This window comes from Bos javanicus, chromosome X (assembly GCF_032452875.1).
Source record: "Bos javanicus breed banteng chromosome X, ARS-OSU_banteng_1.0, whole genome shotgun sequence".
NCBI lineage: Eukaryota > Metazoa > Chordata > Mammalia > Artiodactyla > Bovidae > Bos > Bos javanicus.
The window spans coordinates 4,028,239-4,098,900 of NC_083897.1; the positions used below are offsets into that span (position 1 = coordinate 4,028,239).

The following is a 70,662-nucleotide window of genomic DNA, read 5'->3' on the forward strand; positions in this document are numbered from 1 at the left end:
GTCTGACACTGTTTCCCCATCTATTTCTCATGAAGTGATGGGACCAGATGCCATGATCTTAGTTTTCTGAATGTTGAGCTTTAAGCCAACTTTTTCAGTCTCCTCTTTCACTTTCATCAAGAGGCTCTGTAGTTCCTCTTCACTTTCTGCCATAAGGGTGGTGTCATCTGCATATCTGAGGTTATTGATATTTCTCCTGGCAATCTTGATTCCAGCTTGTGCTTCTTCCTGCCTAGCGTTTCTCATGATGTACTCTGCATAGAAGTTAAATAAGCAGGGTGACAATGTACAGCCTTGACGTACTCCTTTTCCTATTTGGAACCAGTCTGTTGTACCATGTCCAGTTCTAACTGTTGCTTCCTGACCTGCATACAGGTTTCTCAAGAGGCAGGTCAGGTGGTCTGGTATTCCCATCTCTTTCAGAATTTTCCACAGTTTATTGTGATCCACACAGGCAAAGGCTTTGGCATAGTCAATAAAGCAGAAGTAGATGTTCTTCTGGAACTCTCTTGCTTTTTCGATGATCCAGAGGATGTTGGCAATTTGATCTCTGGTTCCTCTGCCTTTTCTAAAACCAGCTTGAACATCTGGAAGTTCATGGTTCATGTATTGCTGAAGCCTGGCTTGGAGAATTTTGAGCATTACTTTACTAGCGTGTGAGATGAGTGCAATTGTGCGGTAGTTTGAGCATTCTTTGGCATTGCCTTTCTTAGGCATTGAAATGAAAACTGAGCTTTTCCAGTCCTGTGGCCACTGCTGAGTTTTCTGAATTTGCTGGCATATTGAGTGTGGCACTTTCACAGCATCATCTTTCAGGATTTGGAATAGCTCAAGTGGAATTCCATCACCTCCACTAGCTTTGTTCATAGTGATGCTTTCTAAAGTCCACTTGACTTCACATTCCAGGATGTCTGGCTCTAGGTGAGTGATCACACCATCATGATTATCTTGGTCATGAAGATCTTTTTTGTACAATTCTTCTGTGTATTCTTGCCACCTCTTAATATCTTCTGCTCCTGTTAGGTCCATACCATTTCTGTCCTTTATTGAGCCCATCTTTGCATGAAATGTTCCCTTGGTATCTCTAATTTTCTTGAAGAGATCTCTAGTCTTTCCCATTCTGTTGATTTCCTCTGTTTCTTTGCACTGATCACTGAGGAAGGCTCTCTTATCTCTCCTTGCTATTCTTTGGAACTCTGCATTCAGATGCTTATCTCTTTCCTTTTCTCCTTTGCTTTTTGCGTCTCTTCTTTTCACAGTTATTTGTAAGGGCTCCCCAGACAGCCATTTTGCTTTTTTGCATTTCTTTTCCATGGGGGTGGTCTTGATCCCTGTCTCCTGTACAATGTCATGAACCTCCTTCCATAGTTCATCATAGGCACTCTATCTATCAGATCTAGTCCCTTAAATCTATTTCTCACTTCCACTGTATAATCATTAAGAAAGTGAAAGTGAAGTCACTCAGTCGTGTCCGACTCTTGGCGACCCCATGGACTGTAGCCCACCAGGCTCCTCCGTCCATGGGATTCTCCAAGCAAGAATACTGGAGTGGGTTGCCATTTCCTTCTCATTAGGAAAGTACAAATCCAAGCCATGATGAGATACTGCTTCACATCTACTAGGATTGCTATTAAGAAAAAGGGAAATAACAAGTGCCGGTGATGTGGAGAAATTGGAGCCCTCTTACACTGCTGGTAGAAATATATTGGGTTGGCCAAAAATTTGTTCAGACGTAGAGGGGTGGGAGGGAAGTTCAAGAGGGAGGGGACATATGTATACCTATGGCTGATTCATGTTGACGTATGGAAGAAACCAACACAATACTGTAAAGCAATTATCCTTCAATTAAAAATACGTAAATCAAAAAAAAAGTTTGTTCGGGTTTCCTAAATAAAATGCCTTAGCTGCTAAAAGAAGACAGTTTGCCAGTGCTTCAAAAAGTTAAAGATAGCATTACCATATGACCCAGCAATTCTACTCCTAGGTGAATCCTCAAAAGAATTAAAAAACAGGTACTCAAAAATATATACACTCATTTTTCAGAGCAGCACTATTTACAATTGCCAAAAGGTGGAGAATACAAAAATATCCATCAATAGAAAGATGGATAATAAATTGTGGTATATACATACAATGGAATATTATTCTGCTTCAAAAAGGAAGTGCTGATACATACACATACTACAATGTGAATGAACCTTGAAAACATTGTATTAAGTGAAAGCCAGACACAAGACTATATACTGTATGATTCCTTTTACATGAAGTATCTAGAATAGCTAAATCCACGGAAACAATGAAGATTGGTGGTTGCCAGAAGATGCTGAGAGGAGAGACTTGGGAGCATTTACTTAATGGGTATGAGGTTTTCTTCTGGGATGATGAAAATGTCTTGGAATTATACAGAGCTAGTAGTTTCATAGGGCTTCCCAGGTGATGCTAGTGGTAAAAAACCTGCCTGCCAATGCAGGGGACATAGAGATGCCTGGGTCAGGAAGATCCCCTGGAGGAGGGCATGGCAACCCACTCCAGTATTCGTGCCTGGAGAATCCAGTATTCTTGCCTGGACAGCAGAGCCTGGCGGGCTATAGTCCATGAGGTCACAAAGAGTTGGACATGACTAAAGTGACTGAGCGTGCACGCACAGTAGTTTTACAACATTGTGAATGCCACCAAACTGTTCACTTTAAACTGGTTAATTTCATGTTATGTGAATTTCACTTCAGTTAAAAAACAGTTTTTAAAAGGTTAAGCAGTTAACCATATAACAGCATTTCCACTCCTATATATCTCCCCAAGAGAAATGAAGATATACCTAGACACAGAAGTATGTGTCCATGAATGTATCATTACTCATAATAGCCAAAATGTGGAAACAATCTAAAGTCCATCAATTGATAAATGGATAAACAAAAGGTAGTATCTCCGTAAAATGGAGTATTACTCAGCCACATCAAGGAATGTATTGATATACTCGACAACATGGATGAACCCTGAGAACATGCTAAATGAAAGCAGGCAGACACAAAAGGCCACACATTGTATTGGGTTGGCCCAAAAGTTCAGTCCAGGCTTTCCATAAAAAACCCAAATGAACTTTTGGGCCAACCCAATATGATTCCACTGATATGAAATGTCCAGGAAAGGCAAATATATAGAGACAGAAGGATTGCTGGATGACTGGGGAGATGGAGAATGACTGCTAATGGGTATGCTTTTCTTTTTTATTATTAGCAAAATTTTTTTAATTTTAATTTTATTGGAACATAGGTGATTTACACTATTGTGTTAGTTTCAGATATAGGGTATGCTTTTCTTTTTGAAGTATTGAGAAAATGTTCTGAAATTATAGTGGGGATGGTTGCACAACCTTGTGAATATACTTGTGAATAAAAGCCACTCAAGGGCATATTTTAAAACGGTGAATTATATGATATGTAAGTTGTATCTCAGTAAAGCTGTTACAAGAAAATGAAAGATACTAAGTATACATTATTCTTTGCTTGGCGAGAGGGAAGGAGAGAGAAATAGCTAAAGAGGAAGATCAATGGAAAACGAGCAAGGGAGTGATTACCATAAAAATCAGCAGAGTGGTTACCTGTGTGTGCCATCTGGAGAATCCGGATACTTGAGGGGCTTCTTGAGCATTGTTATTTTTGTATTTCTTGACCTGGGTGGTGGTTATGCCAATGCTTCCTATGTAGCTACTTGTTATACTGCAAAGTTGTGTTTTATGTACTTTTCTGTATGTGCCTCTCTTCATCTCACTAAATGGTACCACTTTCCACCCAGTTACTCAAGTCAAAAATCTTGGAGTCACCTTGACTCTTCTCTTTATCTTACACCTCATATCTAACCTGCCAAGACACCTTGTCAGTTTTACCTTCAGACTACATCTAGAATCTGACCCCTTCTCATCTCCACCTGGTTTGGGGCACTTACCATCTCTTACCTGGACAATAGCAGTAGCCTTCTGATCTCTCCGCTTCATCCCTTGACCTGCCTACCCTGGAGTATTTTCTATATAGCAACCAGTTTCTTTTTTCTCCTTTGACTTGAAGGTATTTCTTAATGAAATATTAATCACATACAGTGAAATGCACATACATGTACATTCCAATGAGTTTGACAAATGTAGACACTAGTGTAACATACACCCCAGTTAAGATATAAAACATTTCCACTACTCCCCATAAGTTCCAGAAGGATCCTCTCTAAAGCCAGTGTCAGATCATGTGAGTCCTCTGCTTAAAACCTCCCAGTGACCCTCCTTGTCACTGACAATAAAACCTCAAGTTCTTGCAATGGCTCATAAAGCTGTACACAGTCTGCCCTCACCCCCATTACTTCTCTTATCTCATCTTAGAGTTCTTTCCTCTTCCTTGAGTTCATTCTGTATGGGCTCCCCAAAACAGATCATTAAATTTCTTCCTCACTGTTCTCAGGACAAATTGGGCACTTTCCTGCCTCAGGGCTTTTGTACTGAGTGTCCTCTATCTGGAATGCTGTTCTCCCAGATTATCTGCTTCATTAGGTCTCTGCTCAAATGTCACCTTATCAGAAAGAGATCCTCCCTGACCACCCTATATACAATAACATGCCCCCTCCCTGCTGCCCACTGCTCTCTCATCCCCTTACCTTGCTCCAGTGTTCTTTATAGCACTTAGCTCCATTTATTATATATTATGCACGTGCGATTCTGCTATGCTCTCTCATGTAAGTTCTAGAGTGTGGGGATTCGAGTGCCTTTGCTTTGGCTGTATCTGCAGTGCATACCACCTGACTTGGTGGCTCAGAGGGTAAAGTGTCTGCCTGCAATGCGGGAGACCTGGGTTGGGAAGATCCCCTGGGAGAAGGAAATGGCAACCCACTCCAGTACTCTTGCTTGGAAAATTCCGTGGAGGAGCCTGGTAGGCTACAGTCCAGGGGTCGCAAAGAGTCGGACACGACTGAGCGACTTTCCTTTCCTTTCCAGCGCATAACTCAATGCCTGGCATATAGTGGGTGCTCAAAACTATTTATTAGGCCAGCGGGAGCCCCGGAGGTCGGCGGTGCAGCCGAGGGGCCAGCGCAGACCGCGGGCGGCCAGGGCGTTGGTCCTGGGCCGCGCCTTTCTCCCTGCTCGACCTCTCCGGAGCCGGGGGCGGGCCGCGCGAAGGTGACTTAGGGACCTTGCGGTGTCACCCTGGATCGCGCCTCCCGGCTGGGCTGGCAAAAAGGCGGAAGGACAGACCGAGCGCATTCGTGCGGGAGCCTCGAGCAGCCCTGGGCGGCGCGAGCCGCACCGGACGGAGTGCGCCGCCAGGGAGAGCCCCGGCCCCAGCCCAGGGAAGGAATTTGAAATTGGAACAGGAACAAGAAAAAAACCAAAATTTTATCAGAAGCGCTGGCGACTCTAGCCACTGAACATCACGAATTAGAGCAGTCTCTGGTCAAAGGCTCCCCGCCTCTGAGAATCTCTAGAGAGGGCGAGTTCTGTCCCTGAGCAGGCTGGAAGCAGTGACTGACCACGCACTCCTTGAAAGAGGAAGCAGAGCACCCGAGCAGTAGACAGCACAGAATGTCGGAAGGCAAGGACTCTGGTGGTGGAGACGCATTCTTCAAAGGCATCAAAAAACACAGAACAAGCCTGCCCTCCCCTATGTTTTCCAGAAATGACTTCAGTATCTGGAGCAGCCTCAGAAAATGTATCTGAACGGAACTCTCCAAGATCACCATGCCAGTTATATTTAATGAGCCTTTGAGCTTCCTCCAGCGACTCACTGAATTTATGGAGCATGAGTACCTCATCCACAAGGCCAGTTCGTTTGCAGATCCTGTGGAAAGGATGCAGTGGGGAGCTACCTTTGCTGTCTCTGCTGTTGCTTCTCAGTGGGAATGCACTGAAAAGCCTTTCAACCCACTTCTGGGAGAGACTTATGAATTAGCTCGAGATGACCTTGGTTTCAGACTCATCTCTGAGCAGGTCAGCCATCACCCACCCATTAGTGCATTTCATGCTGAAGGATTAAACAATGATTTCATCTTTCATGGCTCAATCTGTCCCAAACTGAAGTTCTGGGGGAAAAGCATAGAAGCAAAACCCAAAGGAACCATAGCACTGGAGCTTCTTGAACACAATGAAGCATATACATGGACAAATCCTACCTGCTGTGTGCACAACATCATTGTGGGAAAGCTCTGGATCGAGCAGTATGGGAATGTGGAGATCACAAACCACAAGACTGCGGACAAATGCATGTTGAATTTTAAGCCATGTGGCCTTTTTGGTAAAGAATTACACATAGTTGAAGGCTACATTCAAGATAAAAGCAAAAAGAAGCTCTGTGCTCTCTACGGGAAGTGGACAGAATGTTTATACAGTGTTGACCTGGCCACATTTGATGCTTACCAAAAAAATGATAAGAAAAATACTGAAGAGAAGAAGAACAGCAAACAGGTGAGTGCTTCTGAGGAGTCGTATGAAATGCCAGTGCCAGAATTCCAGAGCATGTTTGTCATCCCCGGGAGCGTTCTCCTGTGGCAAATAGCCCCGCAGCCTCCGAATTCGGCCCAGATGTATAATTTTACTAGCTTTGCAATGGTTTTGAATGAAGTAGACAAGGAGATGGAGAGCACGCTTCCTAAGACAGACTGCAGGCTGTGACCTGACATCAGAGCCATGGAGAACGGGGAAATGGATCAAGCCAGTGAAGAAAAAAAGCGACTCGAGGAGAAACAAAGAGTGGCACGCAAGAACAGGTCCAAGTCAGAGGACTGGAAGACGAGGTGGTTCCATCAAGGCCCTAATCCCTACAGCGGAGCCCAGGACTGGCTTTATTCTGGCAGCTACTGGGACCGAAACTACTTCAATTTGCCTGACATTTACTAAAATGTAGACAAATTGGGGTGTTTTGGCTCAACCACAGATAAGTTTTAAATCTATATTTTCTTCCTTAGTTTCTCCTTATCTTTTTTCCAAGGGAAAAACCGTCTCATGATAACTTGCACTTCACCCAACAATAGTGGGGCATAGGGTGATACTGGTGATGAAAGTCTTAAGAAAAATGGGTAATTCTGCTATCCAGTCATGCTTCTTTGGAATACTATTTTATACAGAGGTATGGGAAACTGCTGGCAAATATGCTTTTGATGTTTGCTGTTGCCATATTTACTGAAAGTTTATACTTAAATGTAACTTTAGCTTTATGGAATTATATAGTAACCCAAATCAAGTTTTTTGAATATTTTTATGCTGTCATGCTTGAATGTTTTAGATTTAACTTTGTAATGGTTAGAATTCTCCTATATGAGGCTTATATGCTCAAATATAGAGAAGGTTTTATGTCATTTTTGTAAAGACTACATTGAAAAGATGGCTTTTCTTCACACTAATCCTATCAATTTTACTCCTTCCCATTCCTAAAAAGAAAAAAAAATGCCTGAATGTTTGGAAGAGACAGTCCTGATTTGAAAATTCTAAACTGGAAAAAGTATTTCATTTGCTTATTTTAGTACTCTGAACTTACTTGTACAGTTTTCTATAATTAATGTCATTAGAATTAAAAAGTGAATAAAACCTAGCAATTCACAAAAATACCATAGAAATAGAGGTTTTAGGCACCATCATTACATAATGACAAACCTTTTTAAATGCTTCAACTTCCATTGACAAATGCCACCAGAGAAACTCAGTTGTATCCATGTATTATAAATATCAAACTATATACAAGGAGGTCTTGTGCATTTCAGGTTTGCAAGGCACCTGTGTACTTAAGATATGTATGGAGACCTACTGTACAGTAGCTTTGCTCCTTTAATTGGGGTACATTAATCTTTTGGTATTTATCTACCCAATCCCAGACTGAGATTTTGCTCCTATGGGCCTTAGGTAACCTCCAGCAAGTTATTTCAATGGCTGTCTTGAAGTTAAGAAGTTATAATGAAATAATCTACCTGATGCTAATAAAGGCTTTAGAAGGGTAAAAAAAAATAAAAAATAAAAAACTATTAAATGAATGTCTGCAGTCCCCAGTCTAGTCCAGTCTGCCATGATATCATGTGGACTGGTGCACCAGCCTCCAGACTGATCTGTCTTGTGTCCAGATTCTACAGTCCATTCCCCACACCGAAGACTTATCTTTTTAAAATTCAAATCTGATCAGCTCACTTTCTTTCTTAAAACCTTTTGATGGCATCCCGTTGCCTTTCTGATAAAGTCCAGAGTCCTTAACATGACAGCAAGGTGGCTGTTCTTTGGCCCTGACTACCTGGCCACCTTTTTCCTCCAGCATCCTGGACTGCTTGGAGTTCTTAGCTGAAGCCAGTCTCTCACTTCAGGTCCTTGGTATATACTGACCCTCTGACTTGGATACTCTTCCTAATCCCCATTTACAGGTCTCCAGTTGAGGGTCATCTCCTAGGGGAGCCTCCTCTGAACTCTCAGACTAGGTTAGCACCTTTAGGGTCCAGCTGCAACTCATCTCAGCTGGCATGCTCTTTATCTCCCCATATTTATTTATTTATTTTTGGCCATGCCACAAGGCTTGCAGGATCTCAGTTCCCTGACCATGAACTGAACCCGGGCCATGGCAGTGGAAGCCCAGAGTCCTAACCACTAGGCCACCAGGGAACCACCCCCGTATTTAATTTTTTTCTAATTTGTAAGAGGAACTATTTAGTTTTCACCTATGAAATGAAGTTGCACCATTTAATTAGAGTAATAAAAATAGTTCTTTAAAAAATTTTAATCATAAACTTTGTAAACATGAAAAATACCTTGAGCATACCACGATTTTTGCTACTCATTGTCCTGTTTCTTTCCATAACACTTGTTAGAACACTGTTTCCTTTGCCTTCCACCTCAGTGTGTGTGTTAAGACTCTCTGTGACCCTATGGACTCTAGCCCGCCAGGCTCCTCTTTCCAAGGGATTCTCCAGGCAAGAATACAGGAGTGGGTTGCCATGCCTCCTCCAGAGGATCTTCCTGACTCAGGGATGGAACCTACATCATTTTACATCTTCTGCATTGGCAGGCAGTTTCTTTACCACTATGCTATGCTAAGTCACTTCAGTCGTGTCCGACTCTGTGCGACCCTAAAGACAGCAGCCCACCAGGCTCCCCCGTCCCTGGGATTCTCCAGGCAAGAACACTGGAGTGGGTTGCCATTTCCTTCTCCAATGCATGAAAGAGAAGAGTGAAAGGGAAGTCGCTCAGTCGTGTCCGACTCCTAGCGACCCCATGGACTGCAGCCTACCAGGCTCCTCCATCCATGGGATTTTCCAGGCAAGAGTACTGGAGTGGGGTGCCATTGCCTTCTCCGTCTTTACCACTAGCGCCACCTAAGTTTCTCTTTCTTCAATTGTCTCTACAACTTTTTCTTTCCTGTTCTCCTGGTTTTTTGTTTTTTTTTTTGTCTCATCCCTTAAATGCTGTTTTCTGTGTCATACTTTCTTAAGCCTTTTTTCCCGCTAGGCTTCTCATGTATCCCCACTGTACTTAATACATTCTGTTAAAGAATACATGACATTGTATGAAATGACTTTGATTCTGAATTCTCTCAAGGGCTGGAATTGGTTTAATCCTGAGAGGTCAGCCCAGTGCACTTTGTTTTTGTACTCATCAAACCTGCACTGTGTGATGTCCAGCTCCATGAGGTCAGGGGCTATGTCTATCTTCTTTGCTAATATCCCGTATGCTAGGCACAGTGCCTGACAAGGGTGGCTCCTCAAAGAATATCTTTAAATAGATTAATGTATATGAATATAAAAACTCTAACCCACAATTTATTCTTACATCTTTCCCCTGGGGGTCAGCCCAAATTCTAGTCAGATCAATAAAAATTTACTAGTCATTTGTCCTAACTGGCCTCCCTGCCTTCCATCTTGCTGCAGTCTGATAGCCTGTAACCATTGTTACATTAAAAAAAAAAAAAGTTTGATTGTGTTCCCCTCCCCAAATCTCTTTACCTAAGAATATAGTCAAAGCTCCTCGGCTTGGGTTCAAGGCTTTGGCCCCGATCTCCTTTTTCAGACCTCTCTGAGTTTATTTATTAAGTGCTTATTATATGCCAAGCACTGGCCTGGTCACTGAAGAATTCACAGGCTAGTTGGGAAAACAGGTTCATAGATTAATAGGGCATGATCAGCTCTATGAAAACACAGTTTCAGACACCAGATTATAAAATATTAGGCTTTTGCCTTCTGCAGGTTCACAAGTTCAGTCCAGAACTGCATAGGGTCACTACCAGCTACATTTCAAATGTTCAACAGCCACATGAAGCTAGTGGCTATCATATTGGACCCTGGAGCACAGACCATTTCAATCATCCATGGAAGGAGTTACCTATGCTTCAAGGAGAGCAAGGAGCAGTGCCCATACACAGGTTGCAGGGCTAGCTAGCAGTCCCCAATCCTAATTCTCCCACTCTTACTGCTCCCCCAACCCCTAACACACACACCTTGGCTGGGGTGTATTTTGAAGTACTACAGGCTCCCAAAAGATCATGCGTGAAAATACTTTCGTAAATTATTAAGTGATGCATAATTGTGATATAATAAATAGGCTCAGTTCTTGTTTTTATCACAGCTTTGGTCACTTCAAGCAAATTCTAGCTCTTTTGTTGAATCCCCCAAATTTATGTAAAAGGGTTATGAAAAGTAACTGTTACACACAGGCAGCATTTATGCCAGGTAAAACTCCAGATTTTACCTACCTCGATGCTTTTGCAAGCCATCCATCCAGGACCCCACTTCACCACCCACCTTTTCTTCTCACTCACTTTCCCTAGAAAGGAAGGACGAGAGTTAAAATTTCCAAAACAAAACGTTTATTTTGAGATTTGAGAATAATGGGAAAATTTAAGTAATGGGAACTGGATCCTCATCGGGGTCTTCTGGGAAACCTGAAGCACCACCTCCTTCTGCAGCTCGGTGCTTCTCCAGTTTAGCAATCAATTCTTTCGCTGGATTGAAGACGCCATTGGTCTGCTGATCACAGACATAGCAGCGCGGGGTGGTGCGGAAATGCTGCAGCGCGCAGCTCTCGCAGAAATAATGCCTGCACTTGGTGACAACTGGGTTTTGGAAGGTCTGGCGACAGATGAAACACTTGAATGGTATTTCCTCCTCATCGCTTCCCACTTCATAGTTTTCGTCCTCATAGACACCATAGCGACCCTCATCAAGCTCGCGTTCGATCTGCCACCCGTGCTTGTAATCTGAACGGTCATGGAGGAATTTGCAGCTGTCTCCGAAGCCGCAAAAGCCAGTCTCCTTGTAGTCCTTACAAATGTCGGGCTGGTAATCCCAGCGCACGGTGGCACGCAGATGCTCGGGAGCTCGGATGGGGCCCTTCCTCACCATTCCCGAGGAAGCATTGCCCATAGACGTATCCTTGGGTTTCATGAATTTTTGATAATTATTGATTCCCCGATAGATCTTGTCATCTTCCTTGCCCCTCAGCTCCTCCTGGATCTTCTGGCTGCGCTCAAAGATGGCTTGTGCGTCACGCTCCTTCTCTGTGTCTAGCTCGTAGACAGCAGTCGCCCCCATATCTTCTGGCCCCACAGGTTTCGCCGAGCGAGTGGACTTATAGACCACGCCGAGACTCTCGGATTTGTTCTCCTCCTCCTCCTCGCTACTCAGGTCGCCGTAAGCCACCTTCTGTTTACCACTGCCACGGGTCTTCTGTATCATCGGATTGTGGACCGCTCGCTTCTTTTCCGGGCGAACCACAGTGTTCCCTTCGTCACTGCTGCTGCTGCTGTCTCCGGACTCCTGGTTGCAGATCGGGCGCTTTCTGCGGCCTGCAGCCACTTTTCGCCCAGGCTTTTTGAAAAGAAAGGTGCACACCTGGTCTGTCGTCTTTCCTGGGGAAAGTTGCTCGGCCATTTTTAGAGTCTTGAGGTCCGAAACGGCGATGATCTGCTGGCTGGCGCGGGGCTGGCTGGCGTTACTGCACGTCGGGCGCACGACTGCAAGTTGATGCAAAATCTGCTGCAGAAAGAGGACTGCGGGAGCAGGGAGTGTGCGAGAGCGCAGAGGATTGCGGGAGCAAGGAATGTGCGAGAGCGCGGGCGCGCGCCCCTCTTGAGTCCTGCCGCGCCCCGTCGCTTCCTCTGGAGGCTTACGTGACTCCTACCCCGCTCGCGCGCAGCCGCGGAGCTTACCCGGAAGAGATCGAAGCCGGGTCACCTTTAAGGGACCTGGAAGGGAGTGTTTGGCCTCCGGAACGGCGTCGCGATGTGGTTCGAGGTTCTTCCCGGGATCGCCGTTATGGGCGTGTGCTTGTTCATCCCGGGAATGGCCACCGCGCGCATCCACAGGTTCAGTAACGGCGGCAAGGTAAGACGGCTTCTCCGGCCCGGCGGCTGATTCCATCGCTGTCGTTACGTAATGGATGGTGGCGTCGGGAGGCCCTTAGGACCCGGAGGCTCTCTCCGAGATGGTAATACTGAGATCCGTCCTTGCCAGTCTTTTTTATTGCCTAAAAGCGGAGACTTGCGGAACGAAACCCGTCCGGCACCATATTCCACTTTAGTAAGGATTTAGTAAGGTTGATGGGTGAAGCCAGGGCAGGAGGGTGGAGCAGAGACTGGGGGCTGGAAAGGTAGGAGATTAAAAGAGGTTAAGTCCGGACTCCTAGGCAGAGGAGAAAGAACATTGGAAGTATTAGTCGCTCAGTCGTACCCGACTCTGCAATCCCATGGACTGTAGCCCGCCAGGTTCCACTGTCCATAGAATTCTCCAGGCAAGAATACTGGAGTGGGTTATCATATCCTTCTCCAGGGGATCTTCCCGACCTAGGGATCGAACCGGGGTCTCCTACATTGCAGGCAGATTCTTTACCGTCTGAACCACCAGGAAAGCCCTACCTAGGCAGAGGAGAGAGGCGTCAATTAGTCTTGCCTCCACCCCAAGTCTCTTTTCTGGCTGGATTTTGATTTTAATTTTTCGCATCCATATCTCGGTAGCTTCTCGTTTTTCACTTTTTCCTAGCCTTGATTTAATTTGTTTGTTTTGTTTTGTTGGCCCTGACGCGCTGTTTGCAAAATCTCCTTTCCTCGATCAGGGATTGAACCCGGGCAACTGGCTGTGAAAGCGCCAGTTCCTAATCACTGGACGGCCAGGGAATTCCCCTTAATTAGGTTTTTACCTTGACTTTTTTTTTTTACCCCCCACTTTCTCTTGCAAGTCTTTAGGAATTTAGCTCAAGCTCCTGTTTTTCACTTTAGGATTGTGATTTTCTTCTCTAACTAGTTCTTTAATCAAGTGAAGTGAAGTCGCTCAGTCGTGTCCGACTCTTTGCGACCCCATGGACTGTAGCCTGCCAGGCTCCTCTGTCCATGGGATTTCCAGGCAAGAATACTGGAGTGGGTTGCCATTTCCTTCTCCAGGGTATCTTCCCAACCCAGGGATCGAACCCGGGTCTCCTGTAGGCAGATGCTTTTACCGTCTGAGCCACCAGGGAAGTTATAAATTATCAATGTATTTGGTTTCTGGCTTTGTGATTGTCTTTCACTTGTGACCTACCACTGTTCTTTCATCTCAGTGTCCCCAAAAGGAACAAGTAGTCATGACTTTAAAAAAAAAAGAGGAAAGAAAAAAATGATGCTGGTTAAAACAGAAAGTGTAAGAAATCATGGTTACCGTCTTAATTCTAAAGTTTAGTGGTCCGATTTTATTTAAGATTCTATCTTAATTTGGTTTTTATATGAGTGATGATTCCATTTTTCTGGAACGTCACTTATTAATTAAAGTTCTAATATCTCTCTATTGGCTCACTCACCTTCATAAACTGCAATAATGATTTCCTTTCATTGTAGGAAAAAAGGGTTGCCCATTATCCATATCAGTGGTATTTGATGGAAAGAGATAGGCGCGTCTCTGGAGTAAACCGTTCCTATGTGTCAAAGGTAAGATGGCTCTGATGCTAGCTCACCTGTTAGGGTTGAGGTGCATTCTGGTTAACGTTTTCCAAAGGGCTTACAGCAGACTGGGAAAATGCAAATTAAAGTAGCACAGTGCCTTTTACATACTTAATGATCATCTTATTCTCTGCATTGTCTGCCTATATCCTTTCTTGTTCTGTTGTCTTTTTTCTTTTTGATTTATAAAGGTTCTTATTATACATTACAGATGTTAATCTTTTGTCTCTTTTATATGTGGCAAATATTTTTCTGTCTGCTGTCTTTTTTACTTTATCCTGGCTTTCATCAGATATATTTTTAATCTGGATGTTTTGTTTATCATAGTTTACATTGATACAAAGGACTTTTGTATCCAAGATTCTAAAAAATATTTCTACAGTTTCTCCAAATACAATTAACAGTTCTTTCCCCTTTTTCACAGTTAGTACTCTGACCTGTCTACGGGTCATTTGGGGGTATAATGTGAAGCAAGGGTTTAACTTTAGTTTTTTTCCAAGAAACAGCCAGTTACAAGAATTATCTTATAGAACAGTCCATTTTTTTGTTTGTTTCAGATACCACTCTAGTAAACTAAATTTCCATATACACATGGGCCTGTTTCACTAATGTACTCTTCTGTACTCCATTGGTTTGCCAATTCATGCACCAGTATATTAAAGAATTACTATAATTTATATTTGAATCACGAAATGACTTTTTGTGGGTCAAAAATGGTCAGACAGTAGCATTTTCATATGGTTCGGCCTAATAGTATGTTCTTATATGTTGTAGAAGTTTGCCCTCATTCTTTAAAAAGATTATTCCTACAACAGAAACAGAATACCTGGACTGTGTTATTTTAACAACCTGGAAGAAATGTCATCACTGATGACACTTTTACTCTATAGTTTCTGAAGCATTTGGTGTGATAGAATGGTCTTCTGAACAGTGTCATCCTTACAGGGCACAAGTTCTGCGAGGGGGCGGGGGAGGGTGGTCCCTGAACTTGAATTCTGACTCTACTACTTCCTGACTGACTTAAGCAAGGGATTAACCTGGCTGAGCCTCCGTTGTTGTTGTTTTTTTTTTTTTGTAACTTTTTTCATTTGTAAAAAAGTAGAATAAGGCTAATTATCTCTTCCTGATGTTGGCTGTTGTTTTATAAAACAGTTTTAAGTGATATGTTTGCTACTGTCAGAAAATGAAAACTAGGAATCATTACAGGTTCTAGGAGTCATTGCACATCTTTGAGAAGAACAGAATTCTCTCATTTTCCTTTTTAAACTGTTTTTCAGGGTTTGGAGAACATTGATTAAGGAAACGTTGTCCTGGTTGATGAAGAACAACCCAGTCATGCTCTTCTATCCCTGCTAGTAGATTATGCAGCATATTGTGTAGCATGCATTGTATTTTGTAGTGTGTAATAAAAATAAAAAATAAAATCAGAGGTTTTCTTTACTTTTTAAAATAGTACGACACAAGATCAGGACGTCTACCCGATGTAGCGTTATCACTTAAAAAAAACTAGAAGGCAACTGAGGCTTGTAAAATTACAGCTGTAATGTACACCAAGCACCAATAACTGCCCAGCACACGATGTGTCACAAAGGTAGTTCCTACTCTTGTAGTAGATATTAAAATATTGGAAAACAGTGTTTCTTCAGAGATTGCTAGAAGGATACAGAAAAAGTAGTACTTTTTTTTCCTCGTTCCTTTTCTGAGTGAATCCCTATATGCTTAAAATTCCAGACTGCACCTTCATCGTCCGTGCATCCTGTATCCACATATAGTAGTCACTTAAGTGTTGATTCTTATTTTAGCTTATTATGTAGAGCAGCAACAATGATTATGTTTATTAAAATGAATGTATTTGAAATAAAGAATTGCATGTCCAGTGCTAAAGGTAACCAGATAATATTAAGATCTGAAAAGGTGTAACTACTGTGAAGAAGGTGATAATCCATGTGTATAAATCGACACCCCAGGTGACCACGGAACCTCTAGGTGAGAAAATTAAGTTACCTTTCTTCTCCATCTTTTATCCGGGCCTTCCCCAGATGGTAAAGAATCCACCTGCCAATGCAGGAGATGCAGGTTCGATCCCTGGGTTGGGAAGATCCCATGGAGAAGGGAATGGCAACCCACCCCAATATTCTTGCCTAGGAAACCCCATGGACAGAGGGGCCTGGTGGGCTACAGTTTGTGGGGTCGAAAAGGAGTCAGACATGACTGAGCAACTAACAACAACAACAGGTTTTTTTTTTTTTATCCAGTTTAACATTTGATCTACTGATGGATTTAAACACACCTGCACCATATGGCTTCTGTTGACCTCATCTTACAGGATAGGCCTTACAGAGGACCGAGGTGGCAGTCACACCCAGAGGAATACTCTGTATTGTGCCACCTTAAAGGAAAGCTGTGGTCATGATTACAAATTTAATACAACCTCTGGTCTTTATGTAATGCTATTACACAGGGCTCATTTTATGATTGTTATGAGAACTATCTGGAAAGGAAGAGAGAGAGCAGGTAGTACAGAGAGGAATACAGGAGACTTAACAACATTACTAAATCTGTCACTAAATGTGTTGATTTTTAGGTCTGTTCTCTGTCCATGGGCCTCTAGGTGGGGCCCATCCAGTAGCAGATTCATCCTTAGATAACTGTCAGGGCTTGCAGCAAGGAGCTGCAAAGTGACAGAAATCAGTTGGTCAGGTTCAGCATTAGCATCTGAATTCTTCAACTCCCTTTTTGGTAGCACTTGCTATGAAACTTAGCTTTATTTTTATACTCTACTGCCAGGGAGTGAACCAGATTAAAACACTTTGAAGCCAGAAGACTATAGTGATGCTTTGCAGCCCATGTTTCTCTTGATTTTTTGAAAGTGCAGTTAGCCGGAAGGGTTTTCTTACAGCAGCTCTGACAGGTGTGGTCTGGCTACTGACCTCAGATTCACTACTCACCTGCTTTTAAGGCCAGTTGAAAGGACGCTTGAGAAATGATGCCATTCGTTTGGTTTTATTACCTTTTTGATTGAAGTATAGTTGATGTACAATATTATATAAGTTTCATGTACACAACAAAGTCACAATTTTTAAAGGTTATACTCCATTTATAGTTATAAAATATGGGCTATGTTCCTTGTCCTGTACAAGGCATCCTTGTAGCTGATTTTATACATATGGTTTTATTCTTTAATTTTTAAAATAGATACCATACATAGCTCAAAAATCCAACAATATAAGTTATTCAGTGAAAAGACTGTTCAAGTTCCCTGCCCATCACCTACCCCACTGTCACACTACCCTGATGGGTTTCTATGCATGGAGAAAAATAAACACATGTTCTTCTGTCTTCTGTGATGGTAACACTTGACACATATTTTACCTCTGTCACTTGTTTGGAAGAATGGTTCTTGTTTGAAATTATATTTACCAGGCTGCCATCATTATTTCTAGGGTCAAATGAAATCATCACTAGGAAAAGACTTTGAAAAAGGTTAGAGGAAGCCATACACTTTCAGAAGGGAGAGGAAGAGGATGGCCCTACCCTTTGTTTGGGAAACACTTTGAAGTGAAATATTTATGGGAAAAAAGACAGTCTAGAATCAGCAATTCTAACTTATAAGGACCCTTAGACATTTAGTCCAAATTCTGATTCTTCAGATGAGGAAACCGGTTCAAGGATGGGGAGCAGTCACCTGGCTAGCTAGTAGCAGACCTAGGGACTGGAATCCTGGTGTCTTGACTCCCAAGCTCCTGTGCTTTTAGTCTTTGTGGCTCACTTCAGAAAACCCTTCCTTTTATCTGGGCTTCCCTGATAGCTCAGTTGGTAAAGAGTCCACCTGCAGTGCAGGAGGAGACCCGGGATTGATTCCTGGGTCGGGAAGATCCCCTGGAGACCGGAAAGGCTATCCACTCCAGTATTCTGGCCTGAAGAATTCCATGGACTATACAGTCCATGGGATCGCAAAGAGTCGGACTCGACTGAGCGACTTTCACTTTCTCTTCGCTAAACCCTGCTGAGTGAATGCCACACCAGGCACTATGCCCCAGATATGAACAAGACACAGCCCCGCCCTTCCGGAGCTCAGTCAGTGGGACTGCAAGGCCATTACAGGACGGGGTGCTGAGTACTGTGACAGGTCTGCAGAAGGTGCTGCGAGCGCAGAGTAGGGGCCTGACTCAGTCTTCGGATGGGGGGAAGGGAAACGGCTTCAGGTAAGTTCCAGGTGATGCCCACAGCAAGCCAAGCCTTGAAGGTTGGAGAGCATTTAGGAGATAAGCAACTGAGGTGAGAAAAGAAGCATGAGTGTGGGCACATCACACTAGCACGGCTGCGTGGGCAAGTGCCACAAGTCGTGCAGAACTAGAGCAAAGAGGGGCGTGGCAGGAAGGAGAGGAAAGAGAGACTGCAGAGGCTGACCTGTCTTCCGCGGGTGTTGGGCTTCCTCCCGGGCAGCTGGGAGCTCTGCGGGCGGCAGGCAGGAGAGTGAGGTGAGGACCCGCCTCCGTCTGCGGGGCTGCTCTACGGAGCACCAACTGACTGCAAGCCGTGGTTCTCAGCCAGGGCGTTTTTGTTCCTAGGGACACGTGAGGTGCTACTGCCATCTAGTGGATAGAGGCCGGCAACGCTCCTCAATAGCCTCAGCGCAGGGGCTGGCCCTCCCGGCCAGGGTTAGGAAGTCCATGATGACATCAACACTGCTGAGATTGAGAAACCCTGGAAACAGCCAGGTCTCCATCAAGTAACATGGCTTCTTCCTCCTGTTCCTTGTCCTTTTTTCATTCAAGTTCAGATCCCAGATTCTCCCTTGTGTGTGCGTGCTAAGTTGCTCCAGTCGTGTCCCACTCTGTGCAACCCCATGGGCTGTAACCCGCCAGGCTCCTCTGTCCATGGGATTCTCCAGCCAAGAATACTGGAGTGGATTGCTATGCCATGCTCCAGGGGATCTTCCCCTCCCATGGATTGAACCTGAGTCTCTTTACGTCTCTTGCATTGGCAGGTGGGTTCTTTACCACTAGCGCCACTTGAGAAGCCCCGGTTCTCCCTTCGCTCATCTGTAAACCTGAACTTTATCCCATCCTCAGAGGCTTTTGTTTTCCCACAGGTGTATCCCAACTCGCCACATGTGACGCATCTCAGGTCGAGAAGGGCAAAGAACAAACCGTTTCTTTTCCGAAGGGCTGTGAAGACTGAACACTGAGGGTACCAGCATATCAGGAGGCTCTGCCCCCTATCAGCTGTGTGACCTCAGGCAAGTCACTTCACTACCCTGAGCCTCAGATCTCCCATCTTTTAAGGGAGGATAGTCGGCGCTCTGCACACATCCCTGGGTATCTCTGTCCTGACATCTGTCAGGACGTCGTGTCTGTGGAGTAGTTTGTAACTGGATGGCATTGTGCCTGTGGAAGCTGTCTAGTCTGCCCCCAGCTGCCCCAAAGGCACCCAAATGTGGTGTCGGGAGGACCCTGAGACCCAGGGCGTAACCAGGTGTAGGCAGTGGCAGCAGTCTTGGCTTCTCTCTTGGAACCTGTGATTACAGCCTGGGGGTTCACAGAACATTGCAGCAAAGATGGCACTAACCTTGATAAGGACACGAATTGCTCTGAAGTTGTGTTCTGAAAGAGAGAAAGATGCAATTTGCTGCCACTGTGCGAACCCAGGTCCTGGTTTACCCCTCCAGGTAGACGCTGCCTGCTCTGTTCCAGGGGAAGGTGGTGACTGGATGGGACTGAAGCTTGTTGTCCTCAGCAGGAAACTTCGGGATGGGGGGGAGAGACTTAAACATCACTTGGTTTTCAAGATTTCACATCACCCTGATGCTTTTGTGACCCAGAACTCAAAATTATTCTATTACACTTTTGTACTTTCACACTTTTTTGACACACAAGACATGTGAAACGATTATAGAGGTTTTTCTTTTCCAAGTGTGTTAATGCCGATTTTGCGTGTCTAAAGACATTGACTTCCCTGGCGGCTCAGCTGGTAAAGCATTCGCTTGCAATGTGGGAGACCTAGGTTCAATCCCTGGGTTGAGAAGATCCCTTGGAGAAGGGAACAGCTACCCACTCCAGTATTCTGGTCTGGAGAATTCCATGGACTGTATAGTCCATGGGGCCGCAAAGAGTTGGTCATGATTGAGTGACTTTCACTTTCAAAGACACTAGCATTCAACTTCTTGATTTGAGTCTCTGTGTGCTTGTATAATGCTGCCTTCCTCCCCCCACCACATCCACATACTCCTGACCAAACAGCTCACCTCTGAGGTTCGCATACTCCGGAATGCTCTTTTTGGGATACGCTCTTCTTATGCTTCCCAGATGAAGCTGGAGCAGAGTCTGAGCTGGGGAGGAGAATGTTCTTAGGACCTTCACAGTTTGATGCATGGTTGAGAAAAGAGAAGATGAGGACATTTCTGGAAAAAATCAATCCAAGGCTATGTTTGCATAATCTTTCATCGTTAAAGGTTTCTTTGGTATATTTGCGTGTCCTCTGTGTCTGATGCTGTTGGCCACCCCCAAAGTCTCTTTGGCAATAAAGAGCCAAATCACCAGTTTGGGGATTTCCACAAATCTTCACTGAGGACTAAAGACCTAATTGTTCTTTTCAGGGCATCATTGAGAAAATGGCCTAGCAGATCTGACTTGTGTTAACCCACGTAAATGCTGCTTTATTTGTTTGCAGGCATTTTGTTTCATCTGTTGTTTTGTTTCGTAGCAGGTGTCTTCCTCAATTCCAGAAAACATGGAGAAATCAATTATTAAATGGGCTAGAGGGTGGTTGAGAAATAAAATTTACAAACAAGTATGCAATTTCTTTTTTAACTTTATTTTTGGCTGCAGTGGGTCTTCGTTGTAGCAAGCGGGGACTACTCTCTAGCTGAAGTGCACAAGGTTTCATTGCAGCGGCTTCTCGTGTTGTAGAGCATAGGCTCTGGCGCACATGGGCTTCAGTAGTTGCAGCATGCAGACTCAATAGTTGTGGCTTGCAGGCTTAGTTGCTCCGTAGCCTGTGGAATCTTCCTGGACCAGGAATCAAACCCATGTCCCCTGCATCAGCAGGGGGATTCTTATCCAATGCACCACCAGGTAAATCCAACAAGTATGCAATTTCAGTTATGACATCAAAGAACTGTAATGCCAAAGGCAGTAGGAGAAAAGGGAAGACAATGGAAACACTGAGTGTCACTTGCCCCCAAGAAAACAAGAAGCTTTCCTGTCTGTTTAAGATTTTCTTTGGCATACCTGCCTGTCCCTCTGTGTGCCACCTACCACATGGCTGAGGAATGTCTGTTTCACTTAGCAGACAGATTGTTTTCCTTTTAGGCTTAATACTCTTTGTTTCTAGAGGCCAGAAAACAGTGCAGGCCCCCAGAAGCCCACTCCCATCTCTTAACTTTAAGATCCTAGTCTGTGGGTCAAGCTGGATCAAGTCTCTAGGGCAACTCTCGAGTTTTCATCCAGTGTCTGTTATGGGCGCCCCAACGTGGGAATGACCATCTAGGCATCCCCATCAAAAGGCCAGCCATCTGGGAACAGTTCTGCCATAGTACTTGTGTACTGAGCAGGAAGCTATTCAATGAGGCACTCCCGCAATATCAGACCTGCATGCTCAAGGACTGCTGGGAGGTCTGTGACATCACAGCTCTCAGTGATCTGCCCACCTGGGACTGACAGGCACAGTACTCAGGGTGTGTGGCCTTTATGGATGGAGAACAGGCCTTCGTTTAGGAAAGGCCCTGGGCTCCTATCACCTCCTCTCCCTTCTTGGGGCAGTCTGGTCAGGCCTTTTATGGTGGAAGTGAAGTCAGTCAGCCACACTTGCTGAGAAGCTGCCCAAACCCATGGTGCCTTGCTACATTGGACTCACTTCTTCTTTTTTCAGGTAAGCACAGTTTATCCTCCCAACTAGACTGTAGGTGCACTGAGGGTGGGAAACTTGTTTCAGCTTCACTTCACTTCAGGGTCTGCAGCACTCAGAAGAGCCGTGCTAGCTGACTGGGATCACTTGCCAGGGGATCGTCAGCATATAGCATGAGCTTCATCTCTGAGAACAGCCTTGTGGGGCATAGGCTGGGGTTGGGGGAGTAAGAAGATAAACAAGGGAAGGGGATGACAGGCTTAGCATGAAGGTACCAGGAGAGGTGAGGTCAGGAGCTGAGAGGGAACGAACATGACTGAAGGGCTACACTGAGGCCGTCTGATCGCGGGTTGGAAAAGAATTTCCAGACACAGGCCATTTCAGAAGGGAGTGAGTTTTTATTAGGAACAAAGAGCAGAGATAATGTGGGCACTGTGAATGCAGTGGGATGACCTCCTGACAGAGGAGGGAAAGCTGACAGTTTTCATGAGTTAATAGCCAATTTTTATAGCCTCAAGACAAAGAAAATTCCTGCTGGAAGGCTGGCGTTAGGTGATGGGTTGGGGCGCTATAGGGTGTTTAGCGGAGTGGGCACCTTGGCTTAATTGGGAGTCAGGAACTTATTAGTGATGATCAGGGGGGCTTTTGGCAACCATTACAAAGGGGCTCAGTCGGCTTGGGAGGTGTCCTTGGTTCTGGGCTTCGATTCTGTGGCCTTGGGCAAGGCCTCGCACCTGTGGCCTGGGACAAGCCTCAACAGGTTACAGGTGGGAAGGAAGAAAGGCCGAGGCCCAGGGTGTGGCTGTCCTTTCTCCTGCGCTGATGTCAACTGCCCCTGCTGGACCCCCTGCCCGCTTCTGCCCCCCTCCCCAACTTGTTCCTCCCCTAACTGTCCTCAAGTCAGAAAGAAGCTGACAGCGACCAAAGCAACACCCCCCCACAGAGCACCGCATCCTGGGTACCAATCCACCCCACTTTCCACACGCGGGGCAAGCGAGGCCCCGCCCCTTCTCCCTCCCCTGGCTGGAGCAAGGGACGAAGCCTGGGAGACTGCGCGTTTCTGACCCCGTGTGACCCCGTGTCCAAGGTCCCCCGCAAGCAGACCGAGCACACTCACCAGGCTGCCCGCAGGGTCTAGAAGGGCCCCCAGGCGGGGCCGCGGGGCATGTCTTTGCACACAGGCTCCATGTTCTCGAAGGCGCAGGCTGGCGCACGGCTGGAGCAGGTGCTGCACCGCCCTCCCCCACCCCGGGCTCGGCCCCGGCCCCAGCTCCAGTGCAAGAGCTTGGGGACCGGGGTGTGTGAGAGGGGAGCTGCCACAGGCTTATTTCCTACTCTTTCTTCTCCTGCCCCACCTGCTTCTCTCCCATCTGCGCCCCCACTTACAAACCGCCCCCTCCCCTCAACACTCTTGTGCGGCGCCTCCCGGGGAGGAAGCATCCGAGGAGGGCGGAGGGCATGGTTTGGAGGACCCTGTCCTTATTGCTGATGAGGGTTCAAAAGGTCTCTCAATCTGTTAGGCCCAGAGGCCAGAGTTTGTCGCTTCAGTGAGGGGCTTGGCTGGGGGTAGAAGGTGACGTTCTGGCCACCCACTTGAAGCTTTTGCCTCAAAGAGGAGCCTTTCTAATCAGCTGGGAAATCTTTCCTGGCTCCCCCTCGAGAACATTTTTACCTTCTAAGAGCGTCTCATCGGTGGATTGCACATCTCTCTCCTCTGGGCAGTTAAGAATCCCACTGCCCACCCTGGGCCTGGCACCAATGGCCCCAGGGCTTCTTAGGTCTTGCCGCATACAGGCGGCTGGAGCTCTGTCCTTTTGGAGTGCAGGTGCCACCCGGCCCAGTGTTTCCATTTCCCCCTCTTTCTCCCAGGGAACCCAGGAGAAGGGCAGGGCTGTGGATCAGGGCCTGCTGAGGCACTAGAAGGTTCATGGCAGTTGGTCCGATGGGCCGTATGGGAGTCAGATCAACAAACAGAACCCAGGCCACTCCTCATCATCCAGAGTTTTCACAGCTCATGAACCTCTGTGCTCCCCAATGCCAGTGTCCACACAAGCCCTCCTCCTGCCTTGGCTCTGATGTACCAAGCACTGTTCTCAGCCTTTTCTGTAAAACTGTGATTTGATCCTCATTAAGAATCCTATTCCATAGGCACTGTCATCCCCATTTTATAGACAAACTAAGAAATGTTAAGTAAATTGTTCCTGGGTATGTGCTGATAACCATTACAATATAAGCTGGTCCTGGATTCATAAAAGACATCTTTGAAAACAATCAGGCACACAAGGGAGATCCTAACCTCAGAAGTTGGGAATAAATAAGTAAAAGCTCAGTCAATGAAGGTGGACAGCTCTGGGTTTGAGTTTTAGCCAACTTATGTAATACACTCTGTGCCCCTGCTCAACTCTAATGAAAACACCAACACCTACTTCTTGGGGCTATTGTGATGTATCGCTTCCCAGTGACTGGCACACAATAAGGACTCCCAGTATATACCAGCTGCGAGGCTCACTACTCCTGGCACAGCCCTGCAATCCCACCTGCTGGGGGGAAGCTAGCTTGGACAGGACAGCCTAGTCCTGATCCATAGGTCAGATTGCTGCTGTGACTGGACTAGCCCCCTCTCTCACTAACAGAAGAAGTCAATCATTTGGGCTTTGGTTCCTATTGGCTGAAATTGGTGTTGCCCTGGTAGCACATGTAAACATTCCAGCCGGGAAACCTGGGGAAAAGCTGCCCAGCGACTCTTTCTGAGGCTTCCTGGGCCGCTGCCGTTTCATACGAGGATCCAGGATCCGAGGATCCAGGATCCGAGGATCGGGTCACTCAGGTATTGAGGGTTAGGAAGGGAGGGAGGGCTCTGCAAAAGGGGCCTGCCCTTGTTTTCCCCATTTGTCACTCACACCTCAAACTTGACCCCAACCCTTCATAGCCATTCTGCCTTCTGGCCTCTCATTAGGAAGGGGAGGGAGAGAAAGGGCTACAAGAGGGCGGTGGGAGGGAGGCTTTGGGTCTGTGGTCCACAGGCATGTGAGGATAAGATGGGAACTGCCTCCTGAGCCCTGCTCCCCACTGGAGCACAGGGTTCCTGGGGTCCTTCTATAGACAAGGCCCCTGCTAATTTGGTGGGTTTGAAGGGCACAGATTTGGCTTCCAGTAAATTCATCAAGAGGCAATTTACTGAAAGTCAAGTCACCAAATGACCAGGTAGCCAAATGGGCTGTTTTCTGAAGGATCACATTGCTGGATGGGCTTTATGACAAACTGCTTTGGCCAAATTGGCATAGGCCTCAGGGTGGGAGAGCCAGTTCTCGAGGGCTAAGGGCCTCCAGACACCCTTACCCCGACCCTTCAGTCCCTCCTCACTCTGGGATGGGCTGCCTGGGAAGATTCCGTTTTCCCCCAAAGGATGACCCTGTCCACCCCTCCACTGCACCCAGGGGAGCTGGGTTGCCTAGTACAGCACCCACCACAGTCTGGGACCAGTGATGACATCCAGAAAGGGAACAAAGGATGACCTTCTTGAAAGAGGCTAACAGTGATGAGGTCATCACTCATTGTGAAGCGTGGAGGGGAGGGAGGAGGGCAGGGTGGAGAAGAGGCAGGCTGTGGAGCTGGATGGCCTGGGGTGAGGTTGGCTTCCTGGTTCACGTGAGTCCTTTTTATGATTCAGGGCCCCAGTGGGGAAACTGCTGGCATACAGAAAGTCGGAGAGAGGGTTAAGTAAAGGGAATATTTACAAAGCTATTGGCAAAGGGTAGGGAAAGGAGGGTGGGATGGCTCCTCGGGGCTGGTAATAGTGGGGCCATGACATTGAGGGGAGAGGATGGTTACCCTCACCAGACTGAGAAGTGAGCAAGCTGCCCTGGGACTGGTGGCCACCTCCTCCATGCAGCCAGTCAGGGGTGACCCGGGAGGCAGAGAGCCCCGGGGAATACCTGCCTGGAGCTCACTTTCCTTCCTTCAGCCTGATCTCCCCATTGTGTGGCACCGCCTGGAAGCCAGAGGGCATGGACAGCCCACTGTTACAGTCCTGGCAGTTCAGTGTTCCTGGCTGGAGAGCAGGGGAGGGGGGGAAAGTGGGCCTAGAAGGCATAAGATTTTATTTATTTATAGAGAAATAAATAGCTCCCTTAGGAGCGAGAGAGCCACTTTCAGGCAGCACTGGCCAAGCAGGGATTGCCTGCAGGGGGTTTATAACTATGCTAGAAGTGAGTACACCTCAGTGAGGAGACTTCAGCATAGCAGGGAAAGAAAGACTCCAAGACTCAAGGGAAAAAGATGGAAAATGTGCAAAGACTTCTAGCTCTGTGATGAACCCTTCACAGTCATGATAACTAATTTCCACAATCTGGATAAGTGTTAAACACACTTGGGAAATTTTAATTATCTCTTACAAACATCTTAGGCTTCCCTGGTGGCTCAGATGGTGAAGAATCTGCCTACAATGTAGGAGACATGGCTTTGATCCTTGGGTCGGGGAGATCCCATGGAGAAGGGAATGGCAACCCACTCCAGTATTCTTTCCTGGAGAATTCCATGGACAGAGGAGCCTGGCAGGCTACAGTCCATGGGGTCGCAAAGAGTCAGACACGACCGAGTGACTAACACACACAAACATCTCACTAAAATAGGAGCTGCTGCTGCTGCTGCTAAGTCACTTCAGTTGTGTCCGACTCTGTGCGACCCCATAGATGGCAGCCCACCAGGCTGCCCCGTCCCTGGGATTCTCCAGGCAAGAACACTGGAGTGGGTTGCCATTTCCCTCTCCAATGCATGAAAGTGAAAAGTGAAAGTGAAGTCACTCAGTCGTGTCTGACTCTTAGCGACCCTATGGCAGACAAATATTTTCTTAACAAATTTCAAGCTCTGAGCCAGCATCATACTTACTGAGGCCACACCAAAAAGCACACCCCTTGAAGCCTGAAGCAAAAGAAGCCACTGTCTCGTTTCCCTTCCATTTTTCTGGAAGTGTTACCCAAAGCTAACACTTATATATTGCAGGGAAAGAGATGGCAAAAGAAAAGGTAGTTTCTGACAGATAATTGCATATCTGTAAAATCCAAGAGGAAAAAAACTGAAAAGCAAACTCCTGCTCTACTGTACTGCCTCGAATCCTTTTAATTCACTTTATCTTCAAAGAGCCACATGCCCTCAGTAGCCTAAAGCGGGGTTTGAAGTTGCTGTTGTTGTTTTATAATTTTATTTATTTATTTTTGGCTGTGCTGGGTCTTCGTTGCTGCACAGACTTTCTCTAGTTGCCGCAAGTGGGGGCTCTTCTTTGTTGCAGAGCACGGGCTTCTCATTGTGGTGGCTTCTCTTGTTGCAGAGCACCCGCTCTAGGGCCTTTGGTAGTTGCAGCACATGGGCTCAGTAGTTGCGGCTCCTGGGCTCTAGAGCACAGGCTCAATAGTTGTGGCACAGGAGCTTAGTTGCTCCATGGCATGTTGGATCTTCCCAGATCAGGGATCGAACCTACATCTCTTGCATTAGCAGGTGGATTCTTTACCACTGAGCCACCAGGGAAACCTGGGGGTTGAAGTTCTAATAAAGACTCAACTAGAAATCAATACTGTTAGAACTATAAGGAAGTTAGGAATCAGTTGGCTACACCTTCCTTGACTTAAGTCTTCATGGTTATGAGAATCAGAAAATCCTTGGTTTTCAGGAATAGGGGATCTCAGCATCCAGGCACAGAAGGTAAACTGAGAGACCCCTCCTACTCTAACACCTAATACCCTCTCTAGAGGCAACAACCGTTTCCTGTGTCTTGTGATTCTTCAAGAGATAGTCTGTACTTAAGATGAGTTTATACAGGCATGCACACATGCACACACGCACACACACACACACACACACACAGAGTAACTTCTTGAGTTTCTTTTTCCAGTGAAAAGAAAATGAATGTGACCAAAAATGTCAAATTTGAGAAGGAAGCAAATGAGGATAAAGGTTCTACAAGCCAGGCAATGGCTACAGAAGATCCTCAAGACATAACAAAAATAGCTCTAACTTTAGCCAAAGATGCCATCACTGCTGCTGTCAAATCTGCAGAAGGTAGTAAACCTGTCTGGGTGCCTGTGGTCTCATTAGGTAATGCTTCACTAGGAAGTAACTAATACATTCATACTTTGTTTGCAGAAGCTGAAAACCCCGTCAAAAATATCGATTGGATCACCCATGGTGAGTTCACAGAAGAAAAGGGCCGTCAACAAGTTGAGGAGTTTGTTTTGGTAAGTTCTTTGGCCACTCCAGCTTTGCACACAAGGGAGAAGAATGACACAAAGGCTCCTGTTTGATGAAAAGTTGGAAGTCCTGCTAGAAAGCCTAAGTGATGATACCACAGGCGACTTGAATAAATAAAAACTGTCTCATCTGGATTTCCAAATCAAGATGGGATAGTCTTTGAAGGTGAACAGCACAATCGTATTCCCAGTGTTTGTATTGTCTTCACCGTACACTTCCCTAAGAAAATCAGATATTCTCAGCTAAGCAATTTTCCCATGCCACTGCCCTAAATGGGGGCCTAATGGCCTAAGAAGGAATTGTTGTTTAGTTGTTAAGTTGTGTCTGACTTGTGCGACCCTGTGGACTGTAGCCCACCAGGTTCCTCTGCCCACAGGATTTCCCAGGCAAGATTATGGGAGTGGGTTGCCATTCCCTTCTCCAGGGGATCTTCCCAAACCAGGGATCGAACCTGCATCTCCTGCATTGGCAGGCAGATTCTTTACCACTGAGCCACTGGGGAAGCCCTTCTAAGGAGGGAGATGCCTCTCTAAAAACAGGGGTTCTGTAGTCCCAGCTCTAGAGTTCTCACGTTAACAGAGGGGATGTAGAGAGATCACAAGGCGTTTTGCCTTAGCTCTGGAATGTGTTCACTGTACAGTCAGATGCACACGCTCCTAACTCCTTTTCTTTTTCCTCCTGGTCTTGGCTCTGACCTATTTGTGGGGCTTATCCTGGCAGCTCTTGGGAGAAGGCCCTGGGTTGCTTTGCGTACTGGCGGGGTGGAGGAAGAAGACTGGTCTGAAACCCCCACTTGCTCTATTTCCTTGGAAGAGAAACCAGTTGAAACTGGTGGAGGCAAACTTCTGGAGCCTGGAAGAAGTGTCCAGCTGTGTCTGTTCCTCTGGTCAGTCCATCCAAGCCTTCTGGCCTAAGGGCACTTTCCCAGCCCCAGGGAGGCCCCAGTCAAGTGGGAAAGAGGAAAGGTCAGGGGTTCGGGACTCCACACCCTCCATTTGTGATCCAGCGGCACGACTGCTGTTGCCATTGCAAGGGGACCAGGAACACAATGAAGACAAATGGTGCAAAGTTCTGGTTCCCCTTGGGCCTTCCCACTCGGAGAACATCTCCCATTTGGGTTTGGGCCAAAGGTTCTGCCTGCTGCACCCAGGGCTTATGAATCAGACTGAAGGGAACAGAGAACAAGCAGGAGAACGTGCCTCTGGAGATCCTACTGGTCCCGAGTAAAAGGCTAAAAGTCAGTCCTGCCTGGGCTGCAGGGCCCCATGTGATCCGAGTCTCCATCCCCGCCTCCTCCCAACTGACTGCTCAGACCCCATCACCTACCACCTTCTCCCTGGTCACCTTTCTCACTCAAGTTGTACTTGCAGTTCAACTGCCAGGCATGCTCCCACCTCAGGGTCTCTGCACTTGCTGTTCCCTCTCCCCTGAGATCTACTCTCATGGGTCATGTTTTCCCTCTCTTCAGGTTTTTGTTAAGATGCCTTATGCTCAGAGGCCTTTCCCCGCCACCTGATTTAAAATTGCACCCATTTCTCCTCTGCCTTATTTCTTTCCCATCAGAACTCAGCTCTATCTAGGATATTAGATTTTATTTACCCTATTGCCTTTTATCCGCCATCAGAACACATGGTCCATGAAGGCAGAGATTTTTGTTCACTGTCATGTCCCCAGGCCTTAGAAAGGTCAGGTACATAGTAGTGAAAGTGAAAGCCGCTCAGTCATGTCCGACTCTTTGCGACCCCATGGATTGTGTAGTCCATGGAATTCTCCAGGCCAGAATACTGGAGTGGGTAGCTGTTCCCTTCTTCAGGAGATCTTCCCAACCCAGGGATCGAACCCAGGTCTCCTTCATTGCAAGCAGATGCTTTGCCAGCTGAGTCACCAGGGTATATAAATATGTGTTGAATATATGAACAGATTTATTCTCTGTGCCATTATTTCTTCACAGATGAAAAGCTAAGTCAAAGTATTTGTCTTACTCATTGGTAGGACTGTTGTGAGGACACAGACAAATTAGAAAGTAGAAGGTGATGGAAAAGCTAGAAGCTCTATGTAACTCCTGACATAAAACCACCATTTCCAGTCCTACTAATGCAGCAAGCTCTAGAAGTAAAGTCTACCATCTAAGTGCCAGGCATTTCTAATGGAGCACTTTCTCAAGCTTACTGAAGATTTCTTAGAGTTCACCACACACCAGGGGATGGCAAATTAGGAGTTATTACCATTTACTGAGCGAGCACTGCAATGTGCCAAGCACCGCTAAGCACTTCACATGCATTATCTCATTTAATCCTCACAACAAACCTGGGTATAGGTACCTCAGTGTACCCATTTTACAGATGATGAATCCTGAGGGTCAGAGAGCTTGGGCGATCTGTCCAAAGTCTTTCTGATTAATCAGCAAAATGAAGTTTTGACTGTAAGTCTATCTGATATACTTTTCTCACCATAATAGGAAGAGTCCTTTTTGATGCCAAAAATAATACAGTTTACTATCAATGAAAAGTGCAAATTCAAAAGATTTTAAGGTATTACAATGTGAATAAGAATGATTCAATCTGGTATCAGAAGGCTTGTGTGTTTGTGGGGAGGGAACAGGTACACTTATACACTACCAGTGGGCATAACTGGTTTATTTTCTTCAGCAATGCAATGTGGTAACAAGAACACACAAAACAGTTCTTTAAAAAAATTGTTTTTAATTTATTTTTATCTTTTGGTGCACTTCACGGCATGTGGGATCTTAGTCCTCTGACCAGGGATTGAACCCATGCCTCCAGTGCTGGCAGCATGGAGTCTTAACCACTGGACCACCAAGAAGTCCCAAAAATACACAAAGAAGTTCTTTATACAAGAAAACCTGGAAAACCCTTCATGCCTATCACACACTTACAATATTTTCATAATAAAATTAAGATATCATTATTAAAAAAAAAAACTCAGTGAGCTTTTTGCTCACTGACACAAAGTAGACAATGAAAACCCCCTTCTAACCACACAAAATCCAGTTCTACTCCTTCAGATGTCACTTACCAGGGATAACAGTTTTGTGCATATACTTCCAGGTGCATGTTGATTTTGAGTCTAATAGTATGTAATTGTCTAAGCCATCCATGGCAGAATAGCACAATGAAATACTCTTTTCCTGGAAGTGAGTATATAAAGCAACGTTATGTAAAAATGACAAAACATGGGATAACACACACTCACAGCATAGAGCTAAAAATGGGAAGATTGGCTTGATGGAGACAGCTGAATTTACTGTGTCTAAACCCGCTTTAGAATATCCTAGAGCTGAGACATCTGATGGGGTGGAGAGAGCACTGAGGCGGCTGCCTGGGAGCCTGGGTCCCAGTCCCAGCTGTTTTGTTTGTCCTTTGCTATTTCTAGGTGCCAGGATCCTCATGTGCAAAGCGAGGGGCTCTATTAGATCATCTTTAGGGACCACTCCAATGCTATAGAGCCTGTGACTGTGTGACAGATTATTTTAAAAAAAATCTTGGCTGCCCTGAGAGGCATGTAGGATCTTAGTCCCTGACCAGGGATTGGACCCATACCCCCTGCATTGGAAGTACAGTCTTAACCACTGGACCATCAGAGACCATCTGTGACATTAAACATTAGGCCTAAAAAAGTGTATCAAGTATAACACAGAAAGGTTGAAAATAAAAGGCATGCTCCAATGGTCCTCATAGGGTTGACTGTTGACTCCTTAATTCAAAGGAATAATGATCTATGTAAGAACACACAGACCTGATCTCAAGAAATTTAGAGTCTGATGTTCCTCTCTGGCCAACTCTTAACAGCCAATTGGGTATAAGTTTGAAATAAAATCAGCTGAGGCAGAAGGCCAGCCTATAGTTTTTCTTTTTATTATTATTTTGTCTGCCCTGGGTCTTTGTTGCAGCATGCAGGTTCTTTGTGTGGCATGCAGTCGCACAGGCTTTAGGTTCCTTGCAGCATGTGGCATCTTAGTTCCCCAATCAAGGATCAAACCCACATCCCTTGCATTGGGAGATGGATTCTTAACCACTGGACCACCAGGGAAGTCCCAATATTTATTTTTTTAAAGAAGGCCTGAAGTTTTTTACCATCTCCTCCCAAACTCTCTTCTGATAGATATCACTGGGATTGTTAGAAAATCCTACTCCTGTCCTTCTGTGGACCTTCATCTTAATTTAGGATCTTTTCCAATTTGGAAGCTTTCTGTGCCCCAACAGCCAGAGCAAGGGGATTTCGTTGAACTTAATGAATATCTCCGGCTTTTAAGGCCTGGTACTAAGGCTCAAGGGTGCAACGTGACTTGTGTGGACCTGAGGTGTTATTAAGGTGTGTGCTTTGGAGGGGGAAGCTTCTCCAAGCCATCTGGATGATCCTGACCTATTCCTTTTCTAACCTTATTTTACTTACCACTTAGGGCTGCAATGAAGTGAGTCTGGTTTTCCCAAACAGGTGATGAAATCAGCCTCATCACTTTCCTTTTATTTTTTAAAAAGTCTTTATTGAATTTATTACAATATTGTTTATGTCTTATGTTTTGGGCCACGAGGCACGTAGGATCTTAGCTCCCCGACCAAGGATCGAACCTGCATCCCCCTGCATTGGAAGGTTAAGTCTTAACCCAGCCTCATTACTTCCTAGTCACACATTTAGGTCGGTCTCCTGGAGTGAGCAGAACACATGTCCTAAGCACTTTCTAATTTGCCAATTAACCAAACTCGCCTTCCAAGTAAGGGTCCGGAAGGAAGTCACTGTGGACATGCATGCAGTGTGTATGTACACACACCCGAGTGTGAGCCCCTGTGCTCCAAAGTCCAATCTCAAGCAATGTCTGCAATGCTAGCTTATTTCCCATTTTAGCTCCACCTTTTCTCTCCTCTACCCTTGGAGATAAGTGAGAGTTGACTGTAGTTTGAACCCCGGTCTAAAAGGTTAGAAATGGATTCCACAAGTGGGGCTATAATCCCTACTGTTGTGTGCTACCTTCATCGCAGCGGTCCCCAACATGCAGGCTACAGACCGGAAGGTACCTCCAGTCAGATCAGTGGCAGCATTAGATTAGAAATAAAAGTGCCCAATAAATGTAACGCACTTGAATCAGCCCCAAACCATCCCCACCCCCCTGGCCGTGGAAAAACTGTCTTTCACGAAACTGGTCCCTAGTGCCAAAAAGGGTGGGGTGCACTGAGAGGACTTGAACAGAAGTCTGCTTTTCTTCCTCTGTGTGCTTTTTCTTTTCCCCTGTGAAATAGAAATGGGAGTATCAAGGCCGCTGGGAGCACTACACAGAGTTTTTAAGGAAGGAAGATGTGCTTCACAGCTTCTACTACATCTACTGTGTACGGTGGAGCATCCCAACTGCTCGGAGACCCATAGCCCAAATCACTGCCAGTGTGTACTTCACCATCAAGGTCAACAAAAACAAACCTCTGGTAAGCGCTTCCTTGGCTGCCCTCTTCCCTTCAGTGAGACTTCAATGAGAACAGACTTCGCATGTCAAGGCCATTGATGGCCCCTTCCTTGTGAAACTGAACAGTCATATTTCTGTCTTCAATCTGGTGGAGCCCAGCTGTAGCACTTGCCATCACTGATCACGCCCTCCTCTGTGAAATGTTTCATTTGGCTTCTAGAACAACAACATTCTCTCCTGGTTTACTCTACTGGTCCTCTGCTCTCTTTCTCTCACTGACCTCTTCATGTTTGCATGTCCTGAAACTCAGCCTTTGGGTATCTTCTCTAGCCTCTTTTCTTGTACAGTCTTATCCAGTCTCCTGGCTTTAAATGCTACCTCTAGCTTATTTTTTAAAAACATTGATTTTTTCTACACTGGGTCTTTGTTGCTATGTGTGAGCTTTCTCTAGGTGCGGTGAGCAGGGGCTACTCTTCATTGTGGTGTGCAGGCTTCTCCTTGCTTAGTTGCTCTGCAGTATGTGTAATATTCCCGGACCAGGGATCGAACCTGTGCCCCCTGCATTGGCAGGAGGATTCTCAACCACTACACCACCAGGGAAGCCTCACCTCTAGCTTGATTCCCAAATTTCTGTCTCCAGACCAGACTTCTGTCCCTTGGATATTTAAACATCTCCCTTACTGTATCCAAAGCTGAACTTCTGATTTTCCTTTCAAAGTCTGACCTATGCCTTCCTCATCTCAGCTGATGGCCAAAATCCTTGTCATCTTCCTTGACTCTTCTTTTTCAGTCACATCCATTAGGAAATCCTATTGGCCCTACCTTCAAAGTAGGTGCTCAATCCAAGCCTCTCTTCCCACTGCACCTCTACCACCTTGGGCCAAGACACCATCATCCCTCACCAAAGTTATTTCAATAGCCTTCTAGCCAGTCTTTCTGCTTCCACCTTTACCCGCATCCTGTCTCTTTTCAGCTAGCCAGAGGGAGTCTTGGAAAAATGAAATTATGTCACACCTCGAATGTTCCAACATGCTTCTCCAACTTCAAAATGCATGTGAATTACTCAGGGATCTTGTTAAAAGGAAGATTCAGATTCAGCAGGTCTGAGCTTCTGCATTACTAAGAAGCTCCCAGGAGCTGCTGATGCTGCAGATCCACAGACGACACCCTGAGTAGTGAGGGCCTACAGCCCTTGTGTGATCTGGTCCCTTGTTATTTCTGCTTTCCTATTACCCCTGCCCCTTCACTTACTCTGGTCCAGCCACTCTGATCTTGCTACTCCTCAAATAAGCCAGGTAGAGTCCCACCTCAGGGCTTCCGTACTTGCTGTTCCTTCTGACTGAAACCCTCCTTCCCTCCCTAATACTTTACCATCTTCCGATCGTCTATGTAATTTCTTACCTTGTTATAGTCTGCAACCCCACCAGAATGTAAGCTCCATGAAGGCAGGGATTTTGGTGCTGCTGTAAAACAAGACCTGGCAAATAGCTGCCACTGAGTATTTGAAGGAATGACTGCTTGTCACCACTAGGTTGACTGTGAATATGAAATATGCTGACAGCTGCTGTGAAAGGAGTCCAAATGACACCCATGAGTCCAGGGTTAGGATCCTTAGAACCAGGGTGGTACTAACCATGTCTGGAATACAGGAGACATAAAAGTGTTACTTCCCCTTTGCCTTCATCCTTTCACAAGCTATTTGAGGCTCTCCTGACTCTAAGGATGACCACACCATAGTCAGCCAACCATGTCCTGTATTTATCCTATCCTAGTACAAACTTACCTATTTGGAGAGTCTGGAACCTGGAGTGATCTAAAGAGGTAGACTACAAGGAGTTCTCATTTCTCCTGGTGATACAGTCTACCATCAGCTATCTTGCTAACTGGCAAGCTCTAAGATTGGAAAGGGAGACTGCTGGAGGTACATGACACCATGAAGAGAGAAGACCTGGGGCTGAGCAAGAGCCTGGCTCAGAATTCCAAGTATAATTTTGGAGGGGACACTGGATGGGGGGTCACTGAGACAGAATTATAACTGTAAAAGACATTTTAAAATGTCTTTGAACCATGTTCATCTATATGGTTTCATTCTTAGGCTGTCCCTACAAGGTAAGTTGGTTCTGTTGACTGAGTAAACTGGACCACGTAAAGAAGGCACATGACTTCCTCATGCTCCTAGTAATGAGAGCACAGCCTCCCCTGACTTGTTTTCAGTTTTGTGGAGACTCTTAAAGTATTTATTGCCTAAAAGATCTTTTGGGGGAACACAGGTTTGAAGTGACAACTACCACCCACAGATCTCCAATTCACAGGGAAGATGAATTCTAGAAATTAAAGAGTATACTTGTGGATACATATAGCAATGTAAAGAATCATGAGTTGGTATGACTGGTCTTGGCTGACAGTTGTCTTTTTCTCTTAGGACACACCCATTGATGTCTCTTATGTCTTTGAGGGCCATTCATTAGTTCACAGGTAAAGAAAATTTAGAGATTTTAAAAGGGTAGTAGGACAAGGTCATCACACTCCAAGAAGCCAGCAGGCCTGTTTTGTTGTTGCTGTTGTTTAGTTGCTACATCGTGTCTCACTCTTTTGTAACCCCATGGAGTGTACCCCATGGAGTGTAGCCCTCCAGACCCCTCTGTCCTTGGGATTTCCTAGGCAAGAATACTGGGAAATCTTTCTCCAGGGATCTTCCCAACCCAGGGATTGAACCTGAGTCTCCTGCATTTCAGGCAGATTCTTTACCACTGAGCTACCTTGGGAAGCCCTCAGCGACAGATAATTTATGTAATGGTCACTTTTCTTCTTTGGACCACCTACTCCATTAAGATGGGCTGAAAGTAAGAATCTGCTTTTGTTCTAGAAAATGGATTTTATCTGTAATGTCTTGCTTTTCAGTGACTAACAACTTGAGGTTAGTTGCTGGAGTAAGGTGTGGCCAAAGGAGGTCCCGTCTATCGTTTCAATGGGAAACTTCACAATCACATGGAACTCACTCATAAATAATATTCAATAATTCCTTTTCTTTGTACAGCAGCTCTCTTACAGAATCTTTACATATAAACTCACCCTTTTATTGACTGGGCCTAAGGAATGGAGACAATCTTTGCCTCCACCCCCAAAAGGCATTTTGCTCACTAGGAATGTAACAGAGTAAACAGGGAATCAATGGTTCCCTGGCTCAGTGTTTTGTTTCCCTTTAAAAGCTTTTGTTGTGTTTGTTTTTCCTCCTCTGCAGACCAGGAGAAATTCGCTTTCGAGAAAAATGGCTAAGGGACATTATTGAGGCCAAATATGTTTTAATGAATCCAAATATCTTCCAATTCAACAGTATTGGAATCTTCCAGAATATTTTAGGAGATTTCTAATCAGAGCATATTAAAAATATGATACTGTACATCAAACCACAGAATATTTATTGAATAATAAATTTGTGGCATACAATCTAGCTGCATTGTTTTTCTTTGCATTCATTTTCCAGTTGGCAACTTCCACTACATTAGCAGAGTAACCACTAAGTTGTCTTCTATTTTCTAAAAGGTTTTTCCCGTCACTATCTGTATCGCTCAGAGTCTTTCAGATACAAAAGCTGAGTTTAGGGAGTAGATAAAATTCACCTGTCAGACCAAACTGAGATTGGTCCTTGGCTCTTTGTTCCCCCATTTGAGCCTGAGTCTCCAACCTGAACATACCTCTTTCATGGGCACAACCGGGGAACAGAAAAATGGCAACAGTTCTACAGCTCATAATATAACCAGTCTGAAGGGTTTGCCTACTCACAGTTGTCTTTATTTAATGCAAGTTAAGCCTCATTGTTAAACAATACATTCTGAAATTCTGCAACTGGACATGCTGCCTGCCACAAGACAGCGTCACAACTGTGATGGCACCAGGGTGGCTTGAGGGTTGGCTTGATGAAACAGGGAAGGTTCAATCACCACCCTTACTATTTATGGCCTTCTTCCATTCTCACACCAGATCATTTCTTCCTACCATGTCTGTGAAGCTGTCTTGCCTGGCTGTAATATCTTAAACATCAAAGACAAAATTATGAGTGATTACTTATAGGTATATCAGAATACGTATTTAGGTAGACAAGCACTGGAAAGGAACACAGAATACTAAAGACAATTGATGGGGTAAAACTGTGGGTAATTTTTCTTTCTTCTTCTTCAACTGTTACATTTGTGAAATAAATTGAAAAGGAGGGAAAATCTTATCAGAGCAACAGGTGAGGAGGTGGGAGAACTAGGTAAGTCTCCTTGGAGAACAAAAAAATATATTTCAATTACAACAGCCCTCCCATTTGACTTATGGCTCAAGTGACTAAAACACAGTTTGAAGCAGTAACTCTAATGGGCTGAAAATAAAACACTCTTAGCCATTTTATTCTTCCCTCCTCTTTCCCAAAGAATATGCTACCGAAGCTATTCTTTGGCAGATCTTTCCTGAAAAAATCTTAATGAAAGATATGATAAAATTCTGAAATAAATTAATATATTTTCTTTCACTTACTCAATAAGCATTTATTGAGTATCTACTCTGTGGAGGATACAGGAGAATCCAATGGACATCCATAATATTCACATATCACAAAATTGTTACATTTAGGGGGAAGGATGGGGGTAAGGGTTAGGGAGTTTGGAATTGACACATATATGCTGCTATATTTAATAATGGGTAACCAACAAGGACTACTGTACAGCACAGGGAACTCTGCTCAACGTTATGTGGCGGGCTGGATGGGAGGGGAATTTGGGAAAGAATGAATACATGTTTATGTATGGCTGAGCCCCTTTGCTGTCCACCTGAAACTATCATGACATTGTTAATCAGCTATAGTCCAATACAAAATAAAAAGTTTTTAACAACTGTTGCATTTAAACTACCTTGCCTACTGAATGAAAATCAGAGAACAACCCCATTCAGTCTCTAGGAACTAGTAACAAAAACTAATGTTCTTAGAGAACAAAATTTTAAAAAAATGTGGCCCCCTTTTGCACAGTTTGTGGCATCTCAGTTCCCTGACAAGGGACTGCACTTGGGCCTTTAGCAGTGAAAGCACAGAGTCCTCACCACTGGACTATCGGGGAATTCCTGAGAATAAAATTTTTAAATGGGAAATAAAAATTATGTTTTATTACACAGGGAAATGGACAGATTATGACTCACAAATTTGGGACCTAGTTTCAACTTTTGCAAAGAACAGATGTATTAGGCTAGGCAACAATGATGATAGATCACAATCACTTCAAATTCAGGCATCATAAATGTTGCCACGTGCCAACTGGCTGTTTAGTTCATTAATTGTGGGTTAAAGGTAGACATTTTCCTAGAATGTATGTTAAGTAGTAAACTTTTTATCTATACTTTAATAAAGTATATCAAGTATACTTTCACTGTTTTGTTTTAAAACTTAAAAAAAAACCTTTCAACTATTATAATACTGGAGTGGGTTGCCATTCCCTTCTCCAGAAGATCTTCTTGATCCAGGGATCGAACCCAGGTCTTCTGCATTGCAGGCAGACTCTTTACCATCTGAGTCATCTGGGAAGTTAGCTTATAAGGAGAGAGGGTCTTTTGTAACAGCAGAGCCTGAAATTCCCGATCATTCAGATAATTTATACTTATCTTAGGCACATAATAATGCAGTTCAAAACAACCTTAACAAAAACAGCCAAAACTTCTATTATCCCCTTCCCACTTCCCTCCTATGTCTTAACAACTAAACTTGAACAAAAGGAGGGAAGAAAAAGATCATGATCTCACAGTCCCAGAATTTTTCATTTTTCCCAAAGTCAAAAGTCAATAGTAGCCAAAAAAAGTGATAAAGTGAGAAGTTAACCTGAATGACAGATGTAAAAAAGAAACTGAAAAGTTTAAGCATGTTTAAAATGAAATGAAGTACAGACTTTAAAAATTTTTAATATCACATTATCTTCATCCTTATGACATAATGAAGTTAAAGCAATGATTCATTATATTTTTCCTTATTAAACTCAAGATTATTATTGATTCCTATTCATTTACAGTGTTCAAATAATGATCTAAACACAGTTCAGATGGAAATAATGTACTTACATTTACACAATAGACTTCCCAATATTTATATTTGAAAGAGCCATTCTTAAGTAACCTGTTAGGAATTTTAAACTTAATGTTCACATTTTCAATTCAGTAAGTCTATGGGTTAGACTTTGCTGTTTGGTCTGTTGGTTGGTTTGGGGGTGGAGGTAGGGACTAAAATCAAAATACATTATTTCCAGAGCAGACAGCATATTGTAATAAACAAGTCAATCTTCCAATTCTAGATTTGCTTTTTTTCAGCCATGCCTTCTTTCTGTTAACAAAAGTGGCCTCCTGTATCAACACAGAGGAGTGATTAACTTCCACAAGTTCATTTGGGGTGGGCATCATGTAGAACTCGTGGCAGCACTGTCCCATAATGTTAAGAGTTCAGTTCCTCATTTCACCAGCACTCTCTCTCAATGCCTCCTCCCCCAACACAGTAGAATTTCACTCATAATTTGGATTTTTAAACCAGAAAGTTGTTTTGGTTAATCCAAAATAACCCAAAGAGCTTGCTAAAGTTATATCAATACGCAGCTTTTTTATAGGACTGAAAGAATTAAATAGAAGGCACAGTAGCACTGTAAAGCTTTTTCAGATCATAATCTTTTTGTGTGTGTATATATGGAACCCAAACTTTCTTTTTTGTTGTTAAAAACGTCTGATGAACAATCAGAAAATCCTTATTTGTCCTCTTTCCCTTTAGTTTTTCTGTATACCATCTCCCGAAAACTGGCCAGGATCTTGTTTTCTCTCTTTCGTCTCTCTTCTTGGTTAAAGGATGCAAGGGCTCTCTTCTCATCAGCACTATAGATCTGGTTCTCTTTTCGCAGACGCACAGCTTCCATTCGGCGATGCCTGGAGATAATTGTATTTTTGGCTTAATTTCTCAGTAGTTATTCTCATAGTGCTTCCTCACTAATCCTTTCCTAATACAGAGTGGTCAATTTAAAATGCTGACAAATAGAAACTTTCTCTAATGGGTTAGATTTTCCAAGGATCATTCATTTTATCTGCTGACATGTCCTTTGATTAATTTCTAGTAAGTAAATAATGATCTCTGAGGTTCTGTCAATAGAGTGAGTTATTAATTTCAAATTCTAAGGGTGTAAGTCTAGTTCTGATGTTTCCAGTAAGAAAAGCAAACAGGCAAATTATTAAACTTCCTAAGTGGTAATGCAGACTTGATAGTAGGACAGATAAGATTTAAGTTGTCATCTAGCTGGTAGAACTTCAGAGTTCTAATTTATCCTATAATCAAAAGAACTAGGTTTAAATCTACAACTGAATCTTTCGATGTTTTGTGGGTGGATTTAACTTCCTTAGAATCCAGTAGCAGTTCACAGAAAAGAAAGAAGGGATTTTAGCCCAAGGGCCAAATCAGGAAAGCATAGGCTCTGAGGCAGAGGGAAACTCTTAGATCATCTTCAAAAGGTCTGCTTATTTAGAAGGAAAACTTCACGAAAACCTGCTGCTTTTATGTGTATGTACGCAAACCTACACAATCAATTACAGATGAAGCTTGAACTATGCCTAGAAAAACAGAGCAAACTGAGTAAGGTGAAGAGGGGAGACTCATTTCAGGTTAGTGTGAAGGTGGGGGAGTGGCAGGTCAAGGAGTCAAGGAGATGACACTGTATTTAGGTTGCTCAGGGTATAGTGAGTAGAGGAAGTGATCTGGAACAGAAAGTGCTATATGAATAATGCTGTAGTAAACATCCATATACACATCTCCTGGTACATGGGAAAGTCTTTCCTCTTGGGTACACAGGTATGGAATTGCTGGGTCATAAACTATGTGAATGCTCAACTTTCCAAGACAACATCAGACTGTTTTCCAGAATGGTTGTTACCAGTGTATACCACCACTAGCAATACTTAAGAGATCCTATAGACTCACATCCTATCAAATGCTTGCAGTTGTTAGAACTTTGAACTTCTATTGAATGGGTGTAAAACCATATGTCCATAAGTTGATTTCCATTTCCAATGATTATGAACATCTTTTTCAGTTTAGTTCAGTTCAGTTGCTCAGTCATGTCAGACTCTTTGTGACCCCATGGACTGCAGCATGCCAGGCCTCCTATGCATCACCAACTGCCAGAGTCTACCCAAACCCGTGTCCACTGAGTTCGTAATGCCATCCAATCATCTCATCCTCTGTCGTCCCCTTCTCCCCCTGCCCTCAATCTTTCCCAGCATCAGGATCTTCTCAAATGAGTTAGCTCTTTGCATCAGGTGGCCAAAGTATTTGAGTTTCAGCTTCAACATCAGTCCTTCCAATGAACACCCAGGACTGATCTCCTTTAGGATGGACTGGTTGGATCTCCTTGCAGTCCAAGGGACTCTTAACAGTCTTCTCTAACACCATAGTCCAAAAGCATCAATTCTTCTGTGCTCAGCTGTCTTTATAGTCCAACTCTCACATCCATACATGACTACTGGAAAAACCATAGCCCTGACTAGATGGGCCTTTGTTGACAAAATAATGTCTCTGCTTTTCAATATACTGTCTAGGTTGGTCATAACTTTCCTTCCAAGGAGTAAGCATCTTTTAATTTCATGGCTGCAATCACCATCTGCAGTGATTTTGGAGCCCCAAAAATAAAGTCAGCCGCTGTTTCCCCATCTATTTCCCAGGGAGTGATGAGACCAGATGCCATGATCTTAGTTTTCTGAATGTTGAGCTTTAAGCCAACTTTTTCACTCTCTTCTTTCACTTTCATCAAGAGGTTCTTTAGTTCTTCTTCACTTTCTGCCATAAGGGTGGTGTCATCTGCATCTCTGAGGTTATTGATATTTCTCCTGGCAATCTTGATTCCAGCTTGTGCTTCCTCCAGCCCAGCATTTCTCATGATGTACTCTGCATAGAAGTTAAATAAGCAGGGTGACAATATACAGCCTTGACGTACTCCTTTTCCTATTTGGAACCAGTCTGTTGTTTCATGTCCAGTTCTAACTGTTGCTTCCTGATCTGCATACAGATTTCTCAGGAGGCAGGTCAGGTGGTCTGGTATTCCCATCTCCTTCAGAATTTTCCACAGTTTATTGTGATCCACACAGGCAAAGGCTTTGGCATAGTTAATAAAGCAGAAATAGATGTTTTTCTGGAACTCTCTTGCTTTTTCGATGATCCAGAGGATGTTGGCAATTTGATCTCTGGTTCCTCTGCTTTTCTAAAACCAGCTTGAACATCTGGAAGTTCTTAGTTCACGTATTGCTGAGCCCTGGCTTGGAGAATTTCGAGCATTTCTTTACTAGTGTGTGAGATGAGTGTAACTGTGTGGTAGTTTGAGCATTCTTTGGCATTGCCTTTCCTTGGGATTGGAATGAAAACTGACCTTTTCCAGTTCTGTGGCCACTGCTGAGTTTTCCAAATTTGCTGGCATATTGAGTGCAGCACGTTCACAGCATCATCTTTTAGGATTTGAAATGGCTCAACTGGAATTCCATCACCTCCACTAGCTTTCTTCGTAGTGATGCTTCCTAAGGCCCACTTGATTCACATTCCAGGATATCTGGCTCTAGGTGAGTGATCAGACCATCGTGATAATCTGGGTTGTGAAGATCTTTTTGTACAGTTCTTCTGTGTATTCTTGCCACCTGTTCTTAATATCTTCTGCTTCTGTTAGGTCCATACCATTTCTGTCCTTTATGGAGCCCATCTTCGCATGAAACGTTCCCTTGGTATGTCTAATTTTCTGGAAGAGATCTCTAGTCTTTCCCATCCTATTGTTTCCCTCTATTTCTTTGCACTGATCACTGAGGAAGGCTTTCTTATCTCTCCTTGCTATTCTTTGAAACTCTGCATTCAAATGGGTATATCTTTCCTTTTCTCCTTTGCCTTTTGCTTCTCTTCTTTTCATAGCTATTTGTAAGGCCTCCTCAGACAGCCATTTTGCTTTTTTGCATTTCTTTTTCTTGGGGATGGTCTTGATTCCTTTCTCCTGTACAATGTCACAAACCTCTATCCATAGTTCATCAGGCACTCTGTCTATCAGATCTAGTTCCTTAAGTCTATTTCTCACTTCCACTGTATAGTCATAAGGGATTTAATTTAGGTCATACCTGAATGGTCTAGTGGTTTTCTCTACTTTCTTCAATTTAAGTCTGAATTTGGCAATAAGGAGTTCATGATCTGAACAAGATCATGAACATCTTTTTATGTGTAGCCATATATTTTTTTATTCTGACAAATGCCTGTTTGTGTAATTTTCTCACTTTCCTTTTGTTTACAGAAATTCTTTAAATACTCTCTGTACTGACTCTTTATCAGTTGTTTGTATTACAAGATCTTATCCCAGCTTGGAACTTGTCTTTTCACTTATTTTAAGATGTTCTGATGAACAAAAGTTGTTGCTTTTATCTCAGGTAAAGTTATCAATATATTATTGTGTGGTTGGTGCATTTTTTGGTCTTCTTTAAGAAATACTTCCCCACCCCAAGATCTAATAGATATCTGTTCATATTCTATACTAAGAGTAATGAAGTTGTTTTTGACATTTAAGTCCATAATCTAGCTGCACTGACTTTTAAATATAGTGATAAAGGGTTCTACTTTCATTTTTCTCCATACAGGTGACCACTTTCTTCCTGCTCCATTTACTGCCTAGTTCCTTCTTTCCCCACTGATTGGAGAAAGCAGCTCTTTCATGTAATGAAGTTCCATACATGAATTAACTCTACCAGGCTCTCTATTTTATTCCACTGAACAGTTCATTTGTTTCCCCACTCTTTGTGAAGTGCTGCAAGCTTCATAATAAACCCTCATATCAGTAGGAAAAATCACCTTCCTGCTCTTCTTCAGAAATGAGATGGCTACTGTTGGCCCTTTAGTCTAACATTTTAATTTTGCAAGAACTGATAACTCTACAGTATTGCCTTCCTATTCATGAACATGGTATCTCTCTATTTAGGTCTTCTTAAATGTCTCAGTGTTTTATAGTTTTTCCTATAAAGATCTTAGACTTCTTTTGTTAAGATTTACTCCTAAGTCCTTCATATTCTCTGATGATACTGTTATAAATGTTTTCCTTTCATTTAATTATATTTTCTAGTTGTTTGTTGCTGGTACACAGAAATGCAATTGATTTTTGTGTATTAACTTTATATCTAACCATTTGTTAAACATTCCTGTTATTTATAATTCATCTGAGGATTTCTTAGGATTTTCTATCACTCAAAAAAAGTGACAGTATTATATCCTTTGTTCCAATTTTTGTGCCTCTCATTTCTTTTTCTTGTCTTATTGGTTCTTAGATATAATGTTTTCAAATGTCAGTCCTCAGAATTCCAAGATTCTGAAGATGCTTCAGGGGTCCTGCAAATATTTGCCCACTTTTAAAAGTTTATGAAGTTTTAAAATTCAGCTTGATCTTGGTATTGAAACCCTATTAGTTCACTCTCCTTGTTCTTCCTGGTATTTTGCTTTTTCTTCCCCATTTTATATTCCTTTTCTCACACTGAAACTGACCTCTGTCATATCTTTTTTCACTCTTCATTCTCAGTATCCAGAGGACTAGAGAGTCCATGTTCTCCACAGAGAACTACAGGCAAACTCAGAAACTTTTACTGTCTTATGAAAATGCTTTTTTAACTACCAGAATGCCACATTGCTCATGCGGCACTGATAAGTAACCAAATTTAACTATCTCCTCCAGAAAATAAACTATCTGTATCAAACTATGAATGAGAAAACAACACTGGAAAGACTAATTCTTTGACGCTGGAGATACAACTGAGTTGCATACCTACCTGGAATTTTAGACAACTATATTTATACCAATAAAACCAATAAAAAACCAACATTTATACTCTACTTTTCGTTAGAAATGGGCACTTAATGAACATACCTGCTACCACTCATTACATAACCTGAACATTCAAATGATGCAATTTCTTCACTTGTCAAGCCAATTTCACCTCTTCGTGGGATACGTTTTCCAGCTTTTACATATTCAGCCATAGCTGCACCTTCACCGGGTAACAGAGCATGGCCATAGCTACAAAGTAATATAGAATTAAGAAAGGGTTCATTATAAAAGAAAGCACAAAAATCATTTCTCTCAGAAAACAGTAGGAATAACAGTTACTGGGCAGCATGCTGGGAAGCCTAATGTAAATTACCTTAATTTATTTAGGGAACACTGCACTGTGACCTATATTACTAACCCAGAAATGCAGAGATACTTTGGAAGAATAAAAGGACTGATGTTAGTGAGCATATATTCATGGTTTACAATTATGGATCAATTTTCCCTACAGCTGTTGTCTTTATTGCTTCTGCCTCCAGTGAATTCCTTTTCCCTTTAAATACAAAGCAGAGAAATAATATATCTCAAATTAACATATTTTTAAAACTTACGGCCAATAATAATGCTATACAGTAACAGTTCTCTATTAACTTTCATTCAAGGGGACTTTGAAAACTACCATCCTGGGACTTCCCTGGTGATCCAGTAGCTAAGACTCCATGTTCCCAGTGCAGGGGGCCTGGGTTTGATCCCTGGTCCGGGAACTAAACCCCAAATCCCACAACTAAGACCTAGTACACTTGAAGAAAAAAATTTTAAAACAAAAAACAAAAACTACCACCCCTTCATTCAATTCACTAAATTCTTCATATCTATTAAACTCAAAGCTTGTAATATACAGTAAAAATAATCTCTGTTCTTGTGGAATTTATACATTAATAAGGATATAACACTAATACAATGTAGAATATATATTACAATGCACAAAAGAAAATGCTGTGAGTACTGAAGAATTAAAGAGGGGTAGGAATCACACCTACCTGTAGAGGGAAGGTATTGGGAATCAGCACATGCCCCTCCTTTTGAAAAGGGCTTTGAGAAATGTTAAGGATTTTAACAGGAAGGAATTGGGGTTAACGAAGAAACCAGGACTGGGAAAAGAAGGGAAGGCATGTTGGAGGAAGAAGGTGAAAGTGCACAGAAACTTTGGGTCTAAATAAGGGAGTAGTGAAAGATATACTTGGAAGAGTAAGTTAGGACCATACTTTTGGGAAGGCACTTCAGAGATTATAAACATGCTCCTACTTACTTTAGAGGTTTATCATCTTGAGAGGCAAGTGTTTTGGGAGCCTCTGGGCCAATCAAATCTGAGGGCTCTTCAGGCTCTGCAGGAAAGATATTCAGAAACATATTCACATTTTGACTAATCAGTTAATTCAGTGTTTTATCTGTTCTGAAGTCAAACTCTATCAGAAGAACCTACTTGATCGATCCTTCCAGGGATTCTCCAGAAACTCTTCTTGGGACTCTTTAGAACTTGAGTCACTGGAATCTTTTCTGCTCTTCTTAGACTTCTTTTTCTTATATTTCTTCCTGCATTGATTATAATTTGATATAAATTGATTTAATATTCCCAGGTTAAAGGGCATCTTACTTTTTCAAGGCAGCGAAAGACTGATTGAAATGATTTGGATGCTCAGCTTATTCAAATGTGTTAGAGAAGAATTTGTATTAAAAAATTTAACTTATTTATTTCACCATAAGCTGGCTCAGACAGTAAAGAATCTGCCTGCAATGCAGGAGACCCAGGTTCGATTCCTGGGTTGGGACGATCCCCTGGAGAAGGGAATGGCAACCCAATCCAGTAGACTTGCCTGGAGAATTCCATGGACAGAGGAGCCTGGTGAGCTACAGTCCATGTGGTCGCAAAGAGTCAGATAAGACTGAGCAACAAACACTTTCACTTTCAAGGGAACAATAAAACATAGTTCTCATGTTGTACAAAGATAGCAGAAATAAAGCAGTTTAAGAAAACAGCTCTTATCAATTTGAACATCAGTAATTTTCAGTATAATGGATTAAAAAACATCATATATGTTTGAATCCTTGGGCTCATGATGATAAAAACCTCAAAAAACCTCAACTCATTATTTTGAAAACTCATAAAACAAGTAAGCAATTATTCCACCCTTCCTAAACTTCAGGGTAACCAAATAGTTAATGAGGGTAGGCTTCTCATATAGAATTATTTTACCTAATAAATGAAGAATCATTTTGCAATCCCTAATGAAGTAAGGGACCTCAACAAAGACTATTGATACAGGTTAATATGACAAAAAGAGATGCCCAGATATTATCTGCCTCCTGCTGGAAGTACACAGTACTACTTATGAAGTATTCCTACCAAAAACTCAAATCTGAACCTTATCAAGTGTCTAGATCTAACTATCTATCAATCTACAGGAAATATAAAGGACAGAAAGCATGTTAAAAGGATACCGTAAGAATACAACCAGCAAAATCCACACTGTAGGAAACTCTCCAGGGCAAATGATATTGTTTCCTCTACAACTAAACTGCAGGAACAAAAAGGGAAGGGAAAGCTATCTATTTAAAAAGATGGAAAAGACCTACCAACCAATCACAATTCATGTACATTGTTTAGATTCTAATTTGAGGAAACTATTTGAAAAACTGCTGAGACCTGAATGAAGAATTATTATTAAATATTTTATGTGGATTAATAGTACTGTACTTTTTTTTTTTTTTAAGAATGCCTATCTTTTAGAGAAACTTGCAGTTTTATGGATGAAATGATATCTGGGACTGGTTTCAAAGTAACAGTGGGGGTGGACAGCAGAGACTGTCAATAAGTTGATAATTGTTCAAGCTGAGTGATAGTTAACAGAAGTCCATTATACTATTTTATACAATTGTACATATTTTTAAAATTTTCCATAATAAAAATTAAAGAAAAAACTGACGATCTGTGTTTCTTCTTCTTTTCCTTTTTCTTGGCTTTCTTTGCTCTCCTTTTTGTATCTTCATCTGCAAATTAAAGCATATTATAATTAAAAAATTTTTAACTCTAAAACCTTAATACTTCTGAGTAGATAAATACCTTATAACTCTTCTATTTGTTGTTACAGAGGATTTAATTCATTCAAACATTTATTCTTAGGAAATGTGCAAGGAATGAGGGACATAGAAATTAAAGTTGCACTAAGCATTTGGTTCTATAGGGTATTATTATTAACTTGATTGCATGAGATAATAGTATTGTGATTAGATAGGAAAATGTCCTTATTGTTTAAAGATGTACACAAAGATATTTAGGGTGGCAGTGTGATATTTTAATTTACCTTGAATATCTCAACAACAAAAAAATCCATATTTGAAGCAAACATGTCAAAATGCTAACAGATGGTACACCTGAGTGACGAGCACTGTATATGGCATTAATGACACTACTCCCTTCACTTTTCTGGATGTTTGAGTGTCTTCATGATGTTTGTGTTTGGGGGGGTGATTTCCAGGAGCTCAGTCTAGTGGAGGAGACAGAGGGAAGGGGGTCAGTAGAATCCGAGTGACAGGGAAGTGGGGGGCGGTGTTCTGGGCGCACAGAGGAGTCTCACCATCAGGCTGGTTTGGAGAGGGTGGGTGAGGAATGGTTGACCGTGAAAAGGTGACTCTTAAGCTAGTTCTTTCTAAAGTCGGTTTTATTACAAAAGTAATGCACGTCCATCCATGCAGTGAGTAGGCCAAGCCACATGCAAGGAGAGACTGGCACTGTAGGCAGCCGGACTCTGTACCACATGGCAGAGTCAGGAGAAAGGACGTGCAATATGAGGAGATAAAGTCACTCTCAGGGCACACAGGACGCTGCAGGAGAGTGACAGAGTACCTGTGATGAGAAATCCACAGAAATGTGTCCCCAGAGGAGGCACCCTCTGTCAATCACCAGCCATGGGAGGGCACCAAAAGACGGCTTTGTTGTGATGCAGCCCCACAGGAAGTGTCTTCTAGAAATCAACTGCTGGCCTGAAGGGTCCCCTATGTTATGCCTCTGAAAATCACACAAAGCTGACTGCTGAGTGTGAGAATCTCACAAGAGATGCTCCACTGGGATGATGCAGCCCCCTATGGCCTGGTTTGGCACCACATGTCTCAAAGACTGACCCCAACTTGGTTCGGTGCCACACGCCTTGTGCAGCTACACACAACCACTCTGGAGTCACACCGCTTAGCTCCAAATCCCAACTGTGTGACCTTGGGTATGAGCAGACTTATAATCTGCTCGGGTCCTCTGTCTCCCCAACTCTAAGATGTGTCTGACAGTGACTGTGTGGATTAAACAGCAATAATGCCTATCAGGCACTTAGCAGGGTGCCCGACACAAAGTCAGTGCATGTTCAAAACTCTGGGTTATTATTATTTTAAAGAACCTTTTTCTAGCAAAAGCTTTGGACTTCCTTGGCGGTCCAGTGGTTAAGAATCTGCCTGCCAATGCAGGGGGAAAAGGTTCAATCCCTGGTCCGGGAAAATCCCACGTGCTAGGGAACACAACTAAGTCCATGCGCCACAACCACTGAGCCTGCACACTCTAGAGCCTGAGCCCCACAACAAGAGAAGCCGCTGCAATGAGAAGCGTGTGCATCGCAATGAACAACAGCCTCCACTTGTCACAACTAGAGAAAGGCCCCATGGAGGAACGAAGATCCAGCACAGCCAAAAATAAATAAAAGTAAAATAAACTTTAAGAAGTAAAACTAGTTTTGAAGCAAGGCGGGCAGAATGATATTGGCTTTCTTACCACTGGAGTCTGTGTCAGAATCAGAGTCGCTGTCACTATCATCAGAATACTTCTTGTGTTTTCTTTTAGATGATTTTTTCTTCCTCCTTTTCTTGGATCTTTCTTTTGAATGACTAGACTTCTTCTTCTTTTTCTTTTCTTCTACATAAAAAACAAATAAAATTACTTCTAAAGAAGTATTTCTTTTTAAATTTTTTTAAAAACTTATTTTGTACTGGGGTATAGCTGACTGACAATGCTGTGACAGTTTCAGGTGACAGTGAAGGGACTCAGCCATACATATACAAGCATCAGAAGTATTTCTGAGTATCGATTTTATTGTATTTGAAATACTGAAAAGGAAATGATGACAGGCAATTTGAGTAAAAGTAAAGTCTAATGTTCAACTATTTATAAATGTATTTAAAAAAATTTCTCAATAAAAAAGCTCTCAATTAAAAAAATACCTTCTGAAGTAGAAGCTGAACTGGTGCTTTTCTTTGGCTCTTCATCCTCTACTGGTGTATGTTCATCAGAGCTGAATTTTAAAAAAAATGGTAATAAGAATCAGAAGAGTGTTAAAGGCAACCTACTGAATGTTGTTGTTCAGTCACTCAGTTGTGTCTGACTCTTTGCAACCCCGGGGACTGCAGCATGGACTGAATGAGAGACACCATTTGCAAATCATATCCGAGAAGAGATTAATATTAAAAAAAGAAAAACCCAAAACCCAAAAAATAATGTGATTTTACAAATAGGCAGAGGATCTGAATAGACATTTTTTCAAAGAAGACACACAGATGGCCAATAGGTAATAAAGAGATGTTCAACATCATTAATCATTGGGGAAATGCAAATCAAAACCACAATGAGATATCACTTCACACTTGTTTGGATGAATACTATCAAAAAGACAAAAGATAACAACTGTTGCTGAGGATATGGAAAAGAGGGAACACTTACACTCTGTTAGTGAGAATATAAAATGGTACAGCTATTATAGATTCCAGAATGGAGGTTCTTCAAGAAATTAAAAATTGAACTTCATATCACCTAACAATCTCATTTCTGGATATGTATCTGACGGAACTAAAATCAATATCTCAAAGAGATATCTGGACTCTCATGCTCACTGCAGCATTACTTACAATAGCCAAAATGTTAAAACAACCAAATATCCATGAATGTATGAATGGATAAAGGAACTATGAGAAACACACACGCATACCCCACAGCAGAATATTATTTATCTTTAAAAAAGAATGAAGCTTGCCATTTTCAACAACATGGACAGCCTGTGAGGGCATTTGCTAAATGAAATGTCAAACAGAGAAAGATAACACATGATCTCACTTATATGTGAAATCTAAAAAATGAAAAACCACCACACCACAGATACAGAGAACGAGTGATGGTTGCCAGAGCGCAGAAGGTGGGGGCAGGGCATGGGTAAAACACATGGCGGGGATCCAGAAGTACAAACTTCCAGTTATAAAAGAAGTAAGCCATGGGGATGTGATGCACAGCACGGCGACTGCAGTTCATAATGCTGTATTGCATATCTGACAGTTGGTAAGAAAGTAAATCTTAGAAGTTTCCATCACAAGAAAAAACTTTTTATAACTATACATGGTGATGGATGCTAACTAGACTTACTATGGTGATCATTTTGCAATATATACAAATATTGAATCATCATGTTATAACATGCCTGAAACTAATATTGTATGTCAAATATATCTCAAAAAATTATAGGGGGTGGGAAAAAATAACAATTTTTTAAGAAGAAAAAAGAACTTTCAGATAATAATGCTTTATCACCCTGTCGCAAATTACAGGTTTACCTGTCAAGCACCTTGTCTCAACTCTAAAGAAAACACAGAAATAGAGCAAAGGGTAGATGCAACTTCTGAATGGCACCAAAGAGAGAAAAGCCGCAGTCCATAGGGTCGCAAAGAGTTGGACATGACTGAACAACAACACAGAGGAAAAAAAAAAATAAGGAAAAGGAAAAAGCATTAGGCCTTTAATAATACTGAATACAGGAAACTAAACAGACTCAGTATATTCATTTTTAAAAACTTTTTGTAATGTTAATGTCTGACATTTAATCAGTTACTGGATTGAGAAAAAATAATTCAAAATAATATAAATGTGTTTGTTTCAACACTGAACCCTTTTATGAATAGGAAATTAGCATCCCATGAATTACAATTTAAAGAGAACAATTAGCATGCTAAAATCCACTAGGAGCATGTTTTAATCCTAAGGTATGTTTAATGTTTTTAAAACTCAAGGCACAGAATAGCATAAATCACAAGAAAGAGGGGAAAAAAGAGCTATAGTTAAGGTTCTTCACTTAACAAAAATTTTGACCATAGACTCTGGATTTAAACAAATGTTGCATTTAAAAAAAAATATATATATATATATATTTAAATTTTATTTTTATTAATTGAAGGATAATTGCTTTACAATATTGTGTTGGTTTCTGCCATATAAGAGATGCATTTTTTAATCACTTACTCTGGTTCTGGATTCTTTGGAGAAAGTCCCCACACTTCAGGAGCTCCCAATTCTCCAATCCTCTCTCTCTCACTTAGTCTCCTAGAAGAGATAGGCAGGTAAACTGTTTCTTAAATGTATTATAAGATTCAAAGGGGTCTACTTAAGTCCTGTTTTCCCTCTACATTTTAAACTTTAAACTAATAATAACTTGGTTTAAACTCAAGAACTTCCCTGCCAGTCCAGTGGTTAAGACACTGTGCTACCACTGCAGGTGATACAGATTTGATCCCAGGTTCAGGTACTAAGATCCTGCATGCCACAAGAGGTGGACAAATTTTTTTTTTAAAGTAAACTCAACATTAGGATCTAACTCAATATTAGGATCTAATGTTCTGATGTATCTGATGTTCTACCAAATAGTACAAACTACAGACAGCCCGATAGGCCTGGCCAAGATTCAGCCTGGGAGGCTGTCCAGTGTGTCATTTCCAGTACATGCATCACACAGCTCCCAACTGCTCATTTCATCTTCTGCAATATGTGACAAAAATGGTCTTACATTTGGAAATAACTTCATTTGTTTATGTATCCTTATGAAAGTAAAGAGAATTCTCTACTTCTGACAAGGTCAAACCTTCGTTTTCAAAAAGTCAGGAATTAATGAAGAAAATAAAAATGAAGCATTAGAAGTAGAAAATAAAGGGACCTCTGAAAGTAAAAGAAAAGTTTTGACAAAACTTTACTTAATGAGATATAGTGTTTGTTTTCTGTTTTTCCCCTAATTATTTTTTTCAAAAAGGAGTAAATTCTCTATCCTTGGAAGACAAAATTATTTTATGTTTGTGATTTCTTCTCTTAATTTTTGATATTCCTTATAAACACACAAACAATACACAACAAAAACTAAGGTTTACTTCTTTAAACGTCAGCTGCTGTGACTCCACTTGTTTAAAAAAAGAACCTTACTGAAGAAATAAAATCCTTTTTGATTTTTTAAAACAAATTATTTTTTTCTTCCTTATTCAGGGGAAAAGGTACAATTGTGCAGAGTTAGACTCAGGTTTCCTACTTGAAGTAACATAAAATCTAATAGAGGACATACTTATAGCTAAACTTTGAATACATACATACAGGATGAAGAATGCTTGACAGGCTAAAAAGACCAAACAGTAAAGTTCTTATCCCTCCTGCCACCCAACTTCGTGGATACTTTAAAATTATTTATCCTCTAAATGTACAAATGCAAATTTCATCCAAGGAATTCTGACATCTATTGGTGAGGAATGTCTAGTATGGAAACTGGATGCTTTTTGATGGACACAGCCTGGGGGTAACTTTCTGGAAATTTCAATTTGGAGAAGTCAGTCTCCAATCTATCTTAGGACTGTTTTTACTGTTTCTGTTCCCATGCACAAAATACTAACAGCTAACACTTAAGGGCAATTTATTGTGTTCCAGGCACTAAATCATTACATCTCTAAAAAGCTTTTGTACTAATTTTTCCCTTTTACATGGTGAAGAAATCAAACTAAGAGAGGTTAAGTAACTTGCCCAAGGTCACACAAGTATTAAGTAACAAAGGAGGGCTTCAGACTCAGGCAGTCTGATTCTGGAGCCTGTCCTCTTAATTACTAGACTTTAGTGCTTCCCACTTTTGGAAGAAAAAGATTCAAGCTATCTCCCAATTGTTGAAACCTTAACCTGCCCCTCAATGCCTGCTACACTTTTTAATTTCTTGTACTTTTAAACACATACAGTATGATCAGTACAGTGTCTGACACACAATTTAACACTCAATAAGCATTAGATATTAAGAATTACAAAGCACATAACTGCTATAAATGAAGTGTAACCTTTAAAAATAGTGAATCACTATATTATTGTACACCGGTTACTTAAAAACACTGTATATCTACTATACTTCGATTTTTTTAAGTAAAAAAATTAAAGCTTACAAAACAGTAATTATAATTCTTTTCCTTTCTCCTTATTCATTTTCCTCTCCAATACTCACTGTCATTAAACGAGATCTGATGTCAATCTGACCTCATTTTTCAGGGTCAAGATTGAGACCGCTTAAGATCTTTCTCAATGTAGTCCAATCTTATAGTTTAGCAGATCATTTTTTCCTACATTTAGTCAAACATCTTGTTTCAGAGGTTCTCCTCCCCTCCAATTTAAACCTTGTATCTCAACCTTTCCCAAGTCACTACAAAACAACTCCACTCACTTATCCTATTGTCTCAAACCTGTTTGATCATTCAACAAGCAATGGCTGCGCACCTACAAAGTGCTCCGCACTGTAAATTTTGTGATCAATAATCTGGGCTCTTCCAAGGGCTCAGTCTACTGGGGAATGAAAACGTGATCACTAACGACAACGACACAACCAAGTAAATGCTGTAATTCCCGCAGGTCCGAGGCTCTTGACCATGCCCGCAACAAGCCAGGAGGCTGGAAGGGGTAGCGGGAAGGAGACCAAGGCATTAGATGAAGGGGCCGAAGGATGAGCGAAAAACCTAACGATGGAAAGGGATGAATAAGGCGTCATCGTGGGTGGACTGAAGGAAGGGATGAAAACGCGCGCCAAGTCAGGGAGAGAGAGCGAAATGCGAATAGTCGGGTGCGGAATGAACGATAAATCGGACTCTAAAGGCTGGTGGGCTTGCGAAAGAAAGTGCGTTCGTCTCACTCACTTCTGCCGCAAGCTCTCCTCCCTCTCCTTGTCCAGGAGGCTAGGCCACGGCTTGTCGCTCCCGTAGGGGCGTGAGTAGCCGCCATAATAGGCGGACGAGGAGGCAGAAGCGAAAGGGGCGCCGCGCGGTGCGGAGGGCCGCTCTCGAGAGCGTGACCGCGAGCGCGAACGGTAGGACTGGTTTCGGGAGCCTTGGCTGGGGCCACTCAGCTGATGGCTGAGGCCATTCCGGTCCCCGGACCGAGAGCAAGAGCGCGAGCGCGAGCGGCGGCCGCGCGGGGAGCGAGAGGATTTGCTAGGCTTAGGGCTCTTCGAAGAACTGCGACGCTTCCCCCCGGAGCTCGAGGCCTCCCACTCCGGGCTGCGGGAGCCAGACACCGGAGCCATCGCTATTGCTGGGTCCCTGAATCCGTGGGTGAAGGGGGCGCTCGAGCGAGCCCGGAAAAATTATCCGTTGCCTTGGCTCCCAGGACCGGCAGGCTTATCACCGCCAGAACCCGAGGAAACCTTGGAAACAGTTCCGGGTACGTCGGCAAATTCCTTCCCCAGACCTAGGCGGTCCTACTGACTCAGGGACGGGATGTGTGTACTCTTGTAAGGAAGCCGGTGGGGCAACAAGGTTCCCTCATCCTTCGGGTTCCGAATGAGGCTGCTCAATTCTAAGCTCTACATGAGACTGTACTTTTTTCATCGTTGACTTGAAAGACTTAAAGGGAAGGACGACAGACCACAGGATACGTGTCACTAAACAACTGTATGAACAATAAGTACTGTGTAACTAAGTAAGTAAATAAACAATTGTATGTCTATGTATGTATGCATGTAAGTATAAGTTCCCAGGCGGCGCTAATAGTAAAGAATCCACCTGCCAGTGCAGGAGACATAAGAGACGTGGGTTCCATCCCTGGGTCAGGAAGATCCCCTGGAGGAGGGCATGGCAACCCACACCAGTATTCTTGCCTGGAGAATGCCATGGACAGAGGAACCTGGTGTGCTACAGCCCATAGTGTCACAAAAAGTCGGAAACGACTGAAGTGACTTAGAAGGCACAAACACACACACACAGGTTTTTTTTTTTTTCCAGTTCCAAGCAAATTAAAGGGGATTTATCTAAATTGACAAAACGTTGTCCACTGGAAAAGGGACTGGCAAACCACTTCAGTATTCTTGCCTTTAGAACCACATGAACAGCATGATAAGGCAAAAAGATAGGAGGACACTGAAAGATGAACTCCCCAGGTCAGTAGGTGCACAATATGCTACTAGAGATCAGTGGAGAAATAACTCCAGAAAGAATGAAGAGACAGAGCCAAAGCAAAAACAGCACCCAGTTGTGGATGTGACTGGTGATGGAAGTAAAGTCAGATGCTGTAAAGAACAATATTGCATAGGAACCTGGAATGTTAGGTCCATGAATCAAGGTGATAGAGTCCACATGGGGGTCTCACTGATAAGATGGCTCGTTATGTTGACCTCGCAAGCAAATAATAAATCACAGTGATCCTTGAGACTGACCAAATTGCCCAAATGGCATCCTGTTATCGCACTGGTACCTATCTTCACAAAGCTTCGAGACCACCAGATTCCAGACCTCTGGCTACATGACCATCCCTTCAGAGAATTTTTCATTGGTGGGGCATAAGAAAGACTCCATCAGAAAGGGAGGACTCTGGTTCTCCTTAAGGGCCAGTCACCCTCTCTTTTCCCTCTAATAAAATTTCCCTTTTCTTGCCTGACTGCCTGGCTTGCTCTCTTTTTCTCTGCACTCACCTTACATTCTGGTGCTGAAACCCTGGAGGGAAGATCCAACGCAACTGGGTGGACTCCTCTCATGAGCCCACCTCCGGTGGTCCCCTCCCTCAGACCTTGCTGAGAAACTGAGGCAAGCTCAGGAAGGGGACTTTCCACTTGCCTTGCTGGACTGACATCCACACACTAGCCCACATTTCATCCGTCGGTTACAAGGGTGAGTGAAATCCCATTCTCTTGGATCCTGTGTCTCTCGCCTCATTTCCAAGTCCTAGCTCTAGGCGGGAGGATCCCCACAGCCCTCGGGCCCTTGGCCTTGTGCCCCGTCTGACTTTGAAATAGGGGACACCCATTTCAAAACAGACTATTATTACTCTCTGAGAAAGTCCTGAGTACGGGGACACCTTTTCTCTGGGACCTTTCTCCTCGCTTTCTCTCGCCCTTGTCTAACCTCCCTATTCAGCCGCAATGGGAAATTCTCAATCCCAGCCCTCAAAATCTACTCCTCTAGGATGCCTTCTCCGAAACCTAAAAGCTTTGGGCTTCCAAGAGGAGATCAGACCAAAAAGACTTATTTACTATTCTAACACTGTCTGGCCACAATACAGACTTGATAACAGGTCCCAGCGGCCAGAAAATGGAACTCTTGATTATAATACTCTATGGGACATCGATAACTTCTGCCTCCGCAAAGGCAAGTGGTTAGAAATCCCTTATGTTCAGGTTTTCTTAGCTCTCCACTCTTGATCCTCTCTCTGTGAATCCTGTTATACTTCTCAAATACTCTTGGCCCACTGTGGGCCACATCCTCCTAATACAATGTCTTCTGATCCCTGTTCAGACTTTTCTTCTTCTTCCTTCAACCCTTCCGACCACAGCCCACCCCATAGCACTCCCAATCCCCTTTGCAGCAGCTCCAGATCCAGTTCCACAACCTCCACCTTACGTCCCCTCCTCCCTCCCTCCTTCTCGAGTGCAGGCCTCCACCACAGCAGCTCCCAATCCCCCTCCCCAGCTTGTGCCTGAGATAAGCTCTGAGACCTCAGCCCCAGCCTCTACCCTGAAGGTCCCAAGGCTTTACCCCAACCTCCCTAGATCCCCTCCCGTACTGGTCCCGAACAACTTTAAAACAGGAAACTTCACCACAGGACCCCGCTCCTTCCCCTGATCCATTGCTCCCTTTAGGGGAAGTAGCTAGGGCAGAAGGCATTGTTGGGTTCATATCCCATTCTCCCTCACTGATCTATCTCAGATTGAAAAGTATCTTGGCTCCTTCTCCTCAGACCCTGATAATTATCTAAAAGAATTCAAGTATCTTACCCAGTCTTATAACTTAACTTGGTATGATATTTACATCATACTTTCCTCCACTCTTCTCCCAGAAGAGAAGGAACGAGTATGGCAAGTCTCTCAGGCGCATGCTGATGAGATACACAGGATAGACGACACTAACCCTGTAGGGGCAACGGCTGTCCCCTGAGATGATCCCAACTGGGATTATCAGGCAGGGAGACCTGGACAAGCAGCCCGTAATCATATGATTACTTGCCTCATTGTGGGTCTTCAAGAGGCAAGGCATAAAGCCATCAACTTTGATAAGCTCCAGGAAAGAACTCCAAGACTAGATGAAAACCCAGCACAATTTCTAGCCAGGTTAAAGGAAGTGCTACACAAATATACAAAATTAGACCCCACTTCGGCAGAGGGCACCATTGTCCTTAGCACCCATTTAATCTCCCAGTCATCCCCAGATATCCTAAAGAAACTGAAAAAGGTAGAAGAAGGCCCTGAAATCCCTCAACGAGACCTTTTAAATTTAACCTTTAAGATTTTCAATGACCAGGAAGAACAGGCAAAACTAGAGAAGGCCCAATGAGATCAGGCCAAATACCACATTTTAGCTATTGCCCTACATGGCTGCAAGCCTCCATCAACCAACAAAGAAAGGAAGCCACCTGGGCCCTGCATCAAATGCAGCAAAGAAGGCCACTGGGCCTGCCTATGCCTAAAGCCAAGGCCCCCTCCAGGTCCATATCCCAGCTGTGGCATAAAGGAACATTGGGAGGTCGACTGCCCAAATCCCCCTCCAGGGACCTGGACATCCCCTCCTGGTCCTGAGCAGGAGTCCTCCGACCCAGCTCTGCCCAGCCTCCTCGAACTTGCCACTGAAGACTGAAGTTGCCCAGGGCTCCAGGCCCTGACTGTCATTACCTCTACGGAGCCCAGGGTAACTTACTGTGGCAGGTACGCCAATCTCCTTTCTCATTGACACAGGGGCCACTTACACTGCTATGCCTGCCTAATCTGGAAAAACCAAGATCTCTCAGGTCTCTGTTATGGGGGTTGATGGTTTAATATCTACACTATGAATAACCGAGCCTCTACCTTGCACACTTCAAGATACCCCATTATCCCATTCTTTTCTCATACTCCCAAAATGCCCCACTCCTATTCTTGGGAGAGACCTTCTCTCAAAATTCAAAGCCTCTATTACTATCCCAAGTCCAGCCTCTGATCTAGCCTGGCTACTGCTTCTTAACCCCCGCTCCTCTTCCCCCACCCCATTGCCCTCCTCGTCCATACACACCATAGTTTGGGATACAGACAACTCATCTGTTGCCTCTCACCATGGTCCAATTCATATCCATCTCAAAGACCACTCTAAATTCCCCAATCAACCACAATACCCCATCTCCGAAAAACATCAACAAGGGTTAAAGCCTATTGTCACTAAACTCCTATGTCAGGGCCTCTTGCACCCAACTCACTCGCCCTATAACACCCCTATCCTATGTGTCAAAAAGCCAAATGGCTCCTATTGCCTGGTCTAGGACCTGAGATGTATCATTGCGGCTATTATCCCCATACACCCAGTAGTTCCAAATCCCTATACTCTTCTCTCTCTCATTCCCTCTTACACTACCCACTTCACTGTTTTAGACCTCAAAGATGCCTTCTTTACTATTCCTTTACACCCAGACTCTCAAGACCTCTTTGCCTTCACCTGGACTGATCCAGACAATCATCGCTCCCAACAGCTGACATGGACAGTCCTCCCACAGGCTTTCGTGATAGCCCTCATTTCTTTGGCCAAGCTCGAGCATCAGACCTAATCTCTCTTGACCTTACTCCAAGTACTGTCCTCCAATATGTGGATGATCTCCTCCTTTGTAGTCCTTTGCTTACATATTCTCAACAACACACTGTACAATTCCTTAATTTTCTAGCTGATCGAGGCTATCGAGTATCTCCCATCAAGGTTCAGCTCTCTCTTCCTAGAGTCAGCTATCTCGGAGTCCTTTTAACACCAACAAAAAGATATATTACTACCAATAGAAAGTCCCTTATATCCACCCTACCACTCCCTACATCAGAAACAGAGATCCAGTCCTTCTTGGGGTTAGCTAGATATCTACGCCTCTGGATTCCTAATTTGGCCCTCTTGGCACAACCCCTATATCAAGCTGAGGAGATCTTTCAGAACCCCTAGAGCTAAAATCAAATATATGTTCAGGCTTTAACAACCTTAAGCAAGCCATTCTCTCAGCTCCAGCTCTAACAGTTCCTGACCTTTCTCGCCCCTTTATACTCTACACTACTGAGAGAAACAAAATTGCCCTAGGAGTTTTGGGACAAAATCAGGGCCCTCCTTTAACCCTGTTGCTCATCTGTCAAAGCAATTAGATACCACAATTCAAGGATGGCCAGCCTGCCTACATGCTCTGGCAGCAGCTGCACTCCTTGCTCAGGAAAGTAAAAAACTTACTTTTGGAGCACCCACTGTCATTCGTTCACCAGATGACTTTAAGGACTCACTTTCTCACAAATCCATGACCCTTCTATCTCCTTCAGGCATTCAACTAATTCATGTCACCCTTCTCGAATCTCCTGAGTTTTTCTTTGAACGCTGTCCTACTCTAAACCCTGCCACACTTATCCCTAATTCTTCTGAGCCCCCTATTCATACTTGCAAAGAGGCATTAGAAGACCTGACGCCCCATTTTCCCCACATTTCCTCAACCCCTTTAAATAACCCTGACTTTACTTGGTATATTGATGGCAGCTCCTCTATGACATCAAAAGGGGAAAAAAGTAGCTGGATATGCAATTGTCTCTGACACCGAAATTATTGAATCCCAACCTCTCCCTTGAGGAACCCCTTCCCAAAAGGCAGAACTTATTGCACTAACTAGACCCCTTACACTTTGCACATCATACACTCACATGCTGCCATTTGGAGGGAACGAGGGCTCCTATCTACTAAAGGTTGTCCCATAACTAATGCCCTGCTTATACTCCAACTTTTAAAAGCAGCTAACATGCCAAGTGAAGTAGGCATTATACATTGCCAAGGTCACCAGGTGGCCTGAGGCTCCATTTCACAGGGCAACAATGCCGCAGACAGAGAAGCAAAACAAGCCTCACTCCGATCACCAGCTCAACAACTTATAGTAATCCCCAACATAAAGCCCCTTTACCTCCCTGAAGTAAAAACAATTATTACAAGATTGTTACAAGAGGGAGCACAACCACAAGGAGACTGGTTACAAAAAACAGGGCCACCATGTCTTTCCCCAATCTCAGGCCACACAGATTCTTCATCAGGCCCTGCACGTAGGCACTAAACCTCTTTATCATCTCTTAAAACCTCTTATCACCTTCTTTCACTCCTACAGCAAATCACTCACTCTTGCTTTATCTGCTCCTCAGTCTCACCACAGAGAGCCTTAAAGCCTATTCCCTCATTCCCAACAAATGAGGCTCGAGGTTATATCCCAGGAGAGGACTGGCAAATTGACTTTATTCACATGCCTCCAACACGAAAAATAAAAGTCATACTCACTCTAGTAAACACATTTTTAGGGTGGATCAAGGCTTTTCCTATGAGATCAAAAACTGCCTCAGAGGTTAACACAGTTTCTCATACGAGAAATCATCCCTCACTTGGGCCTCCCACTCTCCAATCCGATAATGGGCCAGCTTTAATCTCCCAAATCACTCAACACGTAGCCCAATCCCTTGGCATAACCTATTCTCAAAATGGACCTAAGCAAACGCTAGGACTGAACTCCTTCCCATGGCTTTGGCTCATATTAGGGCTACGCTGCATGGACTCCCTTTTCTCTTAGGTCAGTTCCCTACTGCCAGCCCCTTGCTGGAGATTATCTTCCCATTCTTAACCTTATTAGACACCTCATGAGAGAACAGGCAGATCGCTCTCTCTTAAAGCCTCATCGAACGAATTCAGCTGACTTAACACTCATACACAGGGACCTCAGTCAGTCAGTCAGTTCAGTCGCTCAGTCATGTCTGACTCTTTGCGACCCCATGAACCGCAGCACGCCAGGCCTCCCTGTCCATCACCAACTCCCGGAGTTTACCCAAACTCATGTCCATTGAGTTGGTGATGCCATCCAATCATCTCATCCTTTGTCATCCCCTTCTCCTCTGCCCTCAGTCTTTCCCAGCATCAGGGTCTTTTCCAACGAGTCAGCTCTTTGCATCAGGTGGCCAAAGTATTGGAGTTTCAGCTTCAACATCAGTCCTTCCAATGAACACCCAGGACTGATCTCCCTTAGGATGGACTGGTTGGATCTCCTTGCAGTCCAAGGGACTCTCAAGAGTCTTCTCCAACACCACAGTTCAAAAGCATCAATTCTTCAGCACTCAGCTTTCTTTATAGTCCAACTCTCACATCCATACATGACTACTGGAAAAAGCATAGCTTTGACTAGACGGACCTTTGTTGACAAAGTAATGTCTCTGCTTTTTAATATGCTATCTAGGTTGGTCATAGCTTTCCTTCCAAGGAGTAAGCATCTTTTAATTTCATGGCTGCAGTCACCACCTGCAGTGATTTTGGAGCCCCCAAAAATAAAGTCTGACACTGTTTCCACTGTTTCTCCATCTATTTGCCATGAAGTGATGGGACCAGATGCCTTGATCTTAGTTTTCTGGATATTGAGTTTTAAACCAGATTTTGCACTCTCCTCTTTCACTTTCATCAAGAGGCTCTTTAGTTCTTCCTCACTTTCTGCTATAAGGGTGGTGTCATCTACATATCCGAGGTTACTGATATTTCTCCTGGCAATATTGATTCCAGCTTGTGCTTCTTCCAGCCCAGCGTTTCTCATGATGTACTCTGCATATAAGTTAAATAAGCAGGGTGACAATATACAGCCTTGATGTACTCCTTTTCCTATTTGGAACCAGTCTGTTGTTCCATGTCCAGCTCCAACTGTTGCTTCCTGACCTGCATACAGCTTTCTCAAGAGGCAGGTCAGGTGGTCTGGTGTTGCTAGCTCTCTCAGAATTTTCCACAGGTTATTGTGATCCATACAGTCAAAAGTTTTTGCATAGTCAGTAAAGCAGAAATAGATGTTTTTCTGGAACTCTCTTGCTTTTTCAATGATCCAGCGGATGTTGGCAATTTGATCTCTGGTTCCTCTGCCTTTTCTAAAACCAGCTTGAACATCTGGAAGTTCACAGTTCACGAACTGCTGAAGCCTGGCTTGGAGAATTTTGAGCATTACTTTACTAGTGTGTGAGATGAGTGCAATTGTGTGGTAGTTTGAGCATTCTTTGGCATTGCCTTTCTTTAGGATTGGAATGAAAACTGACCTTTTCCAGTCCTGTGGCCACTGCTGAGTTTTCCAAATTTGCTGGCATATTGAGTGCAGCACTTTCACAGCATCATCTTTCAGGATTTGAAATAGCTCAGCGGGAATTTCATCACCTCCACTAGCTTTCTTCGTAGTGATGCTTCCTAAGGCCCACTTGACTTCACATTCCAGGATATCTGGCTCTAGGTGAGTGATCACACCATCATGATAATCTGGGTTGTGAAGATCTTTTTTGTATAGTTCTTCTGTGTATTCTTGTCACCTCTTCTTAATATCTTCTGCTTCTGTTAGGTCCATACCATTTCTGTCTTTTATTGAGCCCATCTTTTCATGAAAAGCTCCCTTGATATCTCTAATTTTCTTGAAGAGATCTCTATTCTTTCCTATTCTATTGTTTTCTTCTATTTCTTTGCATTGATCACCGAGGAAGGCTTTTTTATCTCTCCTTGGTATTCTTTGGAACTCTGCATTCAAATGGGTTATATCTTTCCTTTTCTCCTTTGCTTTTTGCTTCCCTTCTTTTCACAACTATTTATAAGGCCTCCTCAGACAGCCATTTTGCTTTTTTGTATTTTTTTTTCCCTTGGGGATGGTCTTGATCCCTGTCTCCTTTACAATGTCATGACCCTCCACCCATAGTTCATCAGATACTCTGTGTATCAGGTAAGAGAAACCCAAGTAAGACGGTAGGCGCTGAAAGAGGGCATCAGAGGGCAGACAGACTGAAACCACAATCACAGACAACTAGCTAATCTGATCACACAGACCACAGCTTGTCTTACTTAATGAAACTAACCATGCCATGTGGGGCCACCCAAGACGGGTGGGTCATGGTGGAGAGGTCTGACAGAATATGGTCCACTGGACAAGGGAATGGCAAACCACTTTTGATTCTTGCCTTGAGAACCCCATGAACAGTATGAAAAGGCAGAAAGATAGAACACTGAAAGATGAACTCCCCAGGTTGGTAGGTGCCCAATATGCTACTGGAGATCAGTGGAGAAATAACTCCAGAAAGAATGAAGGGATGGAGCCAAAGCAAAAACAACACCCAGTTGTGGATGTGACTCATCATAGAAGCAAATTCTGATGGTGTAATGAGCAATATTGCATAGGAACCTGGAATGTTAGGTCCATGAATCAAGGCAAGTTGGAAGTTGTCAAACAGGAGATGGCAAGAGTGAACGTCAATATTCTAGGAATCAGCGAACTAAGATAGACTGGAATGGGTGAATTTAACTCAGATGACCATTCTATCTACTACTGTGGGCAGGAATCCCTTAGAAGAAATGGAGTAGCCATCCTAGTCAACAAAAGAGTCCAAAATGCAGTACTTGGATGCAATCTCAAAAACGACAGAATGATCTCTGTTCATTTCAAAGGGAAACCATTCAACATCACGGTAATCCAAGTCTATGCTCCGACCAGTAATGCTGAAGAAGCTGAAGTTAAATGGTTCTATGAAGACCTATAAGACCTTTTAGAACTAACACCCCCAAAAGATGTCCTTTTCATTATAGGGGACTGGAATGCAAAAGTAGGAAGTCAAGCGATACCTAAAGTAACAGGCAAATTTGGCCTTGGAGTACAAAATGAAGCAGGGCAAAGGCTAATAGAGTTTTGCCAAGAGAATACACTGGTGATAGCAAACACCCTTTTCCAACAACACAAGAGAAGACTCTACACATGGACATCACCAGTTGGTCAACACTGAAATCAGATTGATTATATTCTTTGCAGCCAAAGATGGAGAAGCTCTATATAGTCGGCAAAAACAAGACCGGGAGCTGACTGTGGCTCAGATCATGGACTCCTATTGCCAAATTCAGACTGAAATCGAAGAAAGTGGGCAAAACCACTAGACCATTCAGATAATGGTGACCTTCTTCAAAAGATCCCGTGCGTGTAGTGCTACACTCAGTGCCCCCAACCCTGCAGCAGGCCACCATTGACCCATGCCTCCTCTGGAGACTCCTGGACACAAACAGGCAAGTCTGGGTCACTCTTGTGAGGTTACTGCTCCTTTATCCTGGGTCCTGGTGCACAAGGTTCTGTTTGTGCCCTCCAAGAGTCTATTTCCCAGTCCTGTGTAAGTTTTGGCAGCTCTATGGTGGGGTTAATGGCGACCTCCTCCAAGAGGACTTATGCTATACCCAAGTCTGCTGTACACAGAGCCCCTGTCCCTGTGGCAGAAAAACAAATATCGATAAGTAAAACAAAAATAGATGTATTGGTTACTAACTGAACTGGGATTTCCCTTACTTACCTTATTCACAATAGGACTTTACTCTGTGTCTCCCCCTGAGTGGACTATTATTCTAAAGCTTTCCCTCTGTTTCACCTACTTCTCCATAGTTCTTGTTTTTTTGGACATGGCCCTCCTCTACTGTGATCAGCCTAGATGAATTCATTATCCACTTGCCTTCACATAGTAACACAAGCCCTTACGTTTCCTGGAAACACCACTGTTACTGATCTCCCCTTATTCCTTGACTTTATAACTGATCTTTGGCTCCAGGGAGATTTCACATCTACCCAGATTGATTTCTACACCTGGATTCTTATTTTTATCATTTTCTCTCCTTAGACATGAGACACCACATCATGATTTTACTCTTACTCCCTCTTCTTTTACAGTCCAAACTTCACATTAATACCCTATCTATAACTCACCCTGCCCCAAACCTTGCCTGCTGCTGCTTCTGCTGCTAAGTTGCTTCAGTCGTGTCTGACTCTTCGACTCCATAGACAGCAGCCCACCAGGCTCCTCCGTCCCTGGGATTCTCCAGGCAAGAATACTGGAGTGGGTTGCCATTTCCTTCTCCAATGCATGCATGCATGCTAAGTCGCTTCAGTCGTATCTGACTCTAGGCGACCCTATGGATAGCAGCCCACCAGGCTCCTCTGTCCACAGGATTCTCTAGGCAAGAATACCGAAGTGGGTTGCCATTTCCTTCTCCAAACCTTGTCTACCTATTTATAACTTTAAATCTGACCCATCATTTACTCAGTACATCAAACCCAACCCTGGCCAGTCCAATGAAGTAACATGTTTCATATCAAAGGCATTGCTTTTAATACGAAGAATTGATACTTTGGACTGTGGTGTTGAAGAAGACTCTTGAGAGTCCGTTGGACTGCAAGGAGATAAAACCAGTCAATCCTAAAGGAAATCAGTCCTGAATATTCATTGGAAGGACTGATGCTGAAGCTGAAACTCCAATACTTTGGCCACCTGATGTGAAGAATGGACTCATTGGAAAAGACCCTGTTGCTAGGAAAGATTGAAGGTGGGAGAAGAAGGGGATGGCAGAAGATGAGATGGTTGGATGGCATCACCAACTCGATGGACATGAGTTTGAGCAAGGTCTGGGAGTTGGTGATGGACAGGGACACCTGGCATGCTGCAGTCCATGGGGTCACAAAGAGTCAGACATGACTGAGCAACTGAACTGAACTGGATTTGGAAGTACCACACAATTTTGATTATAGTAGATTTATAGTGAGTCTTGAAGTTGGATAGTGTCAGTCTTCTGGCTTTGTTTTTCTTCAGTATTAATTTGACCATTCTGGGTCTTCTGCCTTTACATATAAATTTTAGGATCAGTTTGTCAATTTCTCCAGGGTAACTTGCTGGAATTGTGATTGGGATTGTGTTCAATCTATAGATCAAGTTGGGAAGAACTTACTTCTTAACATTATCAAGTCTTCCTATCCATAAACGTAGAATATCTCTTCATTTATTCAGCTCTACTTTTGACTTCTTACATCAGAGTTTTATAGTTTTCCGCATATAGATATTGAGATACTGCATATATTTTCTTAGGTTTATACACAAGTATCTCAGTTTTGAGGTGCTAATATAAATGGTGTGTAGGTTTTGTTTTTAAGGTTAAGCTTTTAAAAATATATATATTTATTTTTATTTATTTGTCTTTGATGGGTCTCAGACATGGCATGCAGAATCTTTAGTTGCTGCATTTGGGATCTAGTTCCCTGACCAGGGATTGAACCCAGGCCCCCTGCATTGGGAGCTCAGAGTCTTAGCCACGAGACTATGAGTGAAGTCCCATACCTTTTAAATTGTCTACAGTTCTTGAATATTCTTTTCTGTTTTTTTTTTTAATTCTTTTTTCTCTTTGCTTATCATTTTGGGATATTTCCATTATCATATTGGGATGTTTCTATTGTTTTATATTTTACCTCACTGATTTTTACCTGCCTCATCCAGTCTTTTGATAAACCCATCAAAGATATTTTTCATTTCTGTCACAGTGTTTTTGATTTCTAGCTTTTTCTTTTGATTCTTTCTTAGAGTTTTTATCTCCAGCTTACATTGCTCATCTGTTCTTGTATCTTGTCCACTTTTTTCATTACAACCCTTAGTATATTAATCATAGTTATTTTAAGTTCTAGATTCAATAATTACAAAAATCTCTGCCATAATTTAGTCTGGCTCTGATGCCTGCTTTCTCTCTTTTGAATGTTTCTTTTTATTTTTAGCATGCCTTGTAAATTTTTGTTGAAAGCCAGTCAATGTACTGGATAAAAGAACTGAAGTAGATATATTTTTCTTGTGAGGTTTGTTTGTGTGTGTTTATTTGGCTAGGAATTAGGCTGTGTTTACTGTTAGTGGTAGGTGTCAGAGGCTAAAATTTCCACTAGTATCCTTATTCATCTCCCCTGTCATCTTTGCATTTCCTTAGAGGCTTCTTCTTTTTTTTAAAAAAAATTATTTATTTACTATTTGGCTGTGGTGGGATCTTTGATGGATCATGGGGATCTTTTTATTGTGGTGCTTGGGCTCAATAGTTGTGGCACTCAGGCTTAGCTGCCTTGAGACATGGGGGATCTTAGTTCCCTGACCAGGGATCAAACTTGCATCCCCTGCATTGCAAGGTGGATTCTTAACCACTGGACCACTGGGGAAGTCCCTAGAGGCTTCTTCTTAAACAGAGTCAGAGCTTGCAGTTCTTTCAGCTGTAATCCACTTTTATTATACAGGAGCACTATTGATGTGGTGGTAAGCTTGGGGGCAGGGGAAGCAGTCTGTAGTCCTATGATTGAATCTCAGTCTTTTAGTGAGCCTGTATCCCTGAACTGTGACCTTTACAAGTGCTTCTCAACTTTCACACCCTTCCCTTTAGCAGAGACAAGAAGGCTAGAAGGAGGTTGAATTGGGTATTTCCCTGCCTCCTGGTCAGCTCAGCTTTAGCAAAACCCAAGGATCTAACAGAAGCAGAAGTGATTAAGAAGAGGTGGCAAGAATGCGAAGAAGAACTAGGCAAAAAAGATGTTAATGACTCAGATAAACCACAATGGTGTGGTCATTCACGTAGAGCCAGACATCCTGAAATGTGAAGTCAAGTATGCTTTAGGAAGCATTACTACAAACAGGGCTAGGTGATGGAATTCCAGCTGAGCTATTTCAAATCCTAAAAGTCAATGCTATTAAAGTGCTTCACTCAATCTTTCAGCTCAAAATCCATCCTACAAGCTAGGCTTCAGCAGTGTATGAACCAAGAACTTCCAGATGTACAAGCTGAATTTAGAAAAGGCAGAAAAATGAGAGATCAAATTGCCAACATTCACTGGATCATAGAAACAGCAAGGAGAGTAGAAAAACATCTACTTCTGCTTCCCTGGTGGCTCAGATGGTAAAGAGTCTGCCTGCAGTGTGGGAGACCTGGCTTCAATTCCTGGGTCAGGAAGATCCCCTGGAGAAGGAAATGGCAAACTACTCCAGTATTCTTGCCTGGAAAATCCCATGGATGGAGGATCCTGGCAGTCTTCAGCCCATGGTGTCCCAAAGAGTTGGACATGACTGAATGACTTCACTTTCACTGCTTCAGTGATCACACTAAAGCCTTTAACTGGGTGGATCATAACAAACTGTGGGAAATTCTTATAGATGGGAATACCAGACCACCTTACTTATCTCCTGAGAAACCTGTATGCAGGTCAAGAAGCAACAGTTAGAATTGGACATGGAACACCTGACTGGTTCAAAATTATGAAAGGAGTATGTCAAGGCTGTATATTGTCACTGTGCTTATTTAACTTATATGCAGAGTACATCATGTGAAATGCTGAGCTGGATGAATCACAAACTGGAATCAAGGTCACTGGGAGAAATATCAACAACCTTAGATATGCAGGGGCTTCCCTGGTGGCTCAGACAGTAAAGAATTTGCCTGGAGTGTGGAAGACCTGGATTTGATCCCTGGTTTAGGAAGATTCCCTGGAGGAAGTCATGGCAACCCACTCCGGTATTCTTACCTGGACAATCTCCATGGACAGAGGAGCCTGGTGGGCTACAGTCCTTGTGGTCGCAAAGAGTTGGACACAACTGAGGGACTATGCACAGATATGCAGATGACACCACTCTAATGGCAGAAAGTGAAGAGGAACTAAAGAGCCTCTTGATGAGGGTGAAAAGAGGCTCAAAGAGGAGAGTGGAAAAGCTGGCTTAAAACACAACATTCAAAAAACTAAGATCGTGGCATCTGGTCCCACCACTTCATGGCAAATAGATGGGGAAACAATGGAAGCAGTGACACACTTTATTTTCTTTGGCTCCAAAATTACTGCAGATGGTCACTACAGCCATGAAAGATGCTTGCTCCTTGAACGGAAAGCTATGACAAACCTAGACAGCATATTAAAAAGCAAAGACATCACTTTGCCAACAAAGGTCTGTATAGTCTCAAAACTATGGTTTTTACAGTAGTCATGTACAGATGTGAGAGTTGGACCATAAAGAAGTCTGAACACCGAAGAATTGATGCTTTCGAATTGTGGTGCTGGAGAAGACTCTTGAGAGTCCCTTGGACTGCAAGGAGATCAAACCAGTCAATTGTAAAGAAGATCAGTCCTGAATATTCATTGGAAGGACTGATACTGAAGCTGAGACTCCAATACTTTGGCCTCATGATGCGAAGAACTGACTCACTGGAAAAGACCCTGAAGCTGGGAAAGACTGAAGGCAGGAGGAGAAGGGGAGGACAGAAGATGAGACGGTTGGATGGCATCACTGACTCGATGGACATGAGTTTGAGC

General features: G+C 43.3%; 4 protein-coding genes and 1 pseudogene across 7 annotated transcripts; 3 read left to right on the plus strand and 2 right to left on the minus strand.

Moving 5' to 3' along the window:
* The first annotated feature begins 5,070 nt into the window (after positions 1-5,070).
* On the plus strand, positions 5,071-10,720 carry LOC133242405 (oxysterol-binding protein-related protein 1-like; annotated as a pseudogene).
* Positions 10,721-10,785: 65 nt separating this feature from the next.
* Positions 10,786-11,871, minus strand: RNF113A (ring finger protein 113A). The gene has a single exon (XM_061408563.1). The coding sequence runs from the start codon at positions 11,869-11,871 to the stop codon at positions 10,840-10,842; it is 1,032 nt and encodes a 343-aa protein (XP_061264547.1). The 3' UTR covers positions 10,786-10,839.
* Positions 11,872-12,222: 351 nt separating this feature from the next.
* Positions 12,223-15,334, plus strand: NDUFA1 (NADH:ubiquinone oxidoreductase subunit A1). Its single transcript, XM_061408568.1, has 3 exons — positions 12,223-12,324; positions 13,806-13,895; positions 15,185-15,334. The coding sequence occupies exons 1-3, from the start codon at positions 12,223-12,225 to the stop codon at positions 15,203-15,205; spliced, it is 213 nt and encodes a 70-aa protein (XP_061264552.1). The 3' UTR covers positions 15,206-15,334.
* A 2,122-nt stretch (positions 15,335-17,456) lies between these two features.
* Positions 17,457-36,862, plus strand: AKAP14 (A-kinase anchoring protein 14). Of its 4 annotated transcripts, none has more exons than XM_061408564.1 (6): positions 17,907-18,112; positions 27,643-27,809; positions 27,894-27,985; positions 33,254-33,433; positions 35,834-35,886; positions 36,653-36,862. In XM_061408564.1, the coding sequence occupies exons 1-6, from the start codon at positions 17,922-17,924 to the stop codon at positions 36,780-36,782; spliced, it is 813 nt and encodes a 270-aa protein (XP_061264548.1). In that variant the 5' UTR covers positions 17,907-17,921; the 3' UTR covers positions 36,783-36,862. The 4 variants fall into 4 exon arrangements, with proteins under 4 accessions (XP_061264550.1, XP_061264548.1, XP_061264549.1 ...); XM_061408565.1 differs by lacking the exon at positions 17,907-18,112 and adding an exon at positions 24,671-25,403; XM_061408567.1 differs by lacking the exon at positions 17,907-18,112 and adding an exon at positions 25,408-25,470 and having other exon boundaries at positions 27,616-27,809.
* Positions 36,694-55,779, minus strand: NKAP (NFKB activating protein). The gene is made up of 9 exons (XM_061408562.1): positions 55,233-55,779; positions 52,555-52,635; positions 50,496-50,566; positions 50,050-50,190; positions 48,221-48,284; positions 46,720-46,829; positions 46,546-46,621; positions 45,336-45,485; positions 36,694-40,341 (listed from the first exon to the last, which is right to left on the minus strand). Exons 1-9 carry the CDS (start codon positions 55,616-55,618, stop codon positions 40,167-40,169), a joined length of 1,254 nt encoding a protein of 417 aa, XP_061264546.1. The 5' UTR covers positions 55,619-55,779; the 3' UTR covers positions 36,694-40,166.
* Between the last annotated feature and the right edge of the window lie 14,883 nt (positions 55,780-70,662).

What these genes read in the sequence shown, in the direction of transcription:
- RNF113A (XM_061408563.1), bottom strand. Translation starts at nt 11,871, where the DNA reads ATGGCCGAGCAACTTTCCCCAGGAAAGACGACAGACCAGGTGTGCACC.
- NKAP (XM_061408562.1), bottom strand. Translation starts at nt 55,618, where the DNA reads ATGGCTCCGGTGTCTGGCTCCCGCAGCCCGGAGTGGGAGGCCTCGAGC. An exon ending in CAAGATGATAAACCTCTAAA is followed by an intron (nt 45,486 to 46,545) that starts GTAAGTAGGAGC and finishes ATTACTTTGTAG; the next exon opens with CTATGGCCATGCTCTGTTAC. An exon ending in TATGTAATGAGTGGTAGCAG is followed by an intron (nt 40,342 to 45,335) that starts GTATGTTCATTA and finishes AATTATCTCCAG; the next exon opens with GCATCGCCGAATGGAAGCTG.
- AKAP14 (XM_061408564.1), top strand. Translation starts at nt 17,922, where the DNA reads ATGCCACACCAGGCACTATGCCCCAGATATGAACAAGACACAGCCCCG. An exon ending in TGCTGTCAAATCTGCAGAAG is followed by an intron (nt 27,810 to 27,893) that starts GTAGTAAACCTG and finishes CTTTGTTTGCAG; the next exon opens with AAGCTGAAAACCCCGTCAAA. An exon ending in AAGTTGAGGAGTTTGTTTTG is followed by an intron (nt 27,986 to 33,253) that starts GTAAGTTCTTTG and finishes CCTGTGAAATAG; the next exon opens with AAATGGGAGTATCAAGGCCG.
- NDUFA1 (XM_061408568.1), top strand. Translation starts at nt 12,223, where the DNA reads ATGTGGTTCGAGGTTCTTCCCGGGATCGCCGTTATGGGCGTGTGCTTG. An exon ending in GGTTCAGTAACGGCGGCAAG is followed by an intron (nt 12,325 to 13,805) that starts GTAAGACGGCTT and finishes CTTTCATTGTAG; the next exon opens with GAAAAAAGGGTTGCCCATTA. An exon ending in ACCGTTCCTATGTGTCAAAG is followed by an intron (nt 13,896 to 15,184) that starts GTAAGATGGCTC and finishes ACTGTTTTTCAG; the next exon opens with GGTTTGGAGAACATTGATTA.